The following is a 72,089-nucleotide window of genomic DNA, read 5'->3' on the forward strand; positions in this document are numbered from 1 at the left end:
GAAATCTTCGTAGGTATTTCGTTTCTTACGATGTCTCAATCTATCTCTACGTTTTAATCAAAAGATGACTTTTGTTTGGGTGGCAATGTATAAAGGCATTTCAAATCCAAATGTGGAATTTTAGTGTTTTTTAAACTTTATTTTAGTTTATTGTTAATGAAAAACTCCATGAAATACTAATGTATAAGCATTCTTTTATCTTTGTGATATCCAGATATGCCATGCTTACATTTTTTTTAAAAAATGGTTTCTATTGTACATAAAAGTAATAATATTATTAAAATGCATAAATTCACCAAATATAGAGTTTGATTCTAACTTTCATTTAAACATTTCTCAAAAGGTAGACCTGATACAGCATATCTGACTTCAGATTCGTGATCAGCAGGTCAGAAACCATAAAGAACACCTACTTTCGTTTTGGAAAGAAAAAAAAAGTTAAAATTTGTAGAACAGTGTAATCATTTAATGTTTGTATATTTCATTTTTATTGCATTATTATCTTCTTTTGTTTTTGCTTACGTCATAGCAGAATTTATTTTTGTCAGATAGATGGCAGTGTTGTTGGTCAAGTCGAACATGAACTACCTGATGTAGTTCCTTCCGTGCAAGGTATATAAAATAACAGGTAGCCCCAGTTCGCGATTAGCGTTCTGATTGGCTCCCTGTCCGTGACGTCATGTGGAGGTATCGGTGAAGATTTTTTTCGCTTGCCTGCTTGTTACACTTCGCGCTTTATTCGTAAAACTGGATTCAAAACATAATTATGATATTCTTGTCTTTCCAAATACAAATAATGAGCTCTTTCTACTCACAGATGAGACAATATAATGTAATAAATATATAAATACCGTCAATAATGATTAATTATCTATATAAATAAAAATTAATATAATGTTTACTTGCTAATTCATTCTAGAGCTTTGGATCGATTTTTATAATTTTTAGTACCGTACATGAGTTGACCTGGCCCTTATTACTCTGATTAAAGGGTGAATCCTAAAGGGTAGAAAGGGTTCAAAATTTGTACCTAAACTACAGTATCTCACGAACCTATCAAGTTAGAAAGATGAAACTTGGTATATAAACTCCTCATTAAGCTTAAAGAAAAACATGTCCCATTGTTTTTGAAAACTTCCGTTTTAAGGGGAAGAGGGGGCATTTTCAATTCATTGTAACAATGTTTGATTGCTAACTTCTCCTCGACCAACTTTAACGATTTTTGGTACTTTACTGCAGGCAGGCCTAACTTAGGATCTTATAATTTTTTCGCTCGAGATGAGAGGAGATAAGAAGGATGTGACAAATAATCAAAAACAGCCGAAATTGGTGTCCAGTCCATAATTTTCAGGGTCACTGAAATGAATAGTGACCATTCCGATACCGTTTAAAACCAAATTTATCCTCTTTGGGCGTGGGGAAGAGGTGGCATTATGGATTTTTGTCGTTGCACTTTCATTGAAACGTGAATTCTAAGGGTGGAAGGAGTTCAAATACTTTCCCTAAACCAATCCTCTCAATAAGAACATTTCAGGTAGTAAAATACATAAAGCAAACATTATTAAAAATTTCAGAGATTCCGGGTATGTAATAAATTAGGTTAGGTTGTGTTAGGATAGGTTAGGTTGTGTTAGGATAGGTTAGGTGATGTTAGACATCTAATCTACCCTAACCTAATATAACCGAATCTAACCTAACCTAATTTGATCCATGTTCCGTTAAGGGGGTCCAAAACTACACTGGACCCTCTTAAGCTAACCTGACTTAAGCTAAGCTAAGCTAAGCGAAGCTAACCTAACCTAACCTGACCTGACGTAACCTAATATAACGTTATATTATGTAATCAAAGGAAAATCAATAGAAAGAAGTAGTGTCAAAGACACTGGACCCCCTTAACGGAACATGACCCCTAATTTGATTAGGTTAGGTTAAGTTAGATCAGGTTAGAAATCTAACCTAACCCGTTGTATTTAATGTGTATTAACCAAATTGTTAGAAATCCTGACTGCAAAATATTTCCTTTGCATTACTAATATTTGTTTATTGCTCAATATAACACATTTTACATTATGTATTATAGGTTATAAGTTGCACAGATATCTATAGAGTGGTATACATACATAAAAGAACCACCTTCACAGGGGAAAATTTGCAGTTATTTGTCCTACACTTTGCCCTTCGATTTATCGGAATTTAGTTTCTGTGGCTTAGTCCGCTCTCTCGCCCAGCCCTTCAATTATAAGAATATGGTAAGAGTGCACTTTGACCAAAACAAATGATTTTGTCACACGATGTGGCATTCGAGAAGGAATAAAATCAATGTGATTTGTACGTAACAGGTACGGTTCGGTTAAACAAGATTAGATTAGGTTAGATTAGGTAAAGTTAGGTTAGGTTCGGTTCGTAATAGGTTCCTATGAATGTTCTGCTCAAAGTGTGCTTTGAGCACTTTGCTAGAATAATGTTTCAGATACCTAACAAAACTTACGAATATCATTTAAACTAAAGAATATATGAGAGTATACATTTATATTCTCGTTGGTACCCCCTTGCACTTCGCTTTACGTACATAAACTCCTTAAGCTTCAGGCCCTCAGAAACAAATGTCATAAAAGTAAAATTAACTATTGTTGTTAGACACCTATTTTTCAACTTGACTAGTGTCTAGTTTATTTTTCCCCATGCCAGTTTGGTATCAATAATGAAGGAACAGCAGATCTTAAATACTACTTTTGCAGGACACTTAGAAGCTCGTTTTTTCAAACTCTTTGATAATCCTATGGTGAAGCGTGAGCAGAACATATTCGTGCATTATCCACATTAAAAGTTTTTTTTTTTCGCTTACAGCGGGAAATCAATACATCAATCTTCTTCAAAGTTCATCATTTTTAGGGAATTCATGGAACATTATTTCATTTGTATTGCTTCCTATGTTATTAGAATGAGCTACTGCACAAGTAAAATAACTTTCCCCCATCTTAAAACAGTAGTGTTATTGTTTATGCAGAATTTCACTTATTTTGAAAAATACCGCGATACCTCCACGTGACGTCACCGACCGCAAAGTATCCTGGGAAAAATGAGAGCAGAAAAGCTATCCTGAGAGTCCCCTGCTTCCGTGTGCTTCTTTTTACTCATTAAACAGTAGTGTTTAATATACATTTCAAAATACATCAAATATTTCATATTTCAAATATTTTATATTAATATTCATGCTAATACGCCAGTGTTGTGGTATATCTATTTCGTGACTCTTTCAAAGGCAGAAGTGTTTTATGTGCATTTGTAGAAGTGGTGAAGATATTTGTAATTTAGTGCATTTTAAATACAAATTTCAACACAGCTTGATTCACTTATTATCAATCAGCGTCTATGGTAAATAAAACAATATTTTCTGTACAAGCAGCAGATGGTCCTACAACATATTGGTCCACCAGGCCGGGATAATTTAGTGAAAGAAAAACTGTGTTATAGACTCAATTTAAGTCTCAAGTCAGACATGTTGGTGTCAGCTCTTACCCATAGTGCAACTTAATAGTGGAAGTGTATTGTGTCCCCATCAAGGTTTCAGAGTAACATAATCGTTAAATTGTTATTTTATTGCACAGCATTCTAAAAAGAAAGAAAAAAGTTTATTCTTACTACATTTACGTAGCAATAGGCAGTAGCTACAAACATTCCTATTGTGTGAGTGAAGCAAGCAAGGGAACCAGGAGCATTTTCCCCTCCCCCTTCATACGACCTGTGCAGCTGTTGTGTTGTGTGAGTTAGAAAGCAGCTATTGTTCACCCTCCTGCTCTGCATTTCAACAATCGTGCTACACAGCAGTAAGTGCATCAGCTGAATTGATTTATACGTATTTTTTCTTTTTTAGTGCTTTGAGTGCAATGTATACACGACTCCAAAAGTGCATTACCACCTGCAATTCTCCCTTTCCTGCAATAGCAGGCAACCCAAAAAGCTCAGCGCTTGGGTTGGTTGCACATTCGAAAGGCGTTGGACCAAACCTCAATTTTGTTACAAATATATCAGTGTGGCAAACTGCAAATAAGAGAATAAAATAAATTGTTAAGACTTACCATTTTATTATCGTGATGGCAATGGATAACATAAAAGTTACAAAATCATCTTACCTAAGCAGTTCAAACAAGGTGAATGGTAAGAAACACACATAAGAAGAAAGTAGTTTCTTTCCTTTTCCAAAAGAAAATCTCGTAAAAAAGAAAAAAGATTATATAATGTAAAGGTTTAATATAAAAGCCTAATACCCCAAAACAAACATCCACACGACACAGAAAGAGAGAGAGAAACACAGAATAAGGAACACCAATGGCTTAGCTGAATAGCAGGCCTCTCATACAAGATAAAGAGACGGGACCCTAGTTGTAAACCTAATTGTTATAATAATAATAATAATAATAATAATAATAATAATAATAATAATAATAATTATTATTATTATTATTATTATTAAAAATCGTCTACTTTCCCAATCTCTGGCCTACCTAAGAGCATGTCTGTATATAGCGGTCATGTGAGTACCTTTTGTCAATGAGTGGCCCTAAAGGTAAAAGGGATGCAAATCTCTGAGAGAGAGGAACAAAAAACTTTCTTATGATAAATTCTAGGGGAAAGTTCGAAGAATTGCTTTTGACGGGTGCTTTCTTGTTTTTCGGGGACAGAAAATTGTATCGGCTAAGAAATTACAGTATATAATATTGCAAATTTGCAAGTGCATTTATTTACAATGCAATTTGAGGTAATAAAGAAATTGAGGACTTCGGGACAAACGACTTGTCGAGTCCAAAAAGTGAAACTATAAAGGAGATAGCTTCACAAGGATTTCTATTCATCTGATTTTCTTCAAACTTGGCACATATATAGTAGACCGAAAATAAATGCACACATGTTTTTTTTGTTTCTTTCGGAGAACAGGTTAAAGGAGGCAAAGGGTCCCTTTTAAAAAAGGATACCTTTGATTTAAAAGGACCAAATTAAAGGAACGATACTCTGCCGATGCAAAGATGACTTCAAAGTACAAAATAGGGTTTTGAAGTTTTTCACAGAGAAGTTTTGCAGAGGCAATGCTCCTTCGAAATGAGAAAGGACCCCGAACAATCTTTATGGAAATTGGATTTCGGTGGAATCGCTTGGAACCGTGTTATGTTGTAGATATTATGTCCCTGAGAAAAAGTCTCAATAGACACAACCAAAAATCGTTGGCCGTTTGGCCACCATGAGGCCACTTTCTTAAAAAACGGAAGAAAACAACATTCGAGATTTTGGACAAAAATACTAAAAGCGTGATGTTGTAGATATTATGATTCCGAAAAGGTCCTAATGGCCATAACCACCAAACACTGATATTTGGCCACTACAGGGCTACTTTTTTTCAAAACAGCCAAACATAGTGATATTCTGGATTTCAATGAAAATCAGTAAAACTGTGATGCGTTGTAGATGTTGTGATCTTGAGAAAAAGTCTCAATAAGCACAACCACCAATCACTGACCGTTTGGTAACTACAGAGCCACATTTTTGCCAACAGCAGAACTTAAAGTTATTTTGGATTTCATAGCAATTGCTTGAAACGGTGATATGTTGTAGATATTGTGATTCTGGGAAAAGGTCTTAATGAGCACAAACACTAATCACTGATCGTTTGGCCACTACGAGGCCACTGTTTTGAAAGTATCCGAAGATGGCGATGTTCTTGATTTCGGTAAAAATGTCTAAAACTGTGATATGTTGTAGATGTGGTAATTCTGAGAAAAGGTCTTAATGGGCACAAACACTAATCAATGACCGTTTGGCCACAACGAGGCCACTTTCTTGAAAGTAACCTAAGATGGCCATGTTCTGGATTTCGGTAAAATCACTGAAACTGTGATATTTTGTAGATATTGTGATTCTGAGAAAAGGTCTTAATGAGCACAACCACTAATCACTGATCGTTTGGCCACCACGAGGCCCCTATTTTGAAAGTTACCGAAGATGGCGATGTTCTGGATTTCGGTAAAAATGACTGAAACTGTGATATGTTGTAGATGTGGTGATTCTAAGAAAAAGTCTTAATAGGCACAACCATTAATCATTGACCTTTGGCCAATACAGGGCGACTTTTTTGAATGAAACGGAACATGGTGATGTTCTGGATTTCGGTAAAAATGACTGAAACTATGATATGTTGTAGATGTGGTGATTCTAAGAAAAGGTCATAATAGGCACAACCATTAGTCACTGACCTTTAGCCACAACCAGGCCACTTTCTTGAAAGTAACCGAAAATATTGATGGCCTGTATTTCGGTAAAATTGACTAAAATTGCGATATGTTGTAACCATTGTGATTGTGAGAAAAAGTGTTAATGGGCACAGCCTATAATTACTGGCCGTTTGGACACTACGAGGGCACTTTTTTGAAAGTAACGGAACATGGTGATGTTCTGGATTTCGGTAAAAATGACTGAAACTGTGATATGTTGTAGATCTTGTGATTCTGAAAAAATGTCCTAATGGGCACAACCAATAAATACTGAGCGTTTGGCCATTACCGGGCCACTTTCTTGAAAGTAACGGAACATGGTGATGTTCTTGATTTCGATAGAAATCACTGAAACTGTGATATATTGTAAATATTGTGATTCTGAGAAAATGTCCTAATGGGCACAATCAAAAAATACTGAGCGTTTGGCCATTACAGGGCCACTTTTTTTAAAGTAACGGAACATGGTGATGTTCTGGATTTAGGTAAAAATGACTGAAACTTTGATATGTTATAGATCTTGTGATTCCACGAAAAGGTCTCCATGGGCACACAAACTAATCACTGACCTTTGGCCACAACCAGGCCACTTTCTTGAAAGTAACCGAAGATGGTGATGTTCTGGATTTCGGTAAAAATGACTGAAACTGTGATATGTTGTAGATCTTGTGATTCTGAGAAACGGACACAACCACTAATCACTGACCGTTTGGCCACTACAGGGCCACTTTTTGGAAAGTAATCCAAAATATTGATTTTCTGGATTTCATTAAAAATGACTGAAACTGTGATATGTTGTAGATATTGTGATTCTGAGAAAATGTCCCAATGGGCACAACCAATAATTACTGTCCATTTGGCCACTACCGTGCCACTTTCTTGAAATAACGGAACATAGTGGTGTTCTGGATTTCGATAGAAATGACTGAAACTGTGATATGTTGTAGATCTTGTGATTCCGAGAAAAGGTCTCAATGGTCACACATACTACTCAGTTTCCGTTTAGCCATTACAGGCCACTATCTTGAAAGTAACCGAAAATGTTGATGTCCTGGATTTCGGTAAAAATGAGTGAAACTGTGATATGTTGCAGATTGCTGATTTTGAGGGAAGGTCCTAATAGGCACAACCACTAATCGCTGACCATTGGCCAGAAGCAGGCCGCTTTCTTGAAAGAACCGAAAATATTGATGGCCTGGATTTCGGTAAAAATGACTGAAACTGTGATACGTTGTAGATATTGTGATTCTGAGAAAAAGTCTTAATGGTTACAGCCAATAATCACTGGCCGTTTGGACACTACGAGACCACATTTTTGAAAGTAAGCTAAAATGGTGATGTTCTGCAATTAGGTAAAATGACTAAAACTGTGAGATATTGTAGATATTGTGATTATGAGAAAATGTCCTAATGGAAACAACCAAAAAATTACTGACCGTTTAGCCACAACCAGGCCAATTGAAAATAACCAAAGATGGTGACATTCTAGATTTCGGTAAAAATGACAAACTGTGATATGTTGTAGATATTGTGATTCTGAGAAAAGGATTTAATAGGCACAACCACTACTCACTGACCGTTTCGCCACTACAGGGCCAATTTTGGAAAGTAATCGAAAATGTTGATTTTCTGGATTTCGGTAAAAATAACTGAAACTGTGATATGTTGTAGATCTTAAGATTCCGAGAAAAGGTCTCAATGGGCACATCCACTAATCACTGACCGTTTGGCCACAACCAGGCCACTTTCTTGAAAGTAAGCGAGGATGGTGATGTTCTGGATTTCGGTAAAAATGACTGAAACTGTGATATGTTGTGGATCTTGTAATTCTGAAAAAATGGTACAACACCTAATCAGTAACCGTTTGGCCACTACAGGGCCACTTTTTGGATAGTAATCGAAAATGTTGATGTTCTGGATTTCGGTAAAAATAACTGAAAGTGTGATATGTTGTAGATCTTAAGATTCCGAGAAAAGGTCTCAATGGGCACATCCACTAATCACTGACCGTTTGGCCACAACCAGGCCACTATCTTGAAAGTAAGCGAGGATGGTGATGTTCTGGATTTCGGTAAAAATGACTGAAACTGTGATATGTTGTGGATCTTGTAATTCTGAGAAAATGGTACAACACCTAATCAGTAACCGTTTGGCCACTACAGGGCCACTTTTTGGATAGTAATCGAAAATGTTGATGTTCTGGATTTCGGTAAAAATGACTGGAACTGTGATATGTTGTAGATCTTGTGATTCCGAGAAAAGGTCTGAATGGGCATACCCACTAATCACTGAGTTTGGCCATTACAGGGCCACTTTTTTAAAGTTACGGAACATGGTGATGTTCTGGATTTAGGTACAAATGACTGAAAAGTGATATGTTTTAGATCTTGTAAGGTCTCCATGGGCACACAAACTAATCACTGACCTTTGGCCACAACCAGGACACTTTCTTGAAAGTAATCGAAGATGATGTTCTGGATTTCGAAAAAATAAAACTGTGATATGTTGTAGATCTTGTGATTCTGAGAAAAGGGCACAACCACTAATCACTCAACGTTTGGCCACTACAGGGCCACTTTTTGGAAAGTAATCGAATATGTTGATTTTCTGGATTTCGCTAAAAATGACTGAAACTGTGATATGTTGTAGATATTGTGATTCTGAGAAAATGTCCTAATGAGCACAACTAATAATTACTGACTGTTTGGCCACTACCGGGCCACATTCTTGAAAGTAACGGAACATGGCGGTATTCTGGATTTCGACAGAAGTGACTGAAACTGTGATATGTTGTAAATCTTGTGATTCCGAGAAAAGGGCTTTATGGGCACACACACTAATCAATTTCCGTTTGGCCATTACAGGCCACTTTCTTGAAAGTAACCGAAAATGTTGATGACCTGGATTTCAGTAAAAATAACTGAAACTCTGATATGTTGTAGATATTGTGATTCCGAGAGAAAGTCTTAATGCGCACAGCCAATAATCACTGGCCGTTTGGACACTACGAGATGACTTTTTTGAAAGTAAGCTAAAATGATGATGTTCTGCATTTAGGTAAAAATGACTGAAACTGTGATATGTTGTTGATATTGTGATTCTGAGAAAATGTCCTAATGAGTACAACCAATAATTACTGACCGTTTGGCCACAACCAGGCCACTTGAAGGTAACCAAAGATGGTGATATTCTGGATTTCGGTAAATATGACTGAAACTGTGATATGTTGTAGATAATGTGATTCTGAGAAAAGGATTTAATAGGCACAACCACTACTCACTGACCGTTTCGCCACTACAGGGCCAATTTTGGAAAGTAATCGAAAATGTTGATGTTCTGGATTTCGGTAAAAATGACTGAAATAATGGAGTGTCAATGGGTCAATTGGATTAAGATTTTTAAGTGGGTTGTGGGTCAACAGGATATGACTCACTGCGACACACAACCCACCGTGACCCACTTTGACCAAACAATCAGTTCTGACCCACGCTTACCCACGGAACTACTGTGACTCACCAACCCATTCTGCTCAGTGCATTGTAGACAGCTTCTTCTGAGCACTAGTGAATTTGTCTACGTTTTACTTTCAAGGCCTTCTTTTTTCTTCTTTTTCATTTGTTTCTATTGAAGAAAGAACTTCAGGCACTCTTGCAGAACTTTAGGAAATTGATCATATTTGCAATTATAATAATAGCAATAGGACTTACTTCTTGACTTTTCAGACAAAGCCTAAGAGTTTTTAGAGGAACTAACTACTTGTTTTATTTTGAATCACCTATAATGTATGAATTATTATATAAAAAAATAATATAACTATGTATGTGTGATCATCAACATCAAAGTCAACTGAAATTACATTTGGCATATACATAGTTAGGCCCTAATCTCAATATCATTTTTTAAAATTCCCTTTTGTTGGGGGGGGGCATTTTCTATATATAGGATTGATTTCTAAAAATAAACGAAAACGATCGATATTAGTTGACTGCCTAATATTGATATTAGGCAGTCCTTGATATGAACCACCGTGACTGCCATGATATAAATTTAACTTCAACTGCTTTTTCAATGTTCTTCTTCTTTTTAGATTTTACTTTCTATGGCTAGAGTCGAGGGTGAAAAAAAATATGCTGTTCAGAAAATGCTGTTTACAATGCAGTGAGCAGAGTGAGTCATGGTGGGTAATGGGTCGCAGTGGGTCACGGTGGGTGGTGGGTCACATGCTGTTGACCCACGTCCCACTCAGAAAACTCGACCCACTGACCCACTCACCCACTCCAACTCTGGTTAACGTTTCGGCGTCTAGAGTAAACAAGTTCTGCCAGGGGAACGTTTTTCTTTCAAAATATATTTTTACATGTTCATATTTATTATTATTATTAATTACTTTCTTGTATTTTTTCCTACATTATCTTAGATTAGTGACCGCGGTTTAGGATAGATTATGTAAAGTCAAATACGGTTATGTATGTTTACATTTTCGTTTCTTTCTTTCAAAATGCACTCCTATCTGTTCACGTAGTCCAAACGTAAGCATACACCTCTGTATTGATCAACTATAACATTCTAGTGTATGAGTTTATTTGCTTCGGCTCTTCTGAGCTTAAGATGTAAGTAAAAACATATTAAGAACAAATAATAAAGAAACTAAGTCTACCTGATGGATAAAAATAAGAAATTATATAAAATGCAATGAGCTGATCAGTACGGTACTGTATACGTACTTTTGGGCCACCCTGTATATTATTAATAATTTATTTCTTGCATTTAATAATAACTAGCTGAAAATAACCATTTTTCGCATGGGTCAGATAAAATATCTATGTAAACAAACTGAACAACGAAACGAAAATATATCGGTAATTTTCTACTACTTTTACATATCGCGGGAAACGCCCCTTGAGACCCCCTGGTTCAAAATTTAAAAAGAACGCCTCTGGCTCCCAAGCGATGGGAGCTGTATTTAGAATTCAACGCCTCTGGAAGAATCACCATTCATCTCAGCGACCGTGAAAACTAAGGATTTGATACTACTATAGGTCATTTTGGATTATTTTTACGTGTTTCTGTACATCTCCCCCTTCCCGGTGACCCCGGCCCTCACGCAATGGTAGCTGATTTTGAAAGTCATCGCTAATTGAACTGTTACCATTGATCTCAGTGACCGTGAAAACTATGAATTCGACACAAATATCGGCAATTTTCTAATATTATTACATGTCTCGGTAAACGTCCCCCTCCCCTGAGACCCCTGGTTCGATTTTTTAAAAATAAAAACCACTTGGTCCTAGTCTGGGGCCTGGACAAAAGTATCCGTTATTAAAATTTAGTAACTTTTTGTCAACTCGTCTGATCCCCAGGCCACACACAGACAGACACACAAGCAAACTCGAACAGATAGAACAAACAGCGTTCTTTCGCATAGAATGTTGTTGCTTCCACCCAGCCTAAGTGCCGGAGGGCTTCTTTTATACGTAAACACGTCTATTGAATCTGCCTCTTCTATCGAAGTAATGGGTAGCGTGTAGTGCTAGTATTAGCTATTTTGTTGTCATTGACCTTGAAGAACTAACAAATGGTTTCACATCAAGTCACAAGTCGCTTTGGTTACAAGTTGATATACAGTAGAAATGACCTATGCATTACTCACCCGTTGTGAAATAGAAATATTATGTTGGTTTTATCTGAACACCCACAAATCTGTTATAGCAAGAGGCCTTTCCACAACTACTTCCAATCTAGATTAAATTTCACGGCTAACTTTTTGAATCATACACAAGAGTATCATTGATATGTTAGTGTTAATAATATTTATGGAACCAAATACAGGTTTTAAACTACCAAAATGTGCTGTGCATAAAGTCGGAAAACTTATAGAGTGGTTTCATCCGTGTGTCTGTTGACAGATACCAAAGCAAAGACAGAAAGTGATATAGAGACAGGGGCGGATCCAATGGGGTGGGGGCGATCGGGGCAATGCCCCCCCAGAAGAGGAAATTTTCTTATTTTTTATATATAAATAAAATCCATCCCAGAGTTTGGAACCCTTAAAAGTAGCATTATGACAACCCACCGCCCCCCCAGAAGTCGGTCCTGGATCCGCCCCTGTATAGAGAAATGGTTTTCTGCTCTTGATTCTTCATCCAATGAATAGAATAGGTTCCATCTCATCCGTTAACTTTATATTGAACCCAGAAGTGGTTCAAATTAGCAATTTCCGGTTCTAACATTTAACCCATAGATGAAAACGGTAACATATATAATTTTTTTTTTGTAAACGATTGCGCGTGTATAGGCAACATATCATGGTCATTCACAATCTCTACTAAAATTGAAAATGGTTTAAATTTATTATTACTTCCGGTTTCAACAACTGTTTCAACTTCCATCGTCATAGCATAAAACGGTAACATAGCGAGAACTGATTTTTGAAAACGAGTTACCATCTAGAGTCAACATCATGGGTACACAAAATATTCTACCGAAATTATAAATGGTTGAAATTTACTATTACTTCCGGTTTCAATTTCCAATTTCCGCCTAATAGAAATAGTAAATGCTTCAAGATGTGGTCTTTTGCAATTAATTCAGTGTCCAAAGAATATATTTTATTTCCTCCGTTAACCTTCTACTCAAACCGGAATTGCTTCAAATTAGCCATTTCCGATTTCAACGTTTGTCGATATATAAAGAAAATGATAACGGATAGTGAGAAGTGGTTTCTGCAAACGATTTAGAGTCTAAAGACAAATATCTACAATACTAAATTCGGCTGTAGTTAGAATTTATTATAACTTCTGGTTTCAATAACGGTTTCAACGTTTATCGCTATAGAATGAAAACGGCAGCAGATAGCTAGAAACAGTTTTAAGCAAACGATTCAGCCTCTCAACAAACATATCGTTACTATCCATATAACTCTACTAAAACTGGAAATTGTTCAAATTTACTAGTACTTCCTGTTCCAATACTGATTTCCCTAGAGCAAAAATGGTAAAAGATATTAAAAAGTGGCTTTTTGCAATCGATTCATCGTCTCAAGAATAGCCTCCTCCATTTCCGTGGCAGCTTTGATCAAAGCAGAATTTGTTAAAATTAGCCATATTATGTTTGAACGTTCCTCGCCATAGAGCAAAAACAGTAACAGATAGAACATTTTTGTCCAAACGATTTACCGTCTCTAGGCAACATACCATAATTATTGTCAACACCCTACCGGAACAGGAAGTGGTTCAAATTAACTATTACTTCCTATCTCAATTCTTTTTTCCATAGATCAAAACAATAGGAGATATCAGGATACGGCTTTTTTTACGATCAACAGGAAGTGGTTCCAATTAACTATCATTTCCTATTTCAATTCTTGTTTCCAGGAATCAAAACAATAGGAGATATCAAGATACGGCTTTTTTAAATATATCAGAGTCGTAAGGAAATGTTCCTCCAAGAATTCAGCATCCCAAGAATACTTTCCACCAATTCCTATTCAAAAAAGAAGTAGCTGAAGTTAGCCAAGCTCGGTTTCAACGTGTATTACTACATTTTTAATCCATGACGAAGAGTTTCAACTTGTTGCATATATTAGAGGAGTTACCAGTACCAATACCAAACTAAAAGAAGTGAGTATCGTTTCACAGTATGAAACGAAGATTTCCAAACAATATGAATTCAATAGTGAAACTTGAAGTAGTGTTATCATCTGTCACAAAAGAAAATGTACGTTTTTCGCGGGATAGTATGTTTCTATCACCTCTCGATTTAATTAAATGTTTTAAAGGATCAATCCCTAACCATAAATCGATAAACGTATTACCTCACGTTTTGCAGCTCAGACAAGATACGATAGAAATATCGTAAACCTTAATAGAAAGACAAAACAGCTACGTTCTTTTACAAGCTTGAAACTTACGAATATTAGCAGTATATATTTACAGCGTAGGGAGTTTCTGCTACGTTATTCCGTAGTTCATTGGATCCGTACAGAACTACCACCCAGATGCTATGTGAGCTTTGTGGTGGACAAATACCGTGTGCATGAGAGTTTCCGGAGTGGTCCCGCTTCCTCCCACCGTTTTCATTCCACCAATTCATCCCATCATCATCCATACAGCCTGAGCCGTAGTTACCTAAAGAACATATGACAAAGTCAAGTACTTCACCTACTAAGTAGAATTTGGTACGCTACCTTTAGACCACGGAGGCCAAAACCGTGAACTGGCGTGCTCATAAGATCAGTGCAATTTGTAGTTATGTTCAATTAGCAAGCCAAATACCAAATGATGTTACATGTTCCTGTATTCTTTATATCATAGTATGATACTACAAATATAACAAAATATTATGATAAAATAAATCACCAAGACGCCAGGGCGGATTAGGTGTTCCTGGAACGGTGGCTCAGTGATTGAGCGTTCACCACTGGTGGATGGGGTCCCTGGTTCGATCCCAGGTCTCGCCAAATGAAATTTGTGGTGGACAAACACCGTGTGTGGGGGTTCTCGACGTTCTCCCGTTTCCTCCCACTTTATCAATTCCACCATTTCATTTCATTTATTCCACCATCATCACCGTCTCCTTTAGCCTAGCCGGCATAACTGTGGGACGAAAACTCAAAGATTTCATTTGCATTGTTTTGTTTTCGTATTACTAGTAATAGCAGTAGTGGTATTCGCTGTCGTATTAGTATAATAATAAGTAGTAGCAGTAGTTGTAATAGTAACAGTAGTAGCAGTGGCGGCAATAGTGGAATTAGCACTAGCATTCGTAATCGCAATAGTAATAATAGTATTAGCAGTAGTAGTTGTAGTATTAGTATCACATACGGTGTAGAAGTTTTACATATCTTCTCTGTTACTTGTAATGCATTAATGAGTGTAGTATAAGACTTTTACGTCCATGAGCTGTATTATTGTATAATAAACATGGCTGGACAGAGCAAGCACAAATAACAAATAGACAGACAGTATAGGGATATAGAAAACAAACCTTGGGTAACTTTTCACACGATTTTCCTCGGGCCGGTTACGCCGGTTGTTCTCAGGCCGGTTACGCCCGGCCCGTTTAGAGCCCGGCTCCTTTGTGCCCGGCCAGTTTAGAGTCTGGCCCATTCTCTGCCCGGCTCGAGATTCGGGCCGGATTGGGTCGAGACGGACACAGAATACAGATCCATCCGGGCCGTCTTCGGGCCTGGCTTTGCAGGGCTCTGGTCTACAGACACACGGATAAAACCGTTTTATAAGACTTCCAGCATTTATGCACAGCATAGGTTTGAAGGTCATTTCTATATTAACTTCATGAATTAAAGGGAACTTGTATTCCTCGAAAGGCATTTGTTGGTCCTTCAAGGTCAATCGAACAATGAAAAAACTGATACTAGGAGTATTTTAACACGCCACTCACTACAACGATGTAACAGAATGCTGCCTCCGGCTGTTAATAAAAGGCTTAACTAGCTGGAACTCGCTAGTACAGGAGCAACGTTATATGCCAAACAACGTTGTACTGTGTAAGAAATGCTAGGGGTTGTTCTGTCTATGTGCGCCGCCTCCTTGGTGTTCCCTGGTTAAAGCACTCACACAAATAATCTTGTCAGGGCGCTGCAGGCAAGATTTTTAGTTTCGAAACATAATAAACATAATAAAATAAATATTTCTCGCTTGACACTATTAAAAAATAAACAATTAAAACATAGAGATGGGAGTTAAAATTTCTAACCTCTAAAACATAATTGATTGTTTCAAATGTGTTTTTGCAAAGGCAACCAAGGAACACACTAAGTTAGCCACTTTATACTTCATGTCCACAACAAAATCCTTGCAGGGGGCGCGGTGGCTCAGTGGTAGAATATTCACCTCTGGTGCTTGGGGTCCCGGGTTCGATCACAGTCCCCGCCAAGTGAACCTTGTGGTGGACAAACACTGTGCTCGTGGGTTTTCTCGGGGCACTCCCGTTTCCTACCACTTTCTTCATTCCACCATTTCATTCATCTCTCATCATCACCGTCTCCTTTAGCCTAACCGGCATAACCGTGTTACGCAAGACTCAAAGATTTCATTTTCAAAATCCTTGCAAGTTCTTTTTGCAATTCCATTAAAATTATTTCTTTTATGATGATATTTTCATTTTAATTTGTATGAATGTAGTATTTTCTTTTAGTAACGTTTGATAATATCACTGCCTCTTGCACTCATTGTGCATCATGTAAGTAGTTGAAAATATACACTAAATAGCACGATTATATATGTTGGGAATATGCATTACAGGAATTAAACTTGAACCCGGGTTTCAACCTGTTTCTTTACGTTTAAGTCAGCCGTGTTACCGACTGAGCTAGGACAGTCCCAACTTATCCTTATATTACCGGTATATTTTACTTTATCCCAGCACAGCCCTTTATGATAGTGTTCATAAAAGATTTTTACTAAAAAGAAATCAATCAAAAAAAAAAATCGAGACCCCTGAAAACATATAACTCGTCCCGCCATTTATATACACCCACATACATTTTGGAAAGTCGGCGCCGTTGGTTCTATCTGTTGTGTTTGAAATCAGAGTTTCTTTCAGAAACTTTGTTCCGGGGGGGGTGAGGGGGGCACACTTCGTATTCCGGGGGCACTATCGATAACTTTCTATTTTTTTATTATATTATAGATGTATTATTTTGGACTCTTCCGGGGGGCACTCTCAGAGCTCCGGGCGGGCAGTACCCCTAAAAACACTTCTGGAAGAAGCACTGTTTGAAATACACCTAATCTAATATAAATAAAATAAAAAGTTTGTTTGTGTGTCTGTCTGTATGTATGTATCTGTGTGCTGCCTGGAGACCAGACAAGAGGACCGAGAGTTACCAAATTTTGATCTTGGGTACCTTGGCCCAGGTTCCGGATCAAGACGAAGCGTTTTTTTTTTAATCGAACCAGGAAGTCTCAGGAGACGTTTACAGGGACATGTAAAAGTAGTAGAAGATAACCGATATTAGTGTCGAATTCAAAGTTTTGGCGGTCGCTGAGATCAGTGGTGAAACTCCGATTGCATTAACTTCCAAATTAACCCCACTTAGTTGAGGGTCAGGGTACCGGAGATGATAACTGACAAGTAAAAATAATCCAAAATGGCCGATATTAATGTCAAATCCAAAGTTTTCGCACTCGCTGAAATCAACGGTGATACTATAGAAGCGTTGACTTCCAAATACAGCCACAATGCGAATAATGGGTTTTTCTGATAGTTATTAATAAATGCAAGAAATAAATTATTAATAATAAATGGGAACAGATAGGAATGCATTTTGAAAGAAAGAAACGAAATTGTAAACATACATAACCATGTCTGACTTTACATAATCTATCCTAAACCACTATCACTAATCTAACAAGAAGAAAGTAGACTTTGGTAAATTAACTTCGGGGTCATTTTTCGCGAGGTAGTATTGCACATTTAAAATATGAATATTTAGGGATGCGCACGAGTCGAGACATGTCTCGAATCTGGACTGAAATTCGAGTTGACACACTTTGTAAAATTCGAGACGAGTCAAGACAAATTTATTTCTCGACTCTAATTTTCGAGCCGAGACACGAGTCGAGTCGAGACTTTTCGTAAAAATCTCGACTCGACTCGAATGTGTCGAAAATCTTTCTATAATTTTTAATATTGTTTTGAAGAAAGTATTCAGTCAGAAACAGCCTTGAAACCAATTCCAGTATTTATTACTTTAGAAAGGTACCGAACGCATAAACTTAATGGTTAATCTTTCGAAATCAAGATTTAATTTTCAGCTCAATTCCGTTAATTAAAACTAATAATTAAAGTCGTGATATTTGATTGTACTTCCAATATAATAATAATAATAATAATAATAATAATAATAATAATAATAATAATAATAATAATAATAATAATAATAATAATGATAATAATAATAATAATAATAATAATAATAATAATGATAATAATAATAATAATAATAATAATAATAATAATAATAATAATAATAATAATAATGCTCTGGGGGACATACACGTGAGCATGTATCTAGTATAGCTCGAGCAAGGCACAATGACGGCCGACGCGTATCGCACACTGCTTGCAGACTACGTACACCCCTTGATGACGACCATGTTTCCCAACGGTAGTGGCATTTTTCGACAAAATAATGCACCATGTCACAAGGCCAGGAGTGTGATGAAGTTGTTCAAGAAATGTTCAACAATGTTCTATATCTGTTGACGATGTGCGAATTACAAGGGGGATGAGGGAAATCCCCATTGGTAATACTATATGCTCCTATAGCCAAAGGAGATTTCCCTCCATGTCAAAGAACTATTTGCTGTGTAATTAAAATGTATGAGTTGTTTTATCTGTTGTGTGTATGAAATAAATTATTAAAAAATGCAACAAATAAATTATTAACAATACATATGATCACATAGGAATGTATTTTGAAAAAAAGAAAAGAAACGGTAAACATACGTAACCATATTTAACTATACATAATTTGACTAAACTAACCGATGGTAACTAATCCAGAATAATGTAGGAAAGATGCAAGAAAGCAATTAATAATAATAAATATCAATATATAGAAATATATTTTGAAAGAACAATGTTTCCCAGGAGTAACTTTGTAAATTTAGGATTTAGGATTTAGATTTCTGGGCTTTCGGCATCTGAGACCATTTAACCCGTCACGTTCGAGGGATGACATCTCTAGGCGAACACACTTTCCGGGGAAAGGGAAGGAAGAAAGGATTGGGGAAGAAAGGAAGTGATCTGAAACCTAAGGTATCACCCTGGTATCTTCCTGGTGTGAATGTGGAAAACCAAGGAAAATCTCATTCAAGGTGACTGGCCTGAAAAACTTCTGAATTTTTCGACCGAGTGCCCCCACCAGGAATCGAACACGGGACCGCCTTCATGTAACCATATAAACGTATGTTTGTCTATTCCATTACATTGCAAATAGGCGAAATTGGAACAATGTTGCATCGGAGTCAGTTAATTAGTTCGAATAAAATCTGTTATTCATAGCACAATCCCTTCGAGGACATTTCCAAGATCGAGGCAGTAACCCACATGGTCGAAAGTAGTGTTTCCACGAGATGAGACGAGAGAAGACTTCAAGCTGTCTAGTCTCGTGAGACGAGACACGAGAAATGTCTCGTCTCGTGGCAACACTAGAGCGGATGAGGCCCACAAAAAGGAGCTGTTATACAAAGTGGTTAAAATTACAGCTTTTAACCACTTTTGTTTGGTCATCAGCACAACACACAACACGACTACAATCTTCCAATCAGTGTTTCTTTCAGAAAAAAATGTTCCTGGGAGGATATATTTAGGATTCCGGGGGTACTGCTGGTATTATTCTATTATAGATGTATTATTTTGGTCTCCCCGTCGGGGGTACTCTTAGAGTTCCAGGGGCAGCACCCCAAAAACATGTCTGGAAGAAACACTGCTTAAAACAACGACTACTTAGTTTCGACCACGGACGCCCGAAGGGAGGGGGAAGGGGCCCGGCCGCCCTTGCTCACGAAAACATATGTGTAATATAGCAAACTACGTATATTAAATATCAGGCGTAATATAGCAATCAAGGAGATGACCCCCTTAAAAATTCTTCGGGCGCCAATGGTTTCCAGTAATGAATTATTACGACAGGAATATTTGTCAATATCGTCGGTACAGTCGAAAGGCAAGCCTTCCCCACTTATTCTGAAATTTTTTTTTCAAAACCTCTGGCGCCACTTCAAAATATAAGAAGGCCCATGTGACTTTCTGATTTCAAAAATGACTTTGGTTCGAATAACATCATAAAACAATAAAACGAAACTAAATTTTATTGTCAAACCAGCATTCTTTCAAACTCAGTACAGGAAAAGGCCTACACGTTTCTGTCTTTGTTCGGAACGAGAAAACTCATGAACAATGGTTAGTTGCTGATGAAACTGGCATTAAGAGAACTTGTATTTCTATAAAGGATTTTTATACATAGATATAACCACCAGCCCTCGGAATGAAATATTCTGAAACACTGATCTCAAAGAATGGTTTAACATTTTACTTGAATCTGGAACAGTATCACTAAATATTTAAGCTTGAATCGGTTGGAAAATAGAAATGAAAGCTGTTTGTAAGAATCATTTAAAAAATAACTTTAGGTCTTCCTTGTTCTTTTAGGATAGTCCTCATTTGAAATAATAAACGCTGGTATACTTTCGAAGGCAATAATTTATTCCGAGTTAATAAATTTTTAAACAATTTCAAAAACTGTCTTTTCATTTTTGAGATATGAGACGATAAGAGGCATTTCCAGGCACGTCTCGTCTCGTCTCGGAAACGAGACGGGACAAGTAGTCTGTCTCGTCTCGTGTCTCGTATCAAAGGTTTCTGTCTGGTCTCGTGGCAACACTAGTTGAAAGAAAGAAACTAATGAAATCTTTGGGTTTTACGTCCCACGATTATGCCGGTTAGGCTAAAGGAGACGGTGATGATGAGTAATGAATGAAATGGTGGAATGAACAAAGCGGGAGAAACCCGAGAAAACCCACGCACACGGTGTTTGTCCACCACAAAGTTCACTTGTCGGGGACTGGGATCGAACCCGGACCCCAAGCACCAAAGTTGAACGCTCTACCACTGAGCCGCCGCGGCCCCAAGAAAGAAACAAATATGTAAAGATACATATATGGGTACACACACACGGATAAAGTAGTCATACATGTATTTTAATCTTCTGACTGCTTAACCCCGACTAATTTAAGATTGCAAGAAAGTAATTATTAAGAAGAAATATAAACATATAGAAACTTATTTTGAAAGAGAAAAAAAAGCAAACCGTACCAGCCGTGATATGAATCTGGGTTGCCCACTCAACAAGCAGACACCTTACCGAATTATCTGCGGCAGAACTTGCAATTTGTGGTTTTGAAGCTTTATTTATACTGTGTGTGTTACGAAACGACGCTACGGGATGTCATTACTAATGCGACCACCTCATTCAAGACCCTTTTTGTAAATTGTTTGAGGAAAAAAAGAGTGATTTCGTAAATCAACAAAACGGATCTTGTATATAGAGGGTGTAACTAAAAGGTACGACAAAACTTCATGGGTGGATTCCTTATTGGTAGACAAGCAAAAACGTTCCGATGACCATATGTCGGGAAATGCATCGTTCCAGAATTACGGCCTTTGAGCCGACTACTGGTGTGAAATAGTCACATTCTGATCGCTCCTTAATGTGTCTCAATTTAAACCTCAATATATCAAACTCTGATTAAGATAGGAAGGTAATTTTAGTAGCAACGTTCTGCAAAAATTAAGCTTTCCGCTGATATGCATTTTATGAGTGTATCCCCAAGGAATGCCATCTCCAAAATGCTGATGCAAAAATCAAAAACAAAACAAGTAATTACCCTCCCATGTCAACCGTGGTACTCCCACACATACATAAAATATACAGGGTGAGTCAAAAGTCGTTGGACACCTGCATAAGTGAAAATCGACGGGAAAAGTAAAAAGTAATGATGGGAACAGGTTTGATGAGGGGCCGCAACTTTTGAAGTGTATGTTATCTTGAAATCCGCCATTTTGGATTCACGTCATTTTTTTTAATGGGAAGGGGGTGTATGACCCATCAAATAACACTAGCTTGAGCTCAGGAATTTAGTGGTGTAATTTGTTTTTCCTATCTAGTACAGTTTAGAAGTTATTAATGTTCAAAGGTGGGAAGTTACCTTGATACTGAATGCTACAACACATGTTCTACGTGTTGTCCATTTCGTGCAATGCACAACTGTAGTCCCTGCAACCACTCTGACTGGAGTCTCACACGGAGATGTCTCCTGAAGTTTGGTCACAGGCTTGTTGAATGCGTTCCTCCAGGTGTCTCAAATCACGGATTGTCTCAGCATACACTATCTGCTTAAGATGTCCCCATAGATAAAAATCAAGGGGCTTTAAGTCAGGGGATCTAGGCAGCCACTCCACGGGACCACGGCGACCAATTCACTTCCGTGGCAGTTGTTCATCCAACCATTGACAGACACCAAGTCTATAGTGTGGAGGGATCCATCGTGCTGAAAATAAGATAGGAAAATACCGTCAGCGTTCAGTGTGGCAGGGAACATAAAGTCCTGCAACAGCATCAGATACTGTGGTGCAGTTAAGGTGTTGTAACTGAAAAGTGGCCCAATGATGCGGGTGTCCCATATGCCACACCAAACCATCACCTTCGCTGGACTATGTTCTCGACTCGGGTCAACCCAGATCGGATTTGCGTCACACCAGTGTTGACAATTATGTCGATTAACCTCCCCGTTCAAAGTGAGATACTTCTCGTCACTGAACAGTATGCCCTTGACAAACGCAGGATCCAGTTCGTGTTGTTCAGTAGCCCACATGCAGAACCTCAACCGGCGATCAGGGTCATCCTCTTTCAGTTTATGTTGCATGTGCAGCTTGTAAGGATGCCACTGATTGGTGTGCAATATCCGGATAACGGAGGATTTGCTTATTGGACATGCTAGGGACACACGACGGGTACTTCGTGTAGGACTTTTCACAAACGACGCAACAACCGCCGTTGCAGTTTCGTCATTGGTGGCAGTCTTTGGTCGCCCACTACGTGCCCTATCTTGAACAGAGCCCGTTCTAGGAATTTGGTGATCACGTAAGCCACCGTGCTGTGCGATACCGGTTCTCTGTCTGAGTGCCGTCGGTTGTAGTCAGCTGCTATTGTTTGGTAGCTGCGTTCCACTGATATAAGGATGATTTCGATCTTCTGTTCACGTGTCAGACCTATTTTAGATCACCTGGAACAGAGAGAACTGGGTCAGTATCAAGGTAATTTCCCACTTTTGAACATTAATAATTTCTAAACTGTACAAGATAGAAAAAACAAATTACACCACTAAATTTCTTAGCTCAAGCTAGTGTTATTTGATGTGACATACACTTTCCCATTTAAAAAAAGACTTGAATCCAAAATGGCAGATTTCGAGATGGCGGCCATGAATGACATACACTCCAAAAGTTGCAGCCCCTCATCACACCTCTTTTCCCATCATCACTTTTTACTTTTCCCGTCGATTTTAAAACTTATGCAGGTGTCCAAGACTTTTGACTCACCCTATATATATAGGCGGAAAGCATCGTCGTTTAGAAATACATATATATCAAAAATATCTTCCTAGGTTAATTAGGGTCTGAGTTATTGAGGTTTAAATTGAGTCACATTAAGGAGCGACCAGAATATGACTATTTCCACCATTAAGCGGCTCAATGGCCGTAACTCTGTAATGATACATTTCCCGACATATGGTCATATGAACGATTTTGCTTGTCTACCCATAAGGAATCCACCTCTGAAATTTTTCCGTACCTTTTTGTTACATTCTGTATATATGTGTCTTGGTGCAACAATAAGTTCCCAAGAATATAGAATAATTCATTTTTGATTTTAATCTACACAACAAATGCTTTTTATGAAAGCAAGGAGCCTGCGAGTTAAAGATGGTTAAAGACCGTAAATAAAATTGAAGGTCTGAATTGCAGAACATCCGAAGTCCACCGGAGTACTTTTTTGTTTTTAGAAGAAAGACAAGAAGATTATACTTGAAATGCTATTCTGTTTAGCTGAAATTATTTTGATTTTTTTTTAAAGTTTTGACTTGGACTTACGTATTATGCAAGTAAATATCTCTGAAACATAGATGCTAACATAAAAAACAGAAAACGAAAAATACGAAGAAAAAGAGTGGACTTGGGATGTTTTGTAATTCAGGTTTTCAATTCAAACTTCAAATGGAACTGGGGTAACTCGCAGACAATGGCTGACTTAACACTTTGATAATAGCTGGTGTAATGGCTGGTTTGAGAACACAATTGATATGGCCTCTGTAGACTCCCACCCTTCCCCCTCAACATTGGATACGGAAATGAAAAACTTATTTAGAATTTGATTGTTGATTCCAGTATATTTCAAGCATCACTTCTCGGAATCTGGGCCTGTGATATGTCGATATATCGCTATCATCGATATCTATATTATCATATATCAACATTCGATATCACAAATACATGGACATGAACATAATCATTCTAAATTTTCGATATCGATATTCGGGGAGTGGGGATGCGAGGTAAAAAGGTCCCCTAAGACTTGCGATGGATGAAGGAATTAAACTTACTTTTTGCAAGATTGTTTTCTAATCATAATATCTTTATTACCAAACATGCAATGTAAATACATCCACTTGCAAATTTGCAATATTATATGATGTAATTTCTTAGGAGCTAGAACTTTTTTGTTCCCTGAAGTAAGAAACAAAAAATCACTTGGGAAAGCAAGTACTTCGAACTTTGAACTAGAATTTACCGTAAGAAAGTTTTTTGTTTCTCTTCCTTGGAGATTTCCATCCGTTTTGGCCTTTGGGACCGCTAATTGACAAAAGCTGCACGATCGCTATATGCATTTATGCTCTGAGGCAGTGTCAGAGATTTAGAAAAGGAAACGACTTTTTAATAATAATAATAATAATAATAATAATAATAATAATAATAATAATAATAATAATTATTATTATTATTATTATTATTATAACAATGGGGTTTACAACTAGGGTCTTGTTTCTTTATCTTGCATGGGAAGGCCGCAAGTCTGCTACGCCACTGGTGCCCCCTATTCTGTGCTTGTCTCTTTTTCGTTTCGTGTAGATATTTGTTTTTGTGCTGTTAGGCTTTTATATGAAACTTTTATATTATGTAACTTTCTTTTTATGAGTTTCTTTTTTTGGGTGGGGTGGGGGGAAAGAGAGAAATGATTTCTTCTGATAATTGTTCCTTACCATTCATCTTGTTTGAACTGCTTAAGTAAGTCATTTTGTAACTTTTGATGCCATCCAACTCCATCACAATAATAAAATTGTCATTCTTAACAATTTGTTTTATTCCCTTATTTGCAGTTTGCCACACTGATATATTTGTGACAAAATTGAGGTTTTGTCCAATGCCTTTCGAATTTGCAACCAACCCAACCGCCGAGCTTTTTGGGTTGTCTGCTATTGCAGGAAAAGGAGAATTGCAGGTGGCAATGCACTTTTGGAGTCGTGTATACAATGTTTATGCGTTTCAAGTCCAGCTGGATGACCTGTTGAAGTTAATGCATTTGGGCCTAGCAAGAAGCTCAAAATTCATACTTTGATATCAATGCATGAATGTCATGCTTGCATTCGTCATCGCAAAGTAACAGGGTTGCCAACTCCAAGTTAAAATTTACTTTGTGTGTAACTTTATTTTGTTTCATTTGCTTCTATTATTTTGTTTATTTAATTGTAAGTAGTTGGCATCATGGCTGAATTATCTCAGTTTGTAAAACAAAGAGCAGTTTACAAAGGTCAATTAACACGAATATGCTCGTTTGTCAATCAATTTGACAGTCAAAAACATAGTATAGAAACAATTAACACTCGCCTAGAACAGCTGCAAACTGTGTGGTCTGAATTAGAAATTATTTTAAATGACATTGAGTTACTATCAGGTGATAGTGAACAGGAAGATGCGCGTGCAGCTATTGAAGAAACTTATTTCGATGTAAAATCTCGCATGCAAGCTATCATTAATGCTCATAATACAGCCGAACCTAAAGATCCGAAATGTAATTCACGTATCACATCCAGTGTAAAGTTACCGACTATTTATTTACCAGTATTTTACGGTGATTATACTATATAATGATATAAAGTGGATATCATTTAGGGACACCTTTCTTTCATTGATTCACAATAATTCTGATATATCAGCTATTCAAAAATATCAATAGTTACGTGCTTCACTTCGTAATGAAGCATTAAACCTTATCCAAAGCTTACCAATTACTGAAGCTAATTACTCTATAGCTTGGGAACAATTAAATGAAAGGTATGATAATAAAAGGTTATTAGCTGCATCTCATGTTAATGAAATTCTTCATATTCGTTCAGTAACGAAAGAAAATGCTCACGAGTTGCGTAATTTCTTAAATACAGCTATGACGTCAGTATCTGCGCTTAATGCACTTGTTGAAAATGTTAATCTCAGTGACGTAATATTAGTACAACATTTCTTAGGTAATCTTGATCAGGAAACTAGGAGAGCATTTGAGTTACAGTGCAAGGGTTCAGATTTTAGTACTGTTAGTAAGTTATTTAATTTTCTAGAACATAGGCTTCAAGTGCTCGAGAAAGCTAAACCTTTACCAAGTGAAAGTAATAAACAGACCAAATTATCTGTTAGTGTTAAAAAGCATAGTGACAAGCATTCACTTGTGTTCCAATCTTATTTAGCCACCGTTAAGACTGATTGTACATTTTGTAAAGCTGGAAAACATCATCTGTTAACTTGTGGGTTATTCAAAAGTGCTCCAATCAATCAGAAGTATAAATACTTGCGTAAAGAAAACATTTGTTTTAACTGTTTGCGTAGTGAAGATCATAATTCATCTCAGTGCAAGTCTGGAACATGTAGACATAGCAATGCTAAACATAATACTTTGCTTCATGCAGACAGAACTGTATCGAAGGGTGACGAAGCGTCAGTACATACTCAGCATTCAAGTAGTATCAGCAGCGGTATGGTGTCTTCAGCTACCGGAATTTCATCCCCTAGCAATAGTTACGGTACACCTCAAGCATCGTATTGTTCGGTCAAGCAACAGAGTTCGTCACAGACTTTACTTGCTACGGCAATTGTGAAGGTCAAGGACAGTGCGGGAAATTGGGTCAACTGTTGGGCACTTTTAGATGCAGCTTCCCAAACGAGTTTTATTACTGAAGATTTTGTTCAGCGTCATCGCTTGAAGAAAATCAAACATTACGTGCCAATACAAGGAGTAAATAACTTAACAGTAGCAGCAAACTTCTGTGTTAACATTCAGATGAAGTCAACAATAAATGAATTCACAATTCAAGTTACGTGTTCGGTTCTTCCAAACATAACTAACTTGATGCCAACGGAGAAGATTGATTGCAAGACGTGGGGCATCCCTACAGACATCAATTTAGCAGACCCAAACTTTAATACACCTTCAAAAATAGATATTTTGTTAGGGTGTGATGTATCTGTTAACATTCTAAACCCAGAAAGAAGGACTAGACCTGGCTCTTATCCAGTACTTCAAAACACTGAACTAGGATGGGTGATAGCAGGGAAAATTCCCAGTACACAAGCCAGTACCTCAGCGTTAACGTTCTTCATCAGATCCGAAGACAATCTCAGCCAACAACTTCAGTGTTTTTGGGAATTGGAGGAATTCCATACGAAGTTATTGTCCCCTGAAAAAGTAGCTTGTGAACAGCATTTTAAGAATAACACTACTCGTGACTCAAGCGGACGTTATGTAGTTCGTCTCCCATTAAAGAAGGACAAGGCCACGCTTGGTGATTCATTACAGACAGCTCTCACACGATTTCGTCAACTTGAACGCAAATTGAATCGTGAACCTCAACTGAAACGACTACATAGCCTTTATGGATGAGTATGAACAATTAGGACATATGCATCCTATTGGTACGTTAAGTGAAGTGGCTAAGGACAGTGTAGTTAGATACTTCATATTTCATCATTGTGTACTTAAGGATTCAAGCACAACTAAATTGCGTGTTGTATTTGATGGATCTTGCCCCTCTACAAGTAGAGAATCACTGAATAGCATACAAATGGTAGGTCCTACAGTAGAAGAAGATTTGGTTTCCATTGTACTTCGATTTCATGCTCATCAAGTGGCTCTTGTTGCTGATATTGCTAAAATGTATCGGGCAGTAGCTATGCATCCAAATGATCAACCTCTTCAATCATGACCCCATATTCGTTTACAGTCTTGATAAAGTAACGTATGGATTATCTTCAAGTCCGTTTCTTGCTACAAGGTGCTTGCGGCAGTTAGCACGAGATGAAGCAGTTAACTTATCCAGTGCTTGTGAAGCACTAGAACGTGATTTCTATATTGACGATTATGTAGGGGGATCTGATAGTGTTTAAGGTGTACTTCAGATGTACAGTGACTTGACAAGGTTACTACATAGGGGAGGATTCGTTTTGAGGAAATGGTGCCCCAATGACGTCACCGTGTTAAACTCCATTCCTGAAACGTTAAAAGAAACTCAGAGACTTATTCACTTTCACACGGAAGGTATAAAGACGTTAGGAATTTCATGGAATTCCACCTTTGACAAATTTTCATTAATGTTAGCTTAGTTAATACGAGTGAGAATCCTTCCTCCCATCAAACTACGAAACGCAGTGTTGCCAGTATCATTGCAAAAATATTTGACCCTGCTGGATGGTTGTCTCCAGTAGTTATTAAGTATAAATTATTTCTTCAGCAGTTATGGTTAGTAAACATAGCATGGGACGATCTTCTTCCCATGGAATTAACTTATCAGTGGAACAAACTTTATTTGCAACTGCCAGTGCTCAGTGATGTGCAAATTCCAAGATTTGTATTAGTGCCAGGAAACGTTAAAGAAATTCAAATCCATGGTTTTGCAGATTCCTCAGAAAAGGCTTATGGTTGTTGTGTGTATGTTAGATCTACTAATACCAACGGATCCACTGTCAGTCATTTGTTATGTTCAAAGTCAAAGGTTGCACCTATTAAAAGGACTACTTTGCCAAGATTAGAGTTATGTGCTGCAGTTCTTCTTACGAAACTTATAAACAAAACTTTAGCAACATTGAGACTAACAGTATCTAGCATTCATCTGTGGACAGATTCTCAAATAGTTTTAGCTTGGTTAGCGTCGCCAGCCCATCGCTGGAAACCGTTTGTAGCAAACCGTGTATCACAGATTCAGGAATTAACACATGTAAGCGATTGGAAACATGTTCTATCGCGAGATAATCCCGCAGATCTCATTTCAAGAGGAATTGACTCTAAAGTCATTCAGCAGAATCAACTTTGGTTGCATGAACCAGTTTGGTTGCAGCAAGAAGCTTCTTATTGGTCTTCTTTGTTGCCAGACGACACTCAGGATATTGAAGATATTCCAGAAGAATGTCAAAAATCATTTACTAATACATTACTCTCTCAAGTTAAAACTGAAGAAATTCTCTTAAGATTTTCGAAACTCACTCGACTGTTAAGAGTCATAGCATTATGTAAAAGATTTATTCACAACGCAAGAAATCCCAAAAACAAACACTGTGGATTACTCTTAGCGTCTGATATTCAAGATGCTATACAGACCTGTGTTAGGATGACACAGCAGTCATACTTTTCACAAGATATCAAGGATCTTCAACGTGAGATGCAAGTTTCTAAGCAGAGTTCGTTGCGAATATTGCATCCTTTTTTAGATAAGGAAAATATTGTTCGAGTAAGTGGTAGATTAGAAAATAGTGATCTTGAATTCAATAATAAGCATCAAATAATTTTACATCCCAAAGGCCATTTCACTCGTCTTTTAATTGAACACGAGCATAAAAGATTAATGCACGCCGCTCCTCAATTGCTTATGTCTTCTATTCGAGAAAGATATTGGATACCTAAAATCCGACAAACTATAAAGCATGTAATACATCATTGCAATACATGCTACCGTTTTAAGGTCTCAGTAGCACAACAATTAATGGGACAATTACCATCCCCAAGGGTGCGTCCAAGTAAGGCACTTACTCATATTGGCGTTGACTATGCCGGATCTTTCCACATTAAATTGGGCTCTTCAAGAAGCAAGAACACAACAAAATGCTACGTCGCAGTTTTCACATGTTTGTCTACAAGAGCCATTCATTTGGAATTAGTTTCTGATCTCACATCAGAGGCTTTCATAGCAGCTCTTCGTCGATTCAAATCCAGAAGAGCAAAATGCTTGACAATCACCAGTGACAATGCCACTACATTTCAGGGAGCGAAAAATGAGCTCAGAGAATTATATCTTCTATTCCAAGGAAAGGAATTCAGCGACAGGATTCAGGCTTTTGCAGCAGAGGAAAATTTCGAATGGAAGTTTTCACCTCCGTGCAGTCCTTCATTTGGTGGAGTATGGGAGCGTGCTGTCAAGTCTATGAAGTACCATCTTCGAAGAGTAGCTGGCAATGCCGTTTTAACATACGAAGAATTCTTAACGCTTCTCTGTCAGATAGAAGCTTGTCTTAATTTTCTCGCCCTCTCATAGCTTTACCAGATTCGTACGAGACTTTCAGTTATCTTACTCCAGGCCATTTTTTAGTTGGTGGCCCTATTACATCTTTCCTGAACCAGATTTAACTAGTACTGTTGAAAATCGCTTGAGTCATTGGCAACGAATCCAGAGGTACCAACAGCATATTTGGAAGAAATGGTCACAAGATTATCTTCATAGTTTACAGCAGCGTCAAAAATGGACATCAGTTCAACCCATTATTAAACCTGGAACGCTCGTCCTGTTGAAAGAAGACAACTTACCCCCACTTTCTTGCAAGTTAGGAATTGTTGAAGAAGTATTTCCAGGCAAGGATGGATTAGTGCGTGTAGTATTAGTACGTACAAAAACTGGGACTTATAAGAGGTCATTATCAAAGTTAGTTCCTCTTCCGAATGAAGACACTGTGAACAGTTAATTTTCTTTTATAAGTCATGTTTGGTTGGATACTTTGTATTCCAACGGGGGGGAGTATGTTTGATAATCATTTAATGTTTGTATATTTCATTTTTATTGCATTATTATCTTCTTTTGTTTTTGCTTACGTCATAGCAGAATTTATGTTTGTCAGATAGATGGCAGTGTTGTTGGTCAAGTCAAACATGAACTACCTGATGTAGTTCCTTCCGTGTGCTTCTTTTTACTCATTAAACAGTAGTGTTTAATATACATTTCAAGATACATCAAACTATAATATTCGTGCTAATACGCCAGTGTTGTGGTATATCTATTTCGTGACTCTTTCAAAGGCAGAAGTGTTTTATGTGCATTTGTAGAAGTGGTGAAGATATTTGTAATTTAGTGCAGTTTAAATACAAATTTCAACACAGCTTGATTCACTTATTATCAATCAGCGTCTATGGTAAATAAAACAATAGTTTCTGTACAAGTAGCAGATGGTCCTCCAACAAGGACTTTTATTAAATTCGTCTACGTTACCTGTATATCTGGAATTTCTATTAGTTTGATTTATGTTACTATTGTCTAGAATTTCTATTTGGTCCACAGTTACTTTGTTGAACACTTATGTTATGTATAGGTAAAGGATTATTAAGTGCATTATTGTTTGTATGACATTGTGTAACTCTTTGATTTTCAAAGTTCTGGACTACTAACAATAGGTTATTGAAATCTATACATTGCGACGTCATCAAAACTTGTTGCAGTCTATAAGGCAATAAAACTCTAATAGATGCGATTATTCTTGAGTCAGGTTGATATGGATTCAATAATTTCAACTCATTATATGTGCTAATGACAAAGTCCATAATACTTCTATTTACACGTGGGTCATACTTTTTACTTCTAATGTGGGCATCCCTGTTAGCCAGTATGAAATCATTCTCGAATTTGGCTAATAACATTTTCTTAAAAATATTATAACTACGTATGCCTGACTTAACTGCATTAAACCATATAGAGCAAGGAGGTAATAAGACATGAGGTAGGATCTTAAGAAAGTTAGACTTACCGATTCCTATTAACTCACATTCTGATTCAAATTTTTCAATAAAAGTGCTCGCCGGTATGTCATCAACTCGACCACTAAATTTCGTTAATGACTTGGTCTCACTAAATTTTACCGGTACTTTTAGACATTTTACATGATTAGGTTTAGCAGATTTTAACTTCCTACTGTTTACTTTTACAGAATTCTGATGTGTTCTTTCTTCACTCTTCTCACTTACAGAATTGGAACTGGTATCATCACTGTGACTTTCCAATTGACTACGATCTCCATATCCATACTGTGGTATGGCAGGATTTACTTCACTACTGTGTACTGCTTGATGCATTATTGGACGTTGTATTTCATTATCAATTTCTGGAACTAAGAAATTTATGCTATCTTCTTTATTAGCACTCCTATTATTTTTGAGTTCCAAAACTTCCCTCTCTAATTCATGTATTTGTGCTGTATTCCTGTCAATTCGAGCATCAATTCTATCAAATTTATCTTTCAAACTTTGGGATAATTGTTCAAGTTTGAGAGCCTGAGATATCTCAAACTGTTATAATTGATCTTTATGCGATGTTTCCAACTGTTCCAACTTTGCTGTTTGTGAATTTTCAAACAATTCGAATTTCCTTATCATTTGCTGTTCTAAATTATTCGTCAGCTGTTCTAATTTTACTGACTGAGCTTCCATTTTACTTTCCATTAACTCTTTCATTTGAAGTATAAAATTTTGAAAGTCCGTGTTTGATAATTCATGCGACTGTTCTCTTACAATTTGTTGAACGGTTTCCATCTTTTGACTGGTATTAATAATTCGTTTATTTCTTAATATCATATAGTCTAAAATTTTGGCTAACCTTACTAAACTTCAGATTGAATCCAAAAAGTCCTGGGCGGAACCACAATTTAAGATATAACTATCACTCCAGTTCGCTTATGTATTATTAATATATTTTAATTTTATAACAAAAATCACTATAGGAAATTGCATACCTTAGGCAAAGAATAGTAATTTCAAATCAATATATTTAAATTTATATGTATTTTCCATCACCAATTGAAAGTATATTAGTACATAATGGCGTCCTTGTTCCTCTATATCCTTTTCTTCTTCCTCTTCTTCTTACTTGCATTTTCCATCGTTGCCAATAGCAGAAATTATACAATATCATTCGTTGTACTCGTTGTACATATATCGTTGTAGTTGCAGTACGAACGATAAGAGACAGAAAATATAAAGTTGACTCATTGACTAACTAGCATAACTTTAGATGCGAATGCTATGTGACATGTGAAATTAAATAAAATTCTGTTTTTAAAAAATAAAAAAATGCAGAACATTTTATCCGATTAATCACCTTAATTAATTAGTAAATTCATTCTCCTCTCTTTGATTGGGCAAATATGTCTAATACATGCTGGTTGAACTCTGGTATTCTTATTGTCAGATCTTTTTCGATGGAAAGCATAACCAATGGTGATAACGTTTCTTGGGACATTCAATTCCTTGAAAGTGTCAATTCTTTCTCATGTAGAAAAAAACTTTTCGTCTTTTGCTGACGCCATAGGTACAGTTAATATTAATTTCAGAAGCTTTGTAGATTCACTAAATATTTTTGCTAGATTATTGTGAACGATTCATTCTAGCAAACTCAGTCCCTGACAGTGAACCGAATTCCTCTTCAGCGTTGACTGAAGAGAGTTCGTAGCAGAGGTTAGTGTTATAGAAAAACATTGCGCACACTTTATTCACAGTTTATCCAGGAAAATTGATAATAAATTGAGGAAATGTATCTGGTGCAAACAACACTACTGCCGTAAGATATCCTGTAAATTTAAACTGGATTTTTTTCGAACACTCTCCTGAATTGCCCTTTGCTTGTTTTGTCTAAGGATTAATTGCAAACTTTTTCTGAGCTGAAAGCTGGTCAATGTTTTTTTGTATGTTATTTACAGAAGTCATGGTATACAATTCATTTAGAATTTGTAGGTTATTTACAGAATTAAAGCACACACAATAAAATTAAGCCTAATAATTAAAAACCAAAACAGCTGATACAAAAGAGGTACTGGTGTATGAATTCCGAATGTCAGATATTCATACATCAACACACACTCATGTGCGTAAAAAAAATTACATTCCAAATCACCTGTCTTGGTTGTTACGCAATGCACGATGACCACAATATACTTCCACATGAGGCGAAACAATGCTTACCAATGTGATATGTTGTAAAAAAAAGGGGGGGAGACGATGCACTGGAAGCGTACTGTGTAATAAATGTGAAAATATCGCTGAACTTTAAAGTCAAAATATTACTTACTCTTATCTCAGGGTCTCGTGGCCTCGGGCTTCTGTCGAGCCTCCGTTTCCTGCTAGCTTTCCATCTAAAGTTACCTGTACCATAACTCTTTCTTTGCTCAACAATAAATTTTGGTTAATGAAAACTCCATTGTTCATTTAGCTATTTTAATAATTGGAATGAGAAATAAAATAAAAGTTACAAATATACATACAGTTATCACGATGTTGAATGATAAATGTTATTTGTAGAATATCAACTTTATATTAATTGCAGAATTGTATTTAACTCTGATTGAATTTACAGGTTGATTGAAAGTATTTTATACTTCATGTAACACAAGAATATAAGTTGGCCTTTTCTTTAACACCAATAATTACATCTATTTTGCAAAACAAAAGGGAGGAAATTTAATTTTACTCAAATTATAAATAACTTTAAATCGAGGGTGTGTCATTTGGAATTTTAGCTTTATCGCGCACTGCACTCAAAATTCAGTTAATGAAAGTTTGTCACTTTACCTCCTTTCTAATTACTGTCCATTGAACATCTTCCTTTTCTTCTAGCAAGGTAGCTCCGCTGTCTCCGTGGAAGGTTTCCATGTTGCTTCGTTGTCTCGTTCCCCCGGAAAGTTTCAGATGGTTCACACTCTTGAAAAGTTCGCAGAGTTCCAAACGCTTACTCCATTTACGGAGTTTTATCACTACAGGCGATGTTGCACTTTTCTAAAAGGTTGATTAAAATATTATAATTATTATCTGTTTTCCGTTATAAGATGGAATTGTAACTACTGTTCTTTTGTCACAGCCCGAAAATAGCGTGCTCTTGCGGCCTCCCGCATTTCTACCGCTACTTGCCCCACTGAAACTGTGTTTCAACGCTCAGGGCACGAAGATGTCTTATTTGGCGGGTTGTTACCCCTGAATTCCAGTCTGGACTTCGCGATTCGATGATCTCGACCACTTGACTCTCTCAATCTAACGAAAAACCTTTTGTCCTCTTTCTGTCCTTTTGTTTTAGCATTTCACACTAATTACTTATTCATTTTTGTTTCTTCTTTCCTATTTGTCCTTTACACACTCTGACCATTTCTCTACGTTCTGACACACCCCTTGTCTAACCTAACCAATAATTGTTCTTTTTATTTTGTTTCATTAAGTTCCATTTTCTGTCTTATTAGTTTCTCTCCTTTTTCTTGACCACCCTCTCTTTTCATTGGTTTTTTCTCCTGTTTCTTAAGAAAGACCTCCCCTTTTTTTTCAAAGTCACCCTCTTTAGCCAGAGACACCCCGCTGAGGTTGCCGCGCTACCAATTTTGAATGATCCTCCAGTGACAAATGTGAATGCCTTACGAAATTATCTTTTTTTCAAATATAGATTTTACTATTTATTAAACCCGATTTAATAAATGTTATATTCTTCTGTGACAATTTAATTAGATTTTCTCAGATGTTACTTATTGGAATACGAATATTCCATATCGAATATACGAATATTGGAATACGAATATACGAATATTCAATGACAATCTTATCTTGATATAATAATGGTGGTATTAATAATGTTGAAAAAAACAATATTTCTATCACTGACAGTGTTAATAATTATAATATTTGTTGGTTAAATAAGACTAATGATAATTAAGGTATCCCTATAAAATGTCTATATCTACTTGAATATGTTATACACAACTAAAATGATCCTCCTTTTTAACAATTCTTTATCCAAATACTAGTTACCAGTAATGATAATAATAATAATTATATTAATATTATTTTGTTCTAAATATTTTTACCGATTATGTACAGCTTTTAACTAGTTTAGGAATGATCTTTTGCCTAGCATTAAATTTATACTGTTAATACTTATATGATTATACGTAATATATAGATCTCATTTACATAGAGATAGAGAGATACATACATACAGACAGACAGACATAGGGAAATCCTTTCAAAGAAATAGTGCTCCATTTATTTGTTTAGATTTGCGTATAAAATATACTCAATTTTGATCCTTGTTACGTATTACAGTAATTTTAGTTAAGAAAATTCCCCCACTTTTCTTCCTGTGTATTTTTTCTTTTTTATTTATGTTTTCCCTTGTTGTGTGATGTTTTTTTTCTTTTTCTTTTCTTTCTCTCTCTCTTGCGGCTGCAGACTGACCGCTCTTGGGGACTAGGTCTCCTCGTAGTACATGTTACTTGTCTTAATAAATATCGTGAGACGCCGGAGAGTCTTGAGAAAATTTCTTAAAATGACCACTAAACTTAGTCGTGTTACTTTTCTGTCACCATGCGGTTTGTGTTTTCCGCTTATGTGTCGAATAATTAAAATATTTTTCTAGCGTCATGGCAAGCCATTCTGAACCCCTTACGTAGCCGATTTTGGGTGGTTTTCTCTTCTTTTCCGAAGCGAAGTGTCAGATTCACAGCGTTGGGCAGCTTCTTTCAAACATGTGTTTAACTGTTGCCACATCTCTACGCGTCTAATTCTAATAATTCATTATATAGCTCATTATTCTCGCTCGTCTCATTACTAAATAGTATTATCCCTCTCTCGACAATGTTATTTATTCCATTATATGCTCTTAGTAGCGAAGCTTTATTTATACATTAAAATTTCGCGTGCTTATTGCTTTTATAAATGTGACAACGTTTTGGACACTTCTGTTCCGTTAGTATTGTCCCCAGTTAGTCTGAACTGTGTGCATGTTAGCTAGTTTTGGGAAATGGTTCACCCACGGTTTAAAACCGCAGTTCGTCTGTTATATCAATGGTCATTTTCTTGAAAGTGCCTTGGTGACAAGCTACAAGTAACAATCTTAAAATAAATAAATGGTCTGTTTCGTATCAGTCACTGGATTGTCTATGTTAAAATTCCTCTCCGGAGTGGTAAAGACGCTAAGGTCTAAAATTTCATGAAAGAAACCACGAAACTTACAAGCTTGTTGTCTATTTTTCTCTCGTGTGTGGCTGTAATATAATGAGGACTATCTTCGCTCTTGGTTTTTTTAAGGAGAAAGGAATTGGATGTATGCAGCTGTCTTGTTTCTTTTGTTAACCTTAATGAATGCACTTAAATAATATATATAATTAAGCAATGAATGTAGTTAATTAATACATATATAATTATGCGTATTACAATGTTCTGAAAAGGAAACCTCGAAACCCGCCAGATGAAGGATCAGCATGTAACAGAAGCCAAAAATCAAAGAACATCAAATCAAACATCACTGCCAGTTCTACACCCAGAAATGTTAAGTGGGAGGGGTCCAAAGTATTTGACGGAGGTCCAATACGTCTACATAATATGGAACCTGTCTTATACTGCACCCGAAAAGCCAATAAGTAATTCTTACTTACTGTCACGTATATTTTTAGGAAAAAATAATAGAATGATTATTTTTGTAAGAAAGGAAAGAGTACATGATGAGGTGTAAAATAAAATATTTAGCCTACATCAATCATTTCTCTGTTAAACAAGTATAATTCGTTAAGAAAGTCTACAAATATTAGTCGAGTTTGGAAATTTTTTGGAGGTCCGGACCTGGTGGACCCCCTCGTGGCTACGCCCCTGAGGATTGCTAACTAGTCCCAAATTTAATCTGGCGTTTCCCATCAAAGAGTTTTATGTGGAAAGTTATCAAGATTATAAAATACACTTTTTTATAAAATAAATATGTTTATACTAAAATACTGTCCCCAGAGGGAGGAGAGCGATTTTACATACTGACTTATTAATATTTGATTCACAAATTACTGTAGAAGAAACCTTCATTATCAATATAAGCTAAGAATTAACTTGTAAATGCGGGTCTACTTTCACTTCTTTTCTCCTCTATTAGATATTTTCTTTCTTATTTTCTAATTCTGCAATCACTTTTTTAATGTCATTATATTGATTTGCTTCAGTATGGTCTCGTAATTTAGAAATATGAATGCATAAAAACAAATTCAATTTGTTAATTGCTAGTGAAAGAAAATTCAGAAATCTTATTTAGCACGAAAAACCTTCTCGTTCACTGGAAACAGTGCTGTGTTGCAGAAGCACTGCAACGACCAGTCCCTTCAACTTCGGAGATAGGAGAAAGGAGATTAACATTTGCTCCAATTGCCGCGCTGAAGGAATCTGGTCATTGTATGCTCGCTGCAACACAATATAAATTAGAGACTCTATGACGGATTATTTTTCGCTTTTTGAAACGGATTAAGGGAACGGACAGATACAGAAGTAAAAAATATGTTATTTAAATTGTTATGCGAGTATTAAAAAGTATTTTTTCTGTTCTTTGCTACTATTGATAATAATATATTTTTCTTGAAATACTTTGGTCGCTGCGCAACGCTGCAACACTAACATTAACCGCCACTGAGTTCTATCAATCTTTAACTTCCATATTATAGAATAACATGCACGTTTTGGATTACTGTCAAAATTTCGAAATCGAGATAACTCTGAATTTCGGCTCTACTACCTCTGAAATCCAAATGAAAAGCACATCTGGCTTGACGTCTCTCTGTGTGTGTCTGTCTGTTCATGGATATTTCACTAACGATAATTCCCGTAAAACGGAACCAATCTAGTTAAATTTGGTATTACTTGACCAGCGACGAGTGCGGGCGACCGGTTTTGAAACTAAAATACAAGCAGCAAGGTTTCTAACCGGATTACTTGTAATCAATCTATCAAAGTTATCTTTGTTCTGTTCGTAATAAACCACTTCATGCATATGTTCAAGTCAGGGGCGGATCCGGTGGTGCATTTGCTCTCCCCCAGAATAAGATATTTTTTATTTTAAAAATACAACCTAAGAATTTTCACCTTTGTATTATAGATATAAAATAAAAGTTAAAATATATAGGCCCTACTTTTTTGTTTTACGTTGCAGAAGCCAAATGAAGCAATAAATAGAAAGAAATAACTTACTTGTCGTTCTTGTTAAAAAAATTGTCCACCTTCGAAATCGCAGGTGGCCATTTCTGTTCTAGAAATTGCAAACAATAACTACTTCTCCTTTTCTAAATTTGTTTTTTATTATTATTATTTTAGCAATACACTCTTACCTTGATTTGACTTCGCACGACCGCCTCCCTAAACATTCAGCCTGGATCAACCCCTGGCTCAAGTTAAGACAAACAGTTTCAAAACTTATTGAAGTTATTGCAGATCATTTTAAGTAACAAGCAAAATAAATAAATAAATAAAAACTCCATATTAACTTGCAAACAAACTAAACTCAGTATTGTACAAAGGATCAGATGCTCTCTGTGGCGAAGAAAACGAACTCGTTCTGAAGTTTTTGACGAGGATATGTAGAATGGGTACTCATTATTTTCTGGTGACTGTCTAGTAATTTACATTCATGTATCACTATTCACAATACTTCAGTATTACTGCAGGAATGGTTGACGACAACCACATAACTTATGGCGTTCTTTACTAAGCAAGAAGATTCGGTTATGCATTACATCTAAACTGCAAACTTTTAAAAACCATTGGATACACTGCAGAGTGAAACTCTCCGCTCCCTTGTCCCACCGCGCTTGCCAAGAAACTGATGTAAGCACAACAGCAGCGCCATCCTCCCAAAACCGCATTCCTATCCTGGTCAGGTAATACATATGTTGGTAAATGTGTAGCAGACGGGGTCCAGAAGCACGTAAAAAATACAAAATTTACGGGGGAAATGGAAGGTGCAGGTACTTAGACACAATATAAGATAACCAAATCTAACCTAAACTTAACTGAACTAACTTAAACTAACCTGAAATAACCCAAACTGACCAAATATTAATTAAAAGGAGCGAAATTATATTTTTTTTCAGAAATTATGACGAAACTTTACACTAATATAATCTAATATAAAGTAACCTGATCTAACCGAAACTAGCCTAACCTAACCTAAACTAACCTAGTATGAACAGAAACTACCGAAATTGTAACAGTTTCAGGAAAAAATAGCTGGACTCCTTGTGCTAAACATTGTCCTATATGTTTGTGTTAGTGCCGACCATTTTTGGTTAAATTCGGACCATTAGACTACTTGCGGAAATAAAGAGCGCGCAAGTGTTATCAACATGGAAGGTTCATCCATTTCTCAAAGATGGCGCCAGGAAAGAAGCTCGTGGCAATTCCAGAAAGAGAACATAGGTTTCCTTAACCGACACGCCTATAAAGAATGCCCTCTCTGAGAGAGCAGCAAAGTCAAGGCAATCCAGATCTACTGCTCCTTCCACTGAAGCAAAAAATAATCTGTTTGGGAAGAAGTAGAAACAGATGATTCGCCATTTTACACATGCCACAACTGTGTCTGAATTTTCTGAATAGGTCTAATTCTCATTGTTCAATTCTCTGTGTCAAGCATTATTTGGACAGTATATACTCTATTGTTGCAAAAATATAGGCATAACTATTGGTTTCTCTTTCTTTGTGAAAAGTAGGAAAAATACTGCATTTCTCAATAATTCAGTTAAAAATTATCTTACTTCCTCTTAGCTACTTTGTGAACAGCAGGAAATAAACTGCGTTTCTTAATAATTCAGTTAAAATCTACACTAGTCAACAAGATTTTGCCACAGAAATGGAAATACGTGATTCTAATAGAATTCTTCACGTAGAATTCGAATCTGCAATCAAGGTTTCTTTATCACCCTCAGCTTCTCTTGACAGAGGGTTTTTTGGGAAATTTCCCTTTTTTTAAAAATCATTTTCATACGTGTAGCTAGGGTACCCTTAGGTATATAAACACACAAATTGTATTGTGTATTAACTTGATTTATAGTTAGTAAGCCCTCTAAGTTTCATACGAATCGCATTATTCTTTCTAGAGAAATAAACATATTTATATAAAAATATGCTATGTGTACTGTTCATTTTACCATATTCATTAGTACAGGTAAAATCACATATAACTTCCACGAAAATTACAATATAAGCATCGTTTATACCTCATTGGACTTCCAATAAAACATATTTTTAATGATATGTACACCATGTCGCCATTTTTGTATGATGGAATTTCTAGAGGGATTTTGTTGGAAATTCCCTCCAAAAAGTAGTTTTTAAGATTTTTTTTGGTCTCAACTTGCTATTTGTATATAGTGATACAGAAACAGGAACTGCACTAGAACATAGTTTTATGTCTACTTAATAAATAATGTTAATTTCATGTGAATCGCATTATTCTGTCTAGAGAAACTATTGTGTCTATTTATAGGTAATAAAGAATATACTATGCAAGACTTTTACCAAACACAAAAATCTAACTTAGTAAGACTATTCATGGCTTTGGATTAATTGTTTTAACAAAAGAGACACTGACCAAAGCTTAAAACTTTACTTTATTTTAAATTATAATTTGTTACTGTTTCGGATATCTAGCATATCCTTCTTCAGACACGATCGAAATTAATGAAAATACAGACATATATATAAATGTTGTTATAACAGAGTTTAAATTCTTTAACCGTCATATATATATTCATTGTTATAATTTTTTTTTAAAATTCTTTTAACAGTCATATATAGAGTCATTGTTGTACTTTTTTATTTTTATTTATTTATTTATTTATTTTTCTTATTTACCGAGGCCTTCAGCCCATCCTATAAGTCTTCATGTTCACTTTCCAATTAATCACTTCCTTTATTTTTGGTTCTTATAAGGGCCTTTTATTTTTATTTTTTTATTTTTTTTAATTTTTTTTAAAATTTTTATTTATTTATTTATTTATTTATTTATTTATTTTATTTTATTTTATTTTTTTTCTCTATGTTATTCAAACTTCCTTGCCATGATTCATTAATTGGTAAGCAATTAATTGGGATAAGACGGAGGTATTGGAGATGGAGAAAAGAATGATAATAAGGAAGTGGAAAGAAGCGGATTGGATAAAGAAGGTAGGAAGAGATAAGCTGATGAACTGGACAGGGGGCTTACCAATTAATGGATCATGGCAAGGAAGTTTGAATAACATAGAGAAAAAATAAAATAAAATAAAATAAATAAATAAATAAAAATTAAAAAAAATAAAAAATAAAATAAAAGGCCCTTATAAGAACCAAAAATAAAGGAAGTGATTAATTGGAAAGTGAACACGAAGACTTATAGGATGGGCTGAAGGCCTCGGTAAATAAGAAAAATAAATAAATAAATAAATAAAAATAAAAAAGTACAACAATGACTCTATATATGACTGTTAAAAGAATTTAAAAAAAAATTATAACAATGAATATATATATGACGGTTAAAGAATTTAAACTCTGTTATAACAACATTTATATATATGTCTGTATTTTCATTAATTTCGATCGTGTCTGAAGAAGGACATGCTAGATATCCGAAACAGTAACAAATTATAATTTAAAATAAAGTAAAGTTTTAAGCTTTGGTCAGTGTCTCTTTTGTTAAAACAAAAATCTAACGTTGACGTATTATCGTCGGCACATAGATGGATACTGAAATACAAGCACAAATACATCCATCCTTACTGTGGAAAATAAGTCTCTTTTTAATATTTTGATCTGGCAACAATGTATAAAAAATTGATGACTCACGGAGCCTGATGACTGTTAGTAGCGTTGAGTGACGGTCCAAGCTAGACGTGTTTTAGATGTGGCTGCGAGTAAGTTGAAGTGTTTGTGCATTGTGGAGTTGGAATAGATTGTGTTGTGTGGTGATGCACTTAGATTACGTTTGTGCTGCTTCATGATTGATGGAGTGTAGATTAGTGTGTATATGTGTGTGTGATACCTTACAGGATACAGGATGCCAGGGAAGTGTGTAAATCACCGGACAATTTATGTTATGTATGTGGGGAGCTGACATTTAAATCGCAACGTCGATGTTTTATTCCACTTGTGAGGAAGTGTTATCAGTTATATTTTGGTTGCTGTGTAGGAGACCAATATAAGAATTGAGCTCCTCACTACATTTGATGTACTTGCGTGAAGCGTCTGACTGGGTGGGCAAATGGTGAACGAAACATGAACTTCGCAGTACCGATGATCTGGAGGGAACATTCTTCAGACTGCTACTTTTGTATGACACAAATAAAAGGAATAACCAGTAAATCTACGCAACAGTACAGTACCCTAATTGGCCATCAGCAATTAGGCCAGTTTCACACAGTGCAGAATTACCTGTACTAGTACCACCTGTTCATCTTACGGGAAATGAGGATTATGTATTTGAGGCAACTACTAAAGTTCCAAATTAAGAAGATGATTCTACTTAAGTACGAAGCACATCTTCATTGGAACCCCATCTGATAACTCAGGGTGAACTAAATGACCTCGTACGATATTTAAAACTCTCCTACATACAGGCAGAACTTCTTGCTTCTAGACTTAAAGGCTGGAATCTGCTCCATCGTGACACTAAAGTGTGTACTTTTTGAAACCGTCAGTTTCAAAACTACTATTCTCAAGAAAATGATTTAGTGTATTGTAATAATGTCTGTGCTGTGATGGATACACTCGGACATGCACATATAAGTACAGAGTGGATATTGTTTATTGACTCTTCCAAAACTAGTTTGAAGGCTGTCCTTTTGCACAATGTCAAAAAAATTTCTTCAGTGCCTTTGGCTTATGCAACTAATATGAAGGAAAGCTATGAAAACTTCAAAATAGTGTTAGAAAAAATTCAGTATGAGAAATACAAGTGGAACGTTTGCTGTGATTTAAAAGTTATTTGTTTGTTGATTGGTTTGCAGCTTGGTTATACGAAATATTGTTGTTTCCTTTGCGAATGGCACAGCAGGAACAAAGTGGAACATTACATCAAGAAGGAATGGCCAAAGTGTGTATTAGCTTCTGGACAGAAGAATGTTGTTTGTTCCTCACTGGTGAGCCCTGATAAGATAACTCTACCTCCTCTCCACATAAAGTTGGAGCATTTCAAAAACTTTGTTAAGGCAATGGACAAAAGTAGTGCAGGATTTTGTTACCTCAAGGAAAAATGTCCTCGGGTTAGTGACGCTAAAATCAAGAAAGGGGTTTTTGTAGACCCCCAAATAAGATGTTTGATTCGTGACCGAAAATTTGAGGATCTTTTAACTCCGGTTGAGAAAGCAGTTTGGTGTGGATTTAAATGTTTAACAGAGATTTTTTTCGGAAACCAGAAAGCCCCAAATTACCCTGAAATTGTGAGTGATTTCCTGCAGTCATTCAAAGAAATGGGTTACAACATGTCCCTTAAAGTTCACTTTCTAGACTCCCACCTGGATTTCTTTCCTGAAAACCTTGGTGCTGTTAGTGATGAGCATGGGAACGTTTTCATCAGGACATTTCCTCCATGGAGAAGAGATATCATGGACAGTGGAGTTCACAAATGCTAGCTGATTACTGTTGGACACTGAAAAGAGATGTTCCAGAAGCCAAACACAGAAGAAAGTCGACAACTAAAATACTTTAGTTAAGGTAAGTAAGTGTTCATTTATTAAGATTAAACCACTCACTTCTTTTGTATTATTATTAAGTAGACAAACAATTATGTTTTAGTGCAGTTCCTGTTTCCGTATGACTATATACAAATAGCAAGTTAAGACAAAAAAATCTTATAAACTACTTTTTGGAGGGAATTTCCAACAAAATCCCTCTAGAAATTCCATCATACAAAGAAATTGTGACACGGTGTATACATCATTGAAAATATGTTTTATTTCAAATCCAATGAGGTATAAACCGTTCTTATATTGTAATTTTCGTGGAAGTTATATGTGATTTTATCTGCACTAATGAATATGGTAAAATGAACATTACACATAGCATATTTTTATATAAATATGTTTACTTCTCTAGAAAGAATAACGCGATTCTTATGAAATCTAGAGGGCTTGCTAAGTATAAATCATGCTAACATACAATATAATTTGTGTGTTTCTATACCTAAGGATACCCGAGCTACAGGTATACAAAGGGTAAAAGAAGGGAAATTTGAGGGGAAGTTTCCCGAAAATCCCTCTGTCAGGGAAAACTGAGGGTGATGGAGAAAATCTGAATCGAAATCTACGTGAAAAGGTCTATTAGAATCATGTATTTTCTTCCGTATGCCAGACAAAAAGTATTTTTTGTCGGCTTGTGTTGTCTTAGTTTCTCTTAGCTACTTTGTGAACAGCAGGAAATAAATTACGTTTCTTATAGTTTAGTTATTTTAATTAAATTTTGAGATACAATGAAGAATTAGCCTACATCACATCTTATTTAAACTGATGCGGTTTGGTAATCTTGTAACGTCATGACAACCAAGCTAGAATGAGAGAAAGAAGTTTTCATATTTCATAATGCTGATTCTTTTAAATGTTGTGCATAAAAGCCATTTCAGAATTCAAACAAATAGCTTGCTTCATTGCAATATTTATTACTGATAAATCCAATTTTTGTTTGTGTTTTGTTGCGTACGGTTTCCAGAAATATATTTAAAAAGTATGCCAACTAGTCCCAAAATAGCAGCCAACGAGCCCCGTACTAGGGGTTGGTTGGCATACTTCATTTTAAAAGAAAGAAAAAATATTTCTCGAAAACCGTAAGCAACAAAACACAAACAAACATAGGATTTATCAGAGGAAATCTTGGTTTTTCCATACATGTCCATTATATTGCTATACAGTGCACCATCCGCTCAGAAAAGAATGAAGAATGAAAAGTTCGTCAACCAGCCCCGTTCTCCTCTAAATGAAATTGGCTTAAATACCTGTTATAGAACCTAAATAAGCGATTAAAGACGATACTAGCCATGGTAACAGAAGATTCCAAAAATCTTAAAAGGGTTAATCAGTAGTTCCCGTCGCATATAGCCTCGCTGCTGAAAGGAAAGTTAAAGTCAAAAACAATTCAAAATCATCTCAGTTTCCCACCTGAAAATGGAAATTAATATCGGTAAGTAATATTATCCCGTTTCCCTCTACAACAAATATTAATTTAGTTGAAGTGTAATGTATTGTCCAAAAATGTATTGCAAATAGCTACATACGAAATTTTCCTAGTGATTCTATCTGCATTCTTTTGAAAAAATACAATATTTTACATAGGGGAATCAAGAGACACTTTCTCTTCTGTGAACAATATTCTCGAAAGTTGCTCAGATTATAGAATTTACAAACAGCAGAGTGTTGTTCCTTCATCCAAAACAGAACAGTAAAAGGGCATGGATGGAGGAAAATGACTCTGCTCTTTGTAAATCCATTCATCTGAGCAGCGTTTAAAAAAGTTTACCGCTTTAAAAATTACATCTATCAAAAGTATTTAAAGCATTTCTGTTCTATAATACAGATATTCTATGCAAAGTAAGATGGTTTCTCCTTTAGTTTGACTCCAATGGCACAGAGCTTTCTCATGACTATATGGTTATCGTACATGCCTTTGGCGCGAAAAAGCAGAGATCGATTCTAGATGAGAGTTCATATGGTTTGGATTCCACGTTAAGCACTTTTCGACGACTGTCGCCAATCCGCAACATACTTATTATGCGTGCTTCTAGGAACTAATGTGTGGCGGTGGCCACAGATTTCGAGTGCAACGAATTCGCGAATTACCGGTCAACTCGTCGTTGCTTAGTAAACCATCTAGCGACGATTTTGTGTACTTCGGTGAGTGGGAGGAATTTGGCAATAGTAGAACAAGGAGCTTTTGTGTTTGTGCTGTTTCCAACTTTTGCCCTAGTGCAAAACAGATAAGTGTTTGTAATATAAAATCTGCCTAACACTTATGAATATTCAACGGTTACAGGAATGTAATATTATCCATTCGGATGGAACGTTTCTCGAAATATTACAATAATGTATGTCACTTCTTCGCGACATTCGGCACTAATGACTAACATTTTTAGATGGTACTGATAAATATTATTACTAATGATTCTGGAATATGTGGTAAATACAATAATACGCAAATAGCAATAGCGTGTACTTAGGGTTGCCATATTTCAAAAGTGAAAATCAGGAACCCTACTAAAGTTACGAGAATCTTTGAAATGCTTAAAATAAGAATTATTATACAATAATTTACTTTCTTCTATTAGATAGAGTATTAAGTAATCAAATTTTTAGTAATTTTTGTAACATTTTCCCCCCTAGTTAAGCAAACATAAGCTGATGATTTACTCCCTCCCCGTGGTAAGATTTTTTGAAAAAATTCTCAGGACCTGTTATGTTGCGTGACTTTCAGAGTCTGTTTTAGCTCATTCAAGCTATGGTGTTTCCTTTTACACGTTTTTTTTTCTGTTCGTGTTGTATCCTTTTTATATTGAAACAGGGTACTAAAGATAACAATAAGATTGAGCAGTAAAACTTTTTGTTCCCTGTCCAGTGAAACGAATGCTTTGTTCAATGTCAAAGTAATTAAATTGTGAATTTAATTAAAACCTTGTTTTATATATTCAAGTTTAAATTGCCATACTCAGAAGTTGAAGAGAAAAATTATACATCTAACCCTGTGGAAAAAGCAAACTATAATATCCCCCTCCTTTCTTCTTCACTGAAATCCGGGTCATTTAAGCATCCCGAGAAATATTTTCTGGACGCCGGGACGCAAATCTCCGGATTCTTTGATGGTTCCGGATTTTCCGTGTTAAGTAGCAACCTTATGCGTCCTGCATGTTTATACTGCAAAAATATTAAAAAAATATATCGAGGGCAGGAAGGTAAGAAACTCTAGGGAAAAGATATTCCCTACACTTGAAGGTTTACCCTTACAAATCCCTGTAAGTCAGTATTTCCTTATACATATATTTGTTGTTGTTTCCCTCGCCTCCCTCGTCAACAATTTCGTACACTGATTGAGGGAGGATTACGAGGATTGAGGGAGGAGTCGAATTCGCGACATACCGGAAATACACAGTAAACATTATTTTTCGCACCTTTATCAGTTGATTGAACTTCCCTAACAACAGAATTACATAGAATTACATATGCCTATCATCTTCCCTCAGGTACATGGAAATGTTTCCAGTATGTGCCTTACGTACCTCTGAGAGAGAAATCACATGGATGGCAAGTGATAGTCACATTGTATGTCCGCCCCTAGGCACATGCCTGATATGTACCTGGAGAACGTGCCTAGTATGTTCTAGTTATGTTCCCCATGCCGTAAGCGTCAATGAACCACTTAATTACTATCCAAAAATGTTAAATCGCCTATTTGCGTAATGTCTTTACATTCGGTTAGTCTAAAACACTTTAAATAAGGGAAAAATATACCCTAGGGTGGGCGCGAACCACCAACCTCTGGAATACTAGCTGCGTGCTCTTCCGACTTGGCCATGGAGGCGATGAAGAGAACGTCGCTTGCTGAGGTCTTTTAAAGTTGGCTTTAACCGCGTATATTTGACGATAGCCGTTTGGGATGAGATAAAATCTGCTGGCCGTGTAATTTTATAAGAAAATGGTAAGTGTCTATTTACTTTATTTCATGGTTCTTCCATATTCACTTTCAAATGATTGGCGACAGTTGTCATCTAATAAAGTTGATGCGTTTGTTGCTTCTAGTACACAATCGCTTAGAAAAAGAAGCAACAAATGTACAAAATGTGGGAGATGAATTTAGAACGCATAATGACGCATACCTAGCACATCTTGTGCTGTTAGGGTATCTGAAACAGTATGTACCTAAAGGACGTACCTAAAACATGACAGATATACGTTCCAAGTGACGATATTAAAAATAAATTACTGTTAGAGTGCCAAAATGAGTCAGGTATATAAATACTATATTAGTGGTACATAGCTGCAAATATCAATTAGGTGTTACAAGTGCCTAAAACTGTAGGTAGCTGAAATACATACTTAGCACATGAATATCATATGTACCAAGTGTCGGCTACCTAAAAAGTAACTGGGACACCTAAATGGTACATGTCTAGCTCATCTTGTGCTGTTAGGATTTAGTAAACCCATCCATGTATAATATTTAACTGAATGTTGCTTCGAACTATATTAACCCTGCTGTTCTGTTCCGGTCTATCTGACCCGAAATGGATTTTGATTTCTCATATAATTTATGATTATTTTCGTGGTGTGAATCAGTTTGTGACTGTTTTATTCAATCAACATTATGTTTTCTGAAAATCACTCACTTTTAATATTAACGGTTTCTCGAATTTTCCTATATATTACTAATGTACTGTTCGGGTCAATATGACCCTAAGAAGTTTTTCTGTGCTGTATAAGTGAATTTTTACCTGGTGTCTTATATTCGCACGAAACATGTGTGTTTACTTTCTCGATGTGTGGGAAAAGTGGGTGGAAGTTTTTCTCAAGCTATATTATCCTTATGGAAACATCACTGTTGATGAACAACTGGTAGGATTTAGAGAGCGTTGCCCTTTCAAGCAATATATGCCCAGTAAACCGGCAAGGTACGGTATAAAAAGCTGGACTGTATGTGATAACAAAACATCTTGCGTTCTCAAGCAACAGGTATGTACAGGTAAAGAACTCAGTGTACAGCCTGAGAGAAACCAAGATATGCGTATTGTAAGTGATCTTTTTCCGAACTAAGAGTCCATAATGTTACTTGTGATAATTTTTACCACCTAGTTCAGTTTAGGACAACATCTCTGTGGAAAGAAAATAACTATGCTTGGGGATATAGGGAAAAAGAAACCTGAAGTTCCGAAGATTTTGTCAAACAAAGAAGTCCATTCATCATCCTTTTATTTTGCAAACAATACAGGCGTTGTAAATTATAATCCTAAGAAAAATAAAAACATTGTGCTCGTGAGTACTCTTCACATACTAAAAGAAATCAGCAACTGAGTTGACAAGAAACCCAACATGATACTGGATTACAGTTCAACCAAATGAACCGTAGACACTTTAGATCAACTTGTGAACAGATACATAGGTAAAAGCAAAACTAATAAATGGTTCATGGTACTATTGTATAATATGATCAATGTATCAGTTTACTATGGATTTATTTTGTGGACTTCAATGAATCGAAGCTGACAAGGGAAGCTATTCAAAAGAATATTGTATTTAGAAGAACTTAGAAAATCTCTCATTTTACTTCAGGTTTACTTTACACAATATATGTCCAGAAGTGACGAGTCTCGAAGGAAGTGGTGAATCAGAAGCTACAATGATAACACCCGAAACAAGCATTCCTATAAAGCTTGCAAGGTGCAAATACTGTCCATCACCTGACGACAAGACAAGTTTGGTGTGCTATTTGCAAGAAATATATCTCTAATTCTGTTTATTACTGTCCACGCTGTAAATAAAGAGTGGTGTGGCTGCACTTGAATTGCGTCTAAAGTTTATAGCGCTTACAGAATTGTTTTATGCAAACTTGCCAGTAGTAACGCTCACCAAATGTACCAACAAGTATTATGCGTATCAAGTATTATGCGTTGTATTCTCCTTACTAGTTACCAATCTTGTGAGGACTAAAACCAGTAAAGCAATGCAGTAACATGTGGATTTTATGAATATGAACAGTTGCATAGTAATGACTTTTTATTACCAAAAGTCATCTTAGGTGAAAATAATTCAAAACACAGTAAACCATTATAAAATGTTTAATATTTGTGTCTAAATAAAAACAAATCCCTCCATTTTACTTCAACAACAGAATGTACATGTGATGATGATGATGGTAATGAAGTGTTCTGCTCGAAAGTATCAGTGTAAGGTAAGCACATGGCAGTTTGCTATTGCCTTCCATGGGGTGATGACATCCTCAGGACGGGACTTACAGTTTAAAGTGGGATCAGAACCACTTGTATCCCCATCGGAAATCGAAACCGGGACCTCTTGATTACAAGGCAACGACTATAACCACTCATCCATCGGGGACAGTATGTACACGTAATGCATTATAAAAAAATTAAAATCAACTAAATATTTTTCTAGCTCTATACTATTAAATAAACTAGTAATTGTTTGAGAACCGGGACCTTTCCCGATACAATTTAATTATGGGCCATGTTGACCGGAACAGTATATGTGTATAGTAGATGGGAACAGAGCAGCAGGGTTAAGTAATTCGTTAAGGTGTTCAGGGGTTAAGCTGTATTTCACGTCTTATATAGTCACGGTGCTGAAAAGGATGCTGAATTTTAAATGAACCAACCAATCCAATGGCAAAAATGAAGAACAAATGGATGAAGAATGACTACGTTAGATCAATAATCTCATTAATAAATAAAATAATATATATTACATCACACATTATGTACTTACACAGTTGAATGCATAGTTCTAGGCAGAAGCATTATTTGATAAGAGGGTATATAAATGGACTCTCTGATTTTCAGTTCAAATTTGATCACAATATGTTGTTAAGGTCCCAAATAGTGTTTCCAGAAAATTACAATTCGCGAAAACTTCAAACCGATACCCAAAATTACGATATAATATACAAATTATTACTATGTATGGACAGGGTATATAAACAAGCCCTCGAATTTTCGATTCAGATTTGATACCAGTGTGTTCACTAGTTCCGAAATACTGTTTCCGGAAAATTTCAGACCGCTGAAACTTCAAAAAGATTCCCAAAATTAGGATAGAATTTACGATATATGGGAAGGTAAATAAACGGGCCCGAGACTTTTCAGTTTAAATTTGATCACAATGTGTTCTTGAGGTCCCAAATAGTGTTTCCAGAAAATTTTATAACGCGAAAAATTAAAAAAAAAGTGTCAAAAATTATGATTGAATTTACCACATATGGACAGGGTACATAAACGATCCCTAGGATTTCCGGTTCCAATTTGATTGTAATATGTTCTTGAAGCTCCAAATAGTGTTTCCCGAAAATTCCAGACCGCGGGAACTTCAAAAACTTACCCAAAATTACGATAGAATGTACAAATTGTTACTATGTATGGACAGGCTAATAAATGGACTCGTGGATTTTCGGCTTAAACGTGAACACAATGTGTTCTTGACGTCGCAAATAGTATTTCCAGTAAATTTCAAACCGCAGAAACTTCAAATACCTGCTGCTCCTTCATTATTTACTATATTTTTTCGAATTTCTACTAAATGTACTTCCTACATCCATTAGCCATTGATTTCATCCCAAAATGTTCGCTCATCCTCAGAGGTTAGAGAGAAAATTAAAAAAGAAGACAAAGTATTATAAGTGGCCCTATTCACCATAGTTGATTGGGTGAATAGCGACACCCAAAGGGTAAATAGGTCCATTGGGTTTACTTATCGCTGAATGAATATATTTTGGAAATACATTTATTTATCAAGACAGGGTCATTCCATGTCAAATCATCTAATTTTAAAACATGAGCGTGCTCCAATGTCTCAGATTCTCTTCAAATGTTTTTCATATATTACACCAATGAAATTACGCTAAATATTTTGTTCCTATTTTTTGGATGAGAAATGAGCCTGGATTTTTTTTGAAAAAATGTGAATTTTGCTTCAATTTCACTTTCTGTCACTCAGCATTATGGAACTAAAATTGCCATAACTGCCTTATTTTTGAAGTTATTGGGCTCATCCAGATGTCAAATGAAAGCATAATGTTTGCCCTTTCGGAAGATACTAAGTAATTCTGCAAAACGTTAAACTTTGAAACATTAAGGGGCATACAAACAAATAGTATTTTTCTTTTTACAAATTGTGCCATTGCTCAAAAGTTACAACTATGGAACTTTTGAAACTTTTTCGTACATTCATCTAAACACGTACATGGTATATTTTAAAAAAATAAAGAGAGCGTTTTTTTTTGTATTTTTGTAATTATTATTTTTTATGTATGGAAATATACAGTTTTAAGTGTTACAAATTGTGTCATACCTCGTAAGTTACAACTATGAAACTTTTGAAACTTTTTAAATAGAATCATCTTAGTACATAAATGACATAGATAAAAATAAAAAGGGTGCTCTTGGTATTATTGTAATTTGTTTTTTATTTTACGTGTACGAAAATATACAGTTTTTCGGTTTGTTACAAATTGTATCATTGCTCATAAGTTACAACTATGACACAATTGATGCTTCTTTTTATAGAATCATTTTATCACATACATGATATAGTTAAAAAAAATTAGAAAGGGTTCTTTTGGTATTTTTGCAGTTATTGTTATTATTTGTGTTTTAAGTGTACATAAATATACAGATTTACTGTTGTTAACAGATTATGGCTTTTGTCTAAAGTAGTGATGGCCATTTCCGGAATTTTTACTTTCCGGATTTCGGAAAGTAAAATCGAAAATAATTTCGGGATTCGAAAAAAATCCGATTTCGGAAATATCTGGATTTCGGAAAAAATCCGAAAAGTGAAATTTCTGATTTCGGAATATTTTGGTAATCCCTACTCTGAAGTGACAACTGTCACACTTTAAAACTTTTTAAATCATCTTAGTAAATATCACGTATGCTTAAAAATAGAACTGGTGTAATGTGTAGTTTTGGTATTACCATAATACTATATTTTTGTACTTTAACTATGACTTTCAACTTTTTTCCCAATTGTACCATCCCTTATAACTATGAAACTTTTGTAACTTTTTATTGGATTAGTTTGCATTTACTGGTTTGATTAAACAACAAGAAGGGATACCTTTTTTGTAATAATCTTGCGGTTTTGTCAATGGAAAATATAGGCCTAGCAATGTAAGGGATAGAGTGATTATTACCAACCCTATCAACAGAAATAAGGAACAATAGCCTAATTACATAGATGAAAATAATAAATATACATACCAGTAATACTTCTTAGAATTAAATAGATTTACATAGAAAATATTGTGTCCTATATTTCACAGCTCATTCTTTTCATTGATGATATGATGTTTTTTTTTTTTTTTTAAATTTTGCTTTCAGTTGCGTAATTAAGGGGCTGATTAGCTTGTAAGAGATGGAACAATAACTACCCAGATGTTGTTTTCAAAACGTATCCAACAAAAGTCTTCATTTTCGGGCCAGTAGAATATAAAAGGCCCAAAGCGATTCATGAACTGCACTCTGACGTACAAAAATACTAATTAGAAAAATACCAAAAGCACCCTTTTTATACTTTTTACCATATCATGTATGTGCTAAAATGATCATATAAAAAGGTTTCAAGATCTTTACAATTGTAATTTATGCACAATGACATAATTTGTAACAAAATTTAAAACTGTATATTTCCGTATATATAAAATACCAAATAATAATAATAATAATAATAATAATAATAATAATAATAATAATAATAATAATAATAATAATAACAATAATAGTTACAAAAATACCAAAAGCATCCTTCTTATATTTTAACCACATCATCTATGGGCTAAGATGATTCTATATAATAAGTTTCAAAAGTTTGATAGTTGTAACTTACAAGCAATGACTCAATTTGTAACAACACTTAAAACTATATATTTCTGTACATAAAAATAATAATTACAAAAATACAAAAAAAAACACTCTATTTTTTTAACATACCATGTACGTTTCAAGATGGATGTACAAAAAAGTTTCAAAAGTTTCATAGTTGTAACTTTTGAGCAACGGCACAATTTGTTAAAACCCTAAAATTTGCTTTGTATTCCCCTTAATGTTTGACAGTGTAACGTTTTGCAAGGTTACTTAGTATCTACTGAAGATATCTACTGAAAGAGCAAAAATTAAGCTTTCATTTGGCACTTGGATGAGCCCAATAATTTTAAAAATAAGGAAGTTATCTTAATTTAGTTCCTTGATGCTGAGTGCCGGAAAGTAAAATTTAAGCAAAATTCACATTTTTCAAAAAATTCTCCCCGACACATTTCTCATAAAAAAAACAAAAAAAATCAGAAGAAAATAATTTAACATAATTTCATTTGTATTTATGTATGAAAAAAAAATTGAAGAGAATCTGAGACATTGAAGTACAGTGCTCTAGGTGATTTTAGAAGACCCGACAGCAAAATATATGTTATCAATAGTCCGAAGAAAAGAACAATAATGCGGAAAAGCAAGAGTATTATTTTTCATGAATAATGCAAGTATAAAAATATTATTGGTCTCACTGTTATACATTGGATTAGAAAGTATTCATGAAATAATTAATTATCAAAGAACAACATTGTAAAGAAAAAGAATAGAATTTCTTTCAGGATTCAGAAATGAAATGAAATGAAATCTTTGAGTTTTACGTCCCACGGTTATGCCGGTTAGGCTAAGGGAGATGGTGATGATGAGTATTGAATGAAATGGTGGCATGAAGAAAATGGGAGAAAACGGGAGGACCCCGAGATAACCCACGCACACGGTGTTTGTCCACCACAAAGTTCACTTGACGGGGGCTGGGATCGAACCCGGGACCTCAAGCACCAGAGGTGAACGCTCTACCACTGAGCCACCGCGGCCCCTTGCAGGATTCAGAGTGAGCATAAAACATTAGTAGGTCAATTGGAATACAGTAGATTTAAGAATAATATAATATGAAATTGAAGTGCTTTTATGAAATAATAATAATAACAATAAAAGCAGTCGAGACTCAATAGTAACATTTGAGTTTGAAATTACACTTGTATTTAAGAAATATTGACAATCAAGCATCGTCTGTCTCTAAAAACATCTTCTTCTCTGCCCTACGCATCGTACATGGAACCAAGTGTTATTTTTCACACAAGATTTCCAATCGGAGAAGGATGAAGAATTGGGGTTGTAATATGAAATAGCACAAAATGCACAAATATTGTCATCAACTTTATGTTCTTTGTTTTCTACTTTCCTTTTCTGATTTTCTTTCGATTTTCCAGTAGAAGAGCAGGATCTATAGCACAGCATGGTTAATGTTTGGTTTTGAAAACATTTTTACCAATCGTTGTTATTTTTACCAATCGTTGTTAAAACTCCTGCTCTTGATCATTTGTAGAATATGTATATTTGTCGTCCTTTCTTTTCAACTGGTTCGAAACGTGCTTTTCCTTTAATTCTTCTCTGCAAGCATGTTCTGAGAGCTCCATACATCCTCGTTGCTTGCCTTTGACTCATACCGTCTCTAATTGCATGGAGTGCCGCCTGAAAACTTCTTCAGTTGATTTGACTTCAGTTTTTCTTTTGTATCTGGTCATTTGAAATTAAACAGTAACAAAATAATTAATGTTTTTTTTGTTAAAGCCTCTTAATATGTTAAAACATCTTCAAAACAACATTACTACACTCAATTAAAGTATAAAAATCTACAAAATATGTTAAAAGCATATTTGTCTTCTTCGCTCTAAACGACTAGGCCCTATTCACCCAATTTACACATATTTTCTTATCATTGGATGGCAACCCTTCTTCCATGCACTGACTGACCTTGAACAAGTGACTATTTGTTGCCCCATAACTATCGATCTTACATAAAGAAGTGTTTCATTGTTAGGAAAAATACATGCTATATGGTACACGATATTCTTAACACTGAATTTTAACGTGTAATCAAATTCTAACAACTTACCTTCAAGGAGGTAACTTCAATTCTTCATACAATGAAAACTGTACAACCAATACGCATCTAGCGTTCTACTAACACTCTTCACGTACTAAGCTCTCCCTCCATGAGGAATTTTACATTTTGCATAGCTGTCCAGATTGAATTTTCAGATTGAATTTTGGCAGATTGAATTTTCTTAGAGTTGCTCTATTTGAACGGTGGCCCTAATCACCCACATTTACCATATATGGGCAGGATAGATAAACGAGCCCTCGGATTTCCGGTTCAAATTTGATCAGAATGTGTGTTTGAAGTTCGAAATAGTGTTTAAGGAAAATTTCAGATCGCGGAATCTTCAAAAAGATGTCCAAAATTACGTTAGAATGTAATATTTGACACTCTTAATGGACATGTTATATAAAAGTACCCGAGGGTGTTTAATTCAGATTTGATCAGAATGTATAAATCATGCTCTAAGTAATTGTTCCACAAAATTTCAGATCCTGGAAAACTCAAAAAGTTGTCCAAAAGTATAATGGAATTTCCAGTCATATGTAGGGTAGATAAAATGTTCGGCAATCTTTTAGGTTAAGTTTGATTATAATGTATTCCTACTGCCTCGAATAGGGTACACCTCGTAGTTTCTGAACTAATGAATCTGAAAAACTATTCTCAAGAAATTAAAAAAAAGATGGAGTTTACCTCTTACGTTTGGGGTAACTAAAAGTCGCCGCAGTCATTCGCTCGTAATTTGATCCCAATATGCTGTTTAATCCATACAGTTATAGTGTTTTCAGGAAAAAGTCAGACCATAAAAGCTTTAAAAATAGAAGAGAAAAAAGAAGGAAGTCTTGATTATAATCTATTTCAGGTACTCCTAGGAATGTCAGAAGGATCTTTTCTATAGCAGATAAAAGACCCATACTCTTTGAAACACGTGTGAACATAATACAGCTATATAACAACTGTTATTTAAGGACGTATCCTTATTAACTACTGTAAGTTACAGAACTCTAATATAAATGTATTAAGTACATGTGAGTGAGTAAGTAAGTACCTCTTGATATGTATTTCCAGGAGCTGAACACCTTTCGGAAATCTACGAGGAGCAACTGCCTCCACACCTTCCGCTGCGGCAGCCACAGGTATATATCTCTTTTTACACCACGTGAGTAATAGTTAAGGTAACTTGGGGTTCTTTTTATGCAATTTGATCTTATTGTGGACGTGATGTTTCGCAGTTTCCTTTTTAATTCACGGTATAAACGCAAAATGTGCTTAGAAACATTGATCCTAGATAGAGAATAAGTCAATAAGTGATCCAATATTTTTTTGGTTTCTTTCCAAGTTGGCTGTATGGGATTGTGTGTTTACTAGAAGTTAGGTGTCACAGTTGGCTTTGCCTGTAGTAGGTTACAGCGTTATCACAATAGTCCGCTTTGCGCTGTTGGGAAGTAAAGATGACTACGCCACTCTCCCTTTGAATCAAAGAAAAATGTCCGGGGATCTGTCATCCATTTTTTGTGATCTGAATATTACCTGCAGCGAAAATTAATGGAAGACTTTCAGGTCAACACGGAGATAATGTGTTGCCACAGCGAAGTGTTTAACAGTGGATTAAGCAGCTCAGACATGGTTGAATGAGCGTGAAGGATGAAGAAGAAGCAGAGCGTCCAGCTACTGCATCAACTGATGACATTAAACGAGACCATGCCTTGATTCTGAATAAAAGACGAGTGACTGTTAATGATGTGCCAACCCATGTGCAGATTAGTCCTGGTTCTATGAATGGCAGCATGCATAACAGGCTCAACTTTCACAAAGTCTGCGCGAGATGGGTTCCGAAAAACTCGATGGAGAGCACAAGCGAAACTGTGACAGAATCCGTTAGCACCTACTAGACCAGTATGCAAACAAAGGTGAAGCGTTTCTCAGGCGAATCATCACTAGGAATGAAAAATTGATTCATGATTATGAACCAGAGACCAAATAGTAGAGCATGGAATGGAAGCACCCCGGATCTCCCGTCAAGAAGAAATTAAAAAAATCATCTTTCTGCGGGGAAAGTGATTCTCACAGTGTTTTGGGATTCCCAAGGTTCAATCCTTAATCATACCCTCGAAAATGGGCCAAGGATAAACAGTAAAAGGTACAGTGACATGCTGATAAGCAAGTTATAGTCTAGGCAAGTTAATAAACGCAGAGATCCATTGTTGGAAGGCATTCATGTGTTGCATGACAATTTGCATCCACACAACGCTGTCGACACCACTTAAACGCTTAAGACGCTTCGAGGAGTAGAAGCATATGTCGCCACGTCGGTTTATCATCTGCTTGGTCCACTTAAAGATGCTCTCAGAGGCTGTTGATTCAGCTCCCATCAACAGGTGAAGGAAGTGGTGCATTTGTGGCTTCCTGCCAGAGATGTCAAATTGGAATCGAAATTCGAATCCCGACAATTGGAACGAAGCAGGCAAATGTGAACTAGAAGTCTGCACGCGCTCGGCCGTAATTTTTTAAATATACAACCATATCTCTCGGGCCCTTTCGGGCTTAACTTTGTAAATATACTGTACTGTTTCTTATCGGATCGTTCTTTCTGGAGAATTTTTAAACCACATCTCAACCATTGTAAATTTAGATCCCCCTACTAAAATTCTGCTTATCATTATGCAATTGAGAGTGAAGCTAACTTTATAGTGGAGAGACAAAATAAAAGTAAAAGAAATAAACGTGCTTAGCTTATCTATGAGCGAAAGTACTTTTTCTTACACTGATGTAAAGGAGAATAGCATTCAGAACAAGTTGTCTTTTTTCTTCTTCAAGAAAATGTTAGTTTATAGTCTAGTTTTTTAGTATTATTTCTTTTATTTTGCTGATATTGGAAGAATTTCTTTCCCAAATTCTTCACAAAAGATATTTCCATTTTTCATCTGTAAAGAGAGAGATATATAATGTTATAGAAACTGAATCGGAGCACAATGGATATAAAAAATATTACAAAATTACAAATCGGAGAATATGTATTAGTTGAAAATAAGTGTTGCAAAAGTAAAGTGGAAAATTAAACCTTTAATTGTTGTAAATAAAAATACAATTTTCTGTTAATTATTAAGTTTCCGTAAGTTGAACTTATTTTGAGCTCATATGATTATCACACGGGCTCCTGGTCTAAAGCCTCAAACATATTTCGGAATTGGGCTGGCCCTTGTATTTTAAAATCACGGGCTGGGCCAGGCCGGGCTAAAAATTCCGGCACGTGCATACCTGTAGTGTGCACATACTTTGGGAGCTGATTCGTAGCATGAAAACAAGGCAAAAAATCCTATTGCGTGTTGTCGAATTGCACGTCGTGTACGATGTACACATCTTTTTGTTCCGCTCCAATTGTCAGGATTCGAGTAATGATTTCGAGTCGGTACCCCTGCTTCCTCTGAAGCCGAAAACCTTTCCTGCAAAGGGTATCAAAAAGCTTGAGCAACGGTGGTCCACATGCATTGAAAACCACGGTGACTATGTTGAAAAATATGAATAAAAACAATGAATTTTGTGGTAATAAACATTAAAAATTGATTGCAAATACTTATTCACTTATCCTCGTATTATGACACATACAAGTGTATGCAATATAATAAACAGAAACTGTCATTTTAAGGAACTTATGCAAATTTTAAATCTGTTCACATAAATGTTTCTAAAAATATTAATTGAAACCTGATTTAATCCTTGTGATCAAATTTGAACCGAAAATACGCACGCTCTGTTATCTACTCTGCCCGTAGATGGTATATACTTTCGTAATTTTGGGCAACGTTTTGGCGTTTCCGCGATCTAAAAGTTTCTAAATAGACTATTTGGAACTTCAGGAACATATTATGATCACAATTTAAACTAACAATCCACAAGCCTTTTTATTTGTTCTGCTCATAAATGATACATTCCATCGTAATTGTGGATACATTTATACCGCTGTCTGAAGTTGTCTGGAAACACTATTACGGACCTCAAGAACATATTGTGATGAAATCTGAACTACGGGCCATTTTATCTATCCTGCCAACAGATGGTAAATTATAACGTAATTTTGTGCAACTTTTTGAAGTCTGCGCGGTCTTAAATTTACTGCAAACACTATGTGGGACCTGAGAAACATATTGCGATCAAATTTGAACCGACAATGTGTTGGTCCTTCTATCTACCCTGCAAAATGATAGTAATAGATACTACATTCTGTCGTAATTTGAGGCACGTTTTTGACGTTGTTGCGTCTGAAATGTTCTGGATATGTTTAGGATCTCAGGAATATATTATGATTAACCCTCAACTGAAAAACCACAGGACCTATTATCTACCCTGCTCATAAATAGTAATAAATGGTACATTCCACCGTACTTTTGAGCACCTTTTTGAGGTTTTCGTGGTGTGACATTTTCTGGAAATATTACTGGGGACCTCAGGGACACATGGTGATCAAAATTTGAAACGAAATCTGGGGACGTTTGTCTATCTTGCAATATGTGGTAAATTTTATCGTAATTTTGAGCGTATGTTTGAAGTTTTCGCGGTCTGAAATTTTCTGGTAACACTATTTGGTACCTCAACAACACATTGTGATCAAACTGGAACCGAAAATGCGAGTGCCCTTTTATCTACCCTATCCATAGATAGTAATAGGTGGTACATTCTATCGTAATTGTGGGTACCTATTTGAAATTTGTGAGGTCTGAAATTTTCTGGAATCACTATTTGGGACCTCAAGAACATATTGTGATCAAACTGGAACCGGAAATCAGGGAGCCCGTTTATATACCCTGCTTAAAAAATATATGGTAAATTCTATCTTAATTTTAGGCACCTTTTCCAAATTACCGCGGTGCGATATTTTCTGGAAACACTATATGGGACTCCAAGAACGCATCGTGATCAAATTTGAATCGAAAATCGGCGGGTCCGTTTATCTACCCTACCTTTATATGGCAAATTATATTGTAATTTTGAGCACCTTTTTGATTTTCCGCGTTCTGATATTTTCTGAAAAGACTACTTGTGACCTCGAAAACACATTGTGATCGAATTTGAACCGAACATCGAAAATCGTTTATCTACCCTACCTATATATATATATATATATATATATATATATACGAGGGCTATCCAGAAAGTAGATTACGTTTTGGAATAAAAAATCAACAACGTATAGGAAACAAATTTTATTATATACAGATGAAAGCCACACACAAATACTACTTTTCGACATAGTCACCATTCAAATTAAGGCATTTATCGTAGCGATGTACGAGCTTGGAAATTCCTTCGTCGAAAAATTCGGCCGCCTGCGACTTCAACCACTTCGTTACCTCTTCTTGCAGCTGTTCGTCGTCATCAAAACGCTGCATAGCCAGTCACTTCTTCATTGCTGGGAATAGGTGGAATTCGCTCGGTCCCAGGTCGGGACTGTACGGCGGATGAGGAAACAACTCCCACTGAAAAGATTCAAGAACTTCACGCGTGACATTTGCCGTGTGGGGCCGGGCGTTGTCGTGAATCAACAAGATCTTAGAGCTCAACATTCCTCTGCGCTTGTTTTGAATTGCTCTTCTGAGGTTTTGCAGAGTTTGGCAATACCTTTGAGCGTTTATTGTAGTGCCTCTTTCCAGGAAGTCCACCAAAATCACACCTTTTCTGTCCCAAAAAACAGTCGCCATCATCTTCCTTGCCGACATTGTTTGCATGCATTTCTTGGGTTTTTGGGGAGAACCTGTGTGCCCCCACTGCATTGATTGCAATTTCGTTTCACAGTTCACGTGTTTCACCCATGTTTCGTCACCAGTAACGATGCGATCGAGTAAAGAGTCACCATCCTTATTGTAGGCGTCCAAAAAGTGCAACGCTGCAGCCATTCGCTGATTTTTGTGGTCCTCTGTCAAGATTTTTGGAATCCATCTTGCACAAAACTTGTGGTAACCAAGCTTTTCGCTGATGATTTCGTGCAACAAACTTCGCGAAATTTGTGGAAAACTCAAAGAAAGTTCCGTTATTGTGAACTTTCGATTTTCACGGACTTTCACATCGACTTTTTCGACAAGTTCGGCAGTCACTTTGCTGGGTCTCCCACTTCGATCTTCGTCGTGAACATTGGTTCGGCCATTTTTAAATCTTATGACCCACTGTCGCACTCCACCTTCAGTGATAATGTTGTCCCCATACACTTCACACAGCTGCCGATAGATTTCTATCGGTTTACAGTTTTTTGCTGTCAGAAACCTTATTACTGCACGCACCTCGCAGCTCGCGGGATTTTCAATTAACGCAGACATTTCAAACCGTCACAGTATCTTAACGGAGCACAGCACGAACCTCTCACTAGCACGGCTAGATGCCGACTGAGCTGCGCAACGCTCTGACCCCAAGATGGCCGCGCTAGCCCCGCCCCTAGCGGACACAGACGAAAACGTAATCTACTTTCTGGATAGCTCTCGTATATATATAAATTCTATTGTAATTTTAGGCAGCTTTTTCAAATTTTCGTGGTGTGATATTTTCTGGAAACACTATATGGGACTCTCAGAACACATTGGGATGAAATTTGAACCCAAAATCCAAGGTACTGTTTATTTACCTTGCCCTTATATTCTTTGTGGGAAAATTTTTGAGTTTTCCGGGATCTGGAATTTTCTGGAAATACTATTTGGAACCTGAACAACATATTGTGGACAAATTTGAATCGACAATCTGTGGGCCCGTTTATCTACCGTCCTACCGATTATTTAATATATATATTTCCGATTGATTACAATTGAAACAAAGCTATTACGTATTTATTTCTGCTATTTCTTCCTGTTTGTATCATAAATATATACCAACTTCTTCGTTAGAAGGTAAAATATCTACATTTGAGCCATTCTCGAAAAAGTGATAATTTGTACGAAATTTTGCTATTCAGAGGAGGTTCTTCGTAGGTATATCCAGCTATGCAGGTGTTTCCTTTGAATACAATCTCCATATTTTTGTTGTATTATCTTGAGAGTTCTCTATTCATAACTAACGGTTATAGTATAATAATAAGAAAAATAAATATATTAAATTTGATTTACAATTTAGTTAAAGTTTTATAGAGCATTTACATTTTTGCTAAAGTGTAAAATGTAGTTTGACATACTTCCAGTTGCTACGAATAGGCCTATATGGTGGACCTGTCGTATATCGAAACGTATTATGATATATCTTCTAGAAGCGGTTATATATTGCAAATTATCTCGGTGTTTTGAGAGAGATTAAGATTAACGCTATAGCTAAATAATCAATGCAAGCATTTAGTTAATGTAGCAATTATTCCCATAGATTTTTACCAGGCAGGAAATTTGTTAAACAAGAATTCAGTTCTTCGAAAAGAGAGACACGAAGACTTGCATTGGGTAAGAAAGAAGTGTAAGAGAAAATAATGGAAATGAATTGAATGGAACAATTATTTCGGTAAACTTTTGACTGTTACTATCTATGGCGGAACTCACAATACAAAATATACTGCAGTCTCTACAGTATATATAGGCCTAAAAGAAATCCTGTGTGAGTGACTAATTGATCTACACCATCACTAAACTTCCTAAAAGCGAAAAACTTGAAATTTAAACAGTGCATAGGATTTTTGACGTAAGATACAGTTAGCGGCATAGAAAATGTTACAAAAAGTCTTTCAATTTACCAACAGACTATTCCGCCTTGTGTTTATGCATTCAGAAACACACGTCTCGAACTGGAGAATTTCTGTGACCCATTGGGGCTGCTGTTAGTTGATATTGAGACTGGTCTAAGTCCAAAGACGGGACAGAAAACGCAATAAATTTTCGATCATTCTCGTTTATCTTCAGCTGGGAGAAACTGTGATAAAGAGACAACGATACCATCAGCTTAGTGATTCCTAGCTTCTGTATCGTGTCTAAATTTGGATGAGAAAATTCAGTGCGCGCCAATTTCCGACCCAATTTTGTCGATCTTGTATCCTGTGAATTAGGTTTCGGAGCTATCAGCACATTATTACGAACACCTGAATTCGATTTCTCAATCGCGCCCTAACGCAAAAGTTTGAGAACTTGTTCCCAGGGCTTGGCTTGCAAACAATGTGAGGTTGAAAATTCAACGTTTCAAATGGCTCACGAGATTTCAACTTGATACTAGACTTGAGTGCATTAATGGCTGTAAAATTATCGGGATTCCATTTAACCCTTAAGAGATCCGGGATTTTTGGGCTGTTTTTTAGACTTTCAGTCAAGCAGCTACTGCATCGTCACTGTTTATCCTAGGATCATGGTTCATACTTCATTCTCTTCAGAATGGAACTGGCTTTCAAATGATACCACTTGCATGCTCATACCGTATACCAGGAGCGGGAGAAACAATGCCATAGGGAAAATTTGGGAGGGAAAAAAATTTTTTCTCGCACTTTGGGCCCCCCAGGAGCGACCCTGTGTGAACGTAGTCATCTAAAAAAAATTATAAATAATACTTGGTATACTGAATGTGTGTGCCAAATTTCAAGTTTTATCTTGAATACCAAGGGCGGAAGAAATTTTATCAGGAATTCCCACCATGCCCCAAATTACCGTAAAACACCATGATCTCAGGTAAAAAATTTCCTGAGACATCCTTAATTACCCTATGGTCACGTTTCGCCCATCATTCTCTTCAGAATAGAACTGCCTTTCAGGCGGTATGACTCACGTGTCTCCATCGTGTATCTAAGGCGAAAAAATGAGGAAAAACGGGATTTTTTGGGTCTAAATATCCTTTTTTCAGCTTTTAGCCCCCCTGGACCCCCCTGTTTTAACGCAGAGATGTGAAAAAATCTGGTAAATACTACTCGGTGGGCTGAATGTTTATGCACGATTCCAATTTTCCAGGTGCAAAAGTAAACCCGCCAAAAAAATATACCGACAATGTCCCATATTCCCGGATACAGAGGGAAATTTTTAAACATTCCCTGAGACATCCATAATTACCCTAGGGTCATGTTTCGCCCATCATTCTCTTCAGAGTAGAACTGCCTTTCAGGTGGTATCATTCACTTGTTCCCATTATGTATCTAAGGCGAGAAAATCCCGTGAAAGGGATTTTTTGGTAAAAATTTTCCTTTTTCAACGTTTAGCCCCTCTGTACTCCCCTGTTTTAACGCAGAAATCTGAAAAAATCTGGTAATTACTACTCGGTGGACTGAATGTTAGTGCACAATTTCAATCTCCTAGGTGCAAAAATAAGCCAGCACAAAAATAGTACCGAAAATGTCCAAAATTTCCCTATACAGAAGTATATTTTGATAAACATTCCCTGACACTTCCCTAATTACCCTAGGGCCATGTGCCGCACATCATTCTCTTCAGAATGGAACTGCCTTTCAGGCGGTCCCACTCACTTGTCTCCATCATGTATCTAAGGCGGGAAAATGAGGAAAAACGGGATATTTGGGTAAAAATATCCCTTTTTTCAACTTTTTTACCCTCTGGATCCCCCCTGGTTTAACGCAGAAATCTGAAGAAAAAATCTGAAGAAAAAGTGGACTGCATGTTTGTGGAAAATTTCAATCTTCTACGTGCAAAATAAGCCCGCCAAAAATACTTTACATAACCCCCCCAAAAAAGTATTACACGAAAATATAAATTTTAGACTCATGACGTCATCACCTCCTATGTCTCGACACAGGAAGGTGTGAAGCCATCCGTAATGTCTTCTGCAATGCCTCTGGACTTGAAAAAAAAAAAAAACGAATGAGAAAGCTCAAATAGGAGAGTTATGTACCATGAAACACCCCGTATGGTACAAATTGTACCATGAGATCCCCAGAGGGTTAAATAGGCCTACATTTCCATAACGTGGTAATAAGTTAGCAAATGCTGTTGCTGATGCAGTGGTAGTATATTGTCAATACTGAGTTTCGAAGTTCCACTAAATGTGCAACTTTGTCCCATCTTTCGCATGTTGCTTTTGCGACCTGCTCCAGGATTGGTGTATACTCTTTCCTAATTGTATTCAAATGAAAATGAAATCTTTGAGTTTTACGTCCCACGCTTATATAAGTTAGACTAAAGGGGACGGTGATGATGAGTAATGAATGAAATGGTGGAATAAAGGAAGTGGGAGGAGACGGGAGAACCCCGAGAAAACCCACGCACACGGTGTTTGTCCACCACAAAATTCACTTGGCGGGGGCTACAATCGAACCCGAGACCAGAGGTGAACGCTCTACCTCTGAGCCACCCCAATTGTATTCACCTGAACAGGCTTGTCATTCCGTTCATCAAACACATGTGCCAATGGAATAGGCGAGTTTTTAAGGAAATGACATGAAGTGGAGAAATGTTCACAACTGGCACAAATAGCTTAGTGCTTTCCGGTACCGTATATACTATTACACATTTATGCAAATTTTTCTCAATGGGGAATGAATATACAATTCCTCTGCATTAATATTTAATGACACAGTCAGTGTAACTAACATCACAGTTCGAGGAAGGATTACAACTATGCCCTCTGTACTCCAAACAAAATCACCCCTGTTTGTTATTTTGAAAGAAAGCAGGTTCCTAACCTTGGTTTTCATTGCAATGAAGGCGTGTTGTAAGGGAGGGTGACACCCGTAACGTTGCAACGTGATTGAAGTTCACTCATAAATTATGCTAAAGGATTCTTGATTCAAAAAATTGTATGCTAAAATTACAGGGAAATAGCAAATTGGTATTAGACGAAAGAAAACCATGGAAGATTTGTTGGTAAGCGTAATCAGTAGTAAATAAGCCTGAAATATTTGGAGGGGTAAATGTTATTCCAAAGATTGTAGTGCGTAACTCCAAGGGTTTAGCGGTTGATGGCAAGTCACAGGAGCTCAAACTATTACTTTCGTTTCCTGTATCAACCAAAAACTTTGTCTCCTGTCCTATTAGATGTCAGTGTTTGTATACACGACTCCAAAAGTAATTACCACCTGCAATTCTCGTTTTCCTGCAATAGCAGGCAACCCAAAAAGCTCGGCGGTTAGGTTGGTTCCGAATTCAAAAGGCGTTGACAAAACCTCAATTTTGTTAAAAATACATCAGTGTGGCAAACTGAAAAATAAGGAAATAAAACAAATTGTTAAGAATGACAATTTTATTATCGTGACGGAGTTGGATGACATCAAAAGTTACAAAATGATCTTATTTAAGCAGTTCAAAAAAGATGAATGGCAAAAGACACATATCAGAAAAAACATTTCTCTCCTTCTCCCCCCCAAAAAAAGAATTTTAAAAAAGAAAAAGTTATATAAAGTAAAGGTTTAATATAAAAGACTCACCCAACATTTTGAAAATTGACACGCGAAAGGCAAGAATAACTGAACCCAAGTGAATAAAATTGTGCACAGATATTGCAGACGTAAAATGTGGGAATACAGGCTTCATATTTTCCTGAAAAAAAAACGGTAGGGTGGGGCACGGACCCCTCCAAACCCTTGATCACGAGATATCAAAAATGCTTGTAACAGTATGTCAGATGTGTGTAAAGGACATGAAGAATTGTAACGAAACTTTTTCTATGGACAACACGTAAAAAATAAAGGAATACGAGGTTTTAATGTTCTGCAGAAAACAGTTTTAGGGGGCAAAAGCCCCCACGAAAAATTTTGAAATTTGACGTCCGAAAGGTAAGAAGAAGTGAACCGAACTGAATGAAATTCTGCACAGATATTATAAACGTAAAATGAGGGAATACGGGTTTCTTATTTTCCTTTAAAAAACGGCTTGGTAGGGCGCGGACTCCTCCAAACATTTGATCATGAAATATCAAAAGTACTAGTAACAAATGTCAGATGGGTGTAAAGGACATGAAGAATTACAACGAAAGTTTTTGTATGGACAATACGCAGAAAATAAAGGAATACGTTTTTTTATTTTCTGCGGAAAGACAGTTTTATAGGGTAAAAGAACCCACCCCAAAATTTTAAAGTTGACGCAAGAAAGATAAGAATAAGTGAACCGAAGTGAGTGAAATATTGCAAAGATGTCGTAGGTTTAAAATGAGGAAATACGGGTTTCGTATTTTCCTGCAAAAAAGGTTCGGTGAGGCACGGACCCCTCCAAACATTTGATCACGAAATATCAAAAGTGCTAGTAACAGTATGTGAGATGTGTCTAAAGAACATGAAGAATTGCAAAGAAACTTAATGTATGGATAATATGCGAAAAACATACGAATACTGTTTTTTTTTATTTTCTGCGTAAAAATGGTTTTACGGGGAAAAGCACCCACCCAAAATTTTGAAAGTTGACGAACGAAAAGCAAGGACAAGTGAATCGAAATGAATGAACTTGTGCACACATATTGTAAACGTAAAATGAATGAATACGGGTTTCGTATTTTCCTGGAAAAAACTGTTGGAAAGGGCACGAACCCTTCCAAAGTTTTGATCACGAAATATCAAAAGTACTAGTAACAGTGAGGTGTGTGTAAAGGAAATGAAGAATTGCAACGAAACATTTTGTATGGAAAATAACCATAAAATAAATCAATACGAGTTTCTTATTTCCTGCGGAAAAACTGTTTTAGGCGTCAAAGGCTCCTACCCAAAATTTTGAAAGTTGACACCCGAAAGACAAGAAGAAATGAGCCGAAGTGAATGAAATTTGCACAAGTACTGCAGACGTAAAATGAGGATAAGGGTTTTATATTTTCTTAGAGAAAACAGTTAGTTGGGGCGCCGACCCTCCCAAACGTTTGATAACAAAAAATCAAAAATGATATTAATAGTATGTGAGATGTGTGTAAAGGAAATGAACACTTTCAACGAAACTTTTTGTGTGGGAAATGTGCTGAAAACAAAAAAATACGGGTTTTTCATTTTTGCGGAAAAATGGTTTTATGGGGCAAAAGGCCCCACCCCAAAATTTTGAAATTTGGCACCGAAAGGGAAGAAAAAGTGAACCGAAGTGAATAAAATTTTGCGCAGATATTGTAGACATAAAATGAGGGTATACGGGTTTCGCATTTACCTAAAAAAACCGGTTAAGTGTGGCACGGACTCCTCCGAATCTTTGATCACGAAATTTCATAAGCGCTAGTAACAGTATGTCAGATGTCTGTAAAGGACATGAAGAATTGCAACGAAACATTGTGTATGGAGAATACGCAAAAAGAAAATGAATACTTGTTTCTTATTTTATGCGGAAAAATTATTTTGTGGGCAAAAGAACCCACCCCAAAATTTTGAAAGTTGATGTCCGAAAGGTAAGAAGAATTGAGCCGAAGTGAACGAAATTGTGCACAGATATTGTAGGCATAAAATGGAGGAGTATGGGTTTCGCATTTTCCTTGAGAAAACGGAAGCGTGGGGTGCCGACCCCTCCAAACCTTTGATCACGAAATATCGAAAGTACTATTAATAGTATGTCAGATGTGTGTAAAGGACATGAAGAATTCCAAAGAAACATTTCGTATCGACAATACGCAAAAAATAAAGGAATACGGGTTTTTTATGTTCTGCGGGAAAACGGTTTTAAAGGCTATAGCCCCACCCAAACTTTTGAAAGTTGAAGCCCGAAAGGCAAGAACAAGTGAGCCGAAGTGAATTAAATTGTGCACAGATACTGCAGACGTAAAATGAGGATACGGGTTTCGTATTGTCCTGGCGAAAACGGTTCCGTAGTGCGCCAACCCCTCCAAACCTTTGATCACCAAATATCAAAAGTACTAGTAACAGTATCTGAGATGTGTGTAAAGGAGATGAAGAATTGCAACATATCTTTTTGTATGTACAATACGCAAAAAATAAAGGAATACGGGTTTATTATTTTCTGCGGAAAGACTGGTTTATGGGGCAAAACAACCCACCCCAAAATTTTAAATTTGAAGCTGGAAAGGTCAGAACAAGTGAACCGAAGTGAGTGAAATGTTGCACAGATATTGAAGGCTTAAAACGAAGGAATACGGGTTTCGTATTTTCCTGGAAAAGGGGGTTGGGTGAGGCACGGACCCCTTCAAGCATTTTGATCACGAAATATCAAAAGTACTAGTAACAGTATTTGAGATATGTGTAAAGGACACGAAGAATTGCAACATAACTTTTTGTATGGACAATACGCAAAAAATAAAGGAATATGAGTTTCTAATGTTCTGCGAGAAACGGTTTTAGGTGGCAAAAGACCCCATCCAAAATTTTAAAAGTTGACGCCCGAAAGGTAAAAAGACATTAGTCGAGGTAAATGAAATTCTGCACAGATATTACAGACGTAAAATGAGGATATGACTTTCGTATTTTGCTGAAGAAAAAGGTTGGGTGAGGCACCGACCCCTCCAAACCTTTGATCACGAAATATCAAAAGTGCTAGTAACAGTATGTCAGATGTGTGTAAAGAACATCAAGAATTGCAACGAAACATTGTGTATGCAAAATAACCAAAAAATAAATGAATACTGGTTTCTTATTTTCTGCGGAAAACTGTTTTAGGGGTCAAAATCTCTCACCCAAAATTTTGAAGTTGCACCCGAAAGAAAAGAAGAAATGAACCGAAGTAAATGAAATTTGCACAGATATTGCAAACAGAAAATGAGGTTACTGGTTTCGTATTTTTCTAGAGAAAACAGTCGGGTGGCGCCGACCCCTCCAAACGTTTGATAACGAAAAATCAAAAGTGCTAATAACAGTATGTCAAATGTGTGTATAGGACATGAAGAATTGCACCGAAACTTTTGTTTGGACAATGCACTGAAAACAAAGGAATACGGGGTTTTTATTTTTGCGGAAAAACGGTTTTATGGGGAAAAAGACCCCATCCCAAAATTTTGAAATTTGACGCCAAAAAGTAAGAAAAAGTAAACGGAAGTGAATGAAATTTTGCACAAATATTGTAGACATAAAACGAGGGAATACGAGTTTCGTATTTACCTAAAAAATACGGTTAGTTGGGGCCCGGACTCTTCTGAACCTTTGATCACGAAATATCAAGAGTGCTAGTAACAGATTGTCAGGTGTGTGTGAAGCCCAAGAATTCGAAAGAAACTTTCTGTATGGACAATACGCAAAAAATAAAGGAATACGTTTTTTTATTTTCTGCGGAGAAACAGTTGTAGGGGGCAAAAGAACCCACCCAAAGTTTTGAAAGTTGATGCCCGAAAGGCAAGAAGAAGTGAGGCGAAGTGAATTAAATTGTGCACAGATATTGTAGACATAAAAGGAGGGAATACGAGTTTCGTATTTTCCTGGGGAAAACGGAAGCGTGGGGCGCCGACCCCTCCAAACCTTTGATCACGAAATATGAAAAGTGCTAGTATGTCAGATGTGTGTAAATGACATGAAGAATTGCAACACAACCTTTTGTATGGACAATACGCAAAAAATAAAGGAATACGGGTTTTTTATGATCTGCGAGAAAACGGTTTTAGGCGGCAAGAGACCCACCCAAAATTTTAAAAGTTGACGCCCGAAAGACGCGAAGAAGTGAACCAAATTGAATCAAATATTGCACAGATATTGTAGATTTAAATTGAGGGCAAACGGGTTTAGTATTTTTCTGAGAAAAACGG

General features: G+C 36.2%; 2 protein-coding genes across 2 annotated transcripts; both read left to right on the top strand.

Moving 5' to 3' along the window:
- The first annotated feature begins 26,289 nt into the window (after positions 1-26,289).
- On the top strand, positions 26,290-27,774 carry LOC145682243 (uncharacterized). The gene has a single exon (XM_081753826.1). It carries the CDS (start codon positions 26,290-26,292, stop codon positions 27,772-27,774), a length of 1,485 nt encoding a protein of 494 aa, XP_081609952.1.
- An 889-nt stretch (positions 27,775-28,663) lies between these two features.
- On the top strand, positions 28,664-30,415 carry LOC145682244 (uncharacterized). Its single transcript, XM_081753827.1, has one exon. The coding sequence runs from the start codon at positions 28,664-28,666 to the stop codon at positions 30,413-30,415; it is 1,752 nt and encodes a 583-aa protein (XP_081609953.1).
- Positions 30,416-72,089: the final 41,674 nt, after the last annotated feature.

This window comes from Thermobia domestica, chromosome 3 (assembly GCF_964235325.1).
Source record: "Thermobia domestica chromosome 3, izTheDome1.hap1.1, whole genome shotgun sequence".
Taxonomy (NCBI): Eukaryota; Metazoa; Arthropoda; class Insecta; order Zygentoma; family Lepismatidae; genus Thermobia; species Thermobia domestica.

Coding starts and splice junctions, on each gene's coding strand:
- LOC145682243 (XM_081753826.1), top strand. CDS start 26,290: ATGACGTCAGTATCTGCGCTTAATGCACTTGTTGAAAATGTTAATCTC.
- LOC145682244 (XM_081753827.1), top strand. CDS start 28,664: ATGGAATTAACTTATCAGTGGAACAAACTTTATTTGCAACTGCCAGTG.